We start from the raw sequence: 61,300 nt of genomic DNA on the forward strand, positions 1-61,300 counted from the left end.
TTACATGTCTTTCTGCCCATTTTATCAACAATATCACTGCAAGAAGTATTAAAAGAACCCTTTTTGGTTAATAAATACATTCCAAAAGAGCCTTAGAATTATTGAAGCCTCTTCCATGTGCAATAATTGTTTCAACTTTTACTTAGGTGTTGTTTTGAATTATGTAGGGTTCTCTTCATCTAGAATATCTTCCACTTTTATACTAAAAAGTGTGTGTGTGTGTGTGTGTGTGTGTGTGTGTGTGTGTGTGTTTCACTGGAATTGATTTAATGCCTAATAATGTAGAACTAATGCTATCTAGTTATCTAGTTATAATGGTGTTAACTTGTTCTGGGAACATAGCTCAGCATCAAAGCACCTGTTTGTCATGTGCAAGGACCTGGGTAGGATTCCCCAACATTGAGAAAAAGATCAGTATATTGGCTAGTCTTTTGTTAACATGACACAGAGTCATCAGAGAAGAAGGAGCCTCAGCTGGGAAAATGTTTTCATGGAAGTCAGGCTGTAGGCAAGCCTTGACATTTAAGGTCAAAATATACCATGTCCAGACAGCTTCTCTGAGCTCAGGGCCAAATAGAGGACTCCCTTTTCTTAGCTAGGCTTCTTCTTCTCTGACTGATCTGAGAAGCTTGACATCCCCCCCACATTCCTCCAGACTCCCCTACTCCGGTCTTCTACCTGAGGAATGTTACACAGTCCTTGAAAAACCTTCAAGGTCAAAGATCTCTTTTCTGATAAGAATCTTCCCAGCAAGTCCCTGGGATTCTTGGAAAGCCTCTCCACACAAATGAGCCCTTCACAGTACTTTAAACTCCAGCCAATGATTTCATTCACCCAGAAAACTCCCACTAGCCAAAGTTCATATATAGCCCTTTCCTACCCGGATAAAACATATGTGTACAAGTCCACCCAGGATAAAGCTACAGACACAAGCTAAGATCCTCTAAGAGCTGTTTCATTAAATTGTCAGAGAAGGCCTTCTTCCCCCACCCCATGCATTTCCCTCTTCCCCTTGACACTCACTCCTAGCTGGACAGGGATTCTGAGGACCCTATCTGTTCTGGACTCTGCTTCTGTAAGGGTCCATGATTCTCCAGAGAATGATTCCTGGACTCAGATAGTATGTGAATGCAAAGAGAGTATTATCCCACATCTCTACACCTTCCTTGCTTGTGTTAATGGTTGTGCGTCACTGCGCTAGACAGACTCACTCACAGCTTGTGTATTTCCTTCACTGTTGGTGAACATTCCGGTTGTCTTCCTGAATTCTGCTGCCACAGGTCTCCTAAAAATGCCTTGATGTGGACTCATAACAGTTTCTCCAAAGCACTGCTCTTTACAGCTTTTGTTTATCCACTAAAATAAATTTTAAGTCTAATTTTTTTCACTAAGACTATTGACAAAGGATTTAATTTTTAAACCATGCTGTCAATATTAGCATTTTTAAATGGACAAAAAAAAATAGACTGCTTCTTTTAGTTTCCAGCCATATAATCTCCAAAATCTGAGCAAATGTACCTGAAGCAGCAACTCCCTCTTTACTATATGCCTGATTTTACATCCCCGTTGACAGTGAATGACAACTCCATGTTCTCATCTAACCACTGAAACAAAATGCCTGAGACAATCAACTTAAAAATAAGAAAGGTTTTCCTTTCTCTCTGCTTTTTTTTCTACTCACCATTTAAGAACTTGTGATCCATGTCCATTGTCTTTGAACCTGTGATGGAGCAGAACATCATGGTAGACACCAATGGTAGAGGAAAACTGTTCCTACACGGACAGGATGAGAGAGAGAGAGTGAGAGAGAGAGAAGGGTGGACGCTCACAATCCACAGCAAAGAAATGTCCAAGTAACATGCTGACATCACACAAGGCTCTGCCTCTTAAAGGATCTGCCATCTCCCACTGTAGTTTGCAAACATATCACACAATCCCTATTCTCTAATATTTGTGAAGACAAGAGTATGGTATGTTTGGTTGAAATTTTCTTGGGAAGCGTGTGTTCTGTTGACAGTGGTCAGAGTGTCTCATACAAACCAATAAGTCAAATGGGTCAGTAGTATTGTTCAAGCCATTTACAAACAATGGCTTTCTGCCTGCTTGTTGTAGCCACTACTGAGAAGCATGTTAAAATGACTACAACAGTGTATTTCCATGTCTGTGATCTTCTGGCTCTTTCCATTTCTCTTCCAGTCTTTTGAGACATTTAGGAAGTGGTGTCTCCTTCGCTGTGTATGGGGTCCTAGCATCGACCCTGGGATTCTGGTAATAACCTATGTTCTGAAGTTTACCTCTCTTACCTTATTCAGTTTTCTCAGAATGTTGTTTGAATTTAGTGTTCTCTGAGTTTTAACCTACTTATGTCTGTATTTTTTTTTAAAGATTTTTATTTATTTTATGTATGTGAGTACACTATAGCTGTCTTCAGACCCACCAGAAGAGGGCATCAGATCCCACTGCAAATGGTTGGGACCCACCATGTGGTTGTTGGGAATTGAACTCAGGACCTGTGGGAAAGCAGCCACTGCCCTTAACCACTGAGCCATCTCCTCAGCCCCTTATGTTTGTATTTTTAAAGTGCGAAATTCAAAGGCATCATATAAATGGATCCTATTTTCTCATAGTCTAACAGACTATGGTTTAAAATATTTTGGCTATTCGTTTAATGTAGCTATTGCTACTATTGAATAATCATCGTGTATCTGTTTTTGATCTTTCTAGTTCTTTAAGCCTTAAGTTTTGTCCTGTTTTGCATTAATTAGTAATTTTTGTGATTCCATTTTTGTCACTTCTATTAACGTTTGTTATTACTGTTGAGACAGAACTTCACTTTTCAACCCTGGATGGTCTGTAGCTCTGGGTGAACCAGGATGGCCACAAGCTCATAAATGTCTCCCTGTGCCTCTCAAATACTAGGATTAAAAGCCCACTGTATTGACTTATTATTTGTATCTCTCTAGAAATTTTCAACAACACTGGCATAGGAGCTATGCATTTAAATTAGTAGGCATATTATTAGATAATAGTATACTTATCAAATAATACAGGACACATAATTTAAGGCTCCAAAATATCGAAGTTCCACTTTCCTGCTACTGTGTGCTTTTGTGAAATGTAACTCTCTATTGTATTATACATTTAACCTATTTATCTATCATCTGCCTGTCATCTATCTGCCTATGAATTAAATGGGTGATTAGAGAAGCAGAGATGGGTTTATACATAAACAACAACCATAAACCAAGCAACCAGATGAAAGGACAGCGTCAAGAGTCATGGTGGGATAAGAGCCTTCACTGTGGTGGAAGCAGCAGTGGGCAGCCAGGGAACGAAATGTCAGCATCCCATTTCGAATCAGGCCTCTGTGGTCATTCCTAAATGTCTTAACTAACGTCATGGAGATGGCTGAGCAGTTGAGAGCACTTTCTGCTCTTCCCGTGGAACCAAGTTTACTCCCCAGGCTCCCATAACAGTTCACAGCGTCCTGCAATTCCAGCTCCAAAGGGTCTAATACCTTCTTCTGGTCCTCTGGGACCTTCAGTCATGTGCACACACAGTCACAGATATGCATACACACAGAAAAAAAAAAAGGAAACCTTCTCCCAGCATTGTCCGCTGCTGACCTTGGCTGTCTCTCCCTGAGCCTTTACAGACAATGAGTTTGTCATGTTCAAGTGACCTTGCTCTCCTCCGCTTTATTTTCCTCTTCTCTCCAGTCCTCATGCCTTCTCAAACCCTGTCTCTATTTGACCTCCTTTAACCCGACTTTTGCCCTGTCTCGTCCCTTTTTATCCTCTACTGAGTTTAAATTAATTAACTTGATTAAAAATCAGTTTTACAAGAATACCCATTTTAACCCATGTTTTCTCTTTTATGTGTATAGATGATTTTGTTTGCAGTGTGTGTGTGCACTGTGTGCTATAGTACCTGCAGAGGCTAGAACAAAGTCTTGGGACTAGAGTTACGAATGGTTGTGGGTGCTAGGAATTGAACTCGGGTCTTCTGAGAGAGCAGCCGATGTTCTTAACTGCAGAGTTATCTCTCCACCCTCAACTGTTTTAAATTTGCAGAAAATCTGTGCAGAAAGTACAGAGGGGCAAGCATTCCGCACCAGTCTCTCCTACATGCGACATCAAGGGAACATCGTTGCCGTCCGTGGAACTATCTCCAGGGATTTTATTAACGGAAGTGTGTAGTTTTACGGCAGGGGTCACTGTGGTGTTTTACATCATGTGGGTCCTGACAGGTGGATGATAACAGGAACCCACAGATCAGATAGAATATCTCGTTGCTGTAAGATTTTCTGTGCTTCAATTCCTCCCTCTACTTCCCCACATCCCTGACAACAGGTTGTCCTTCCAGCATGCCACTGAGCTGTGGCTAACAGCACAGAGCCCTCCTAGACCAGCTTCTTTCACTTATCAGCATGCATATACATCCCCTCCGGGGCTCCATGTGTCTTACAAACTCATCTCTTCATAGTTCCCACGGCCTGGATGTGTCACACCATCCACCCACCTACTAAAAGGTATCTGAGTTGTCTCTGCATTTAGATAGACGTTGTGCATAAAACTGCCATATGCATTCATGCTTGGATTCTTGCATAGGCATAGCTGCATGTTTTTAAACAAAGGGATAAGAAAGGAGGGCTCTCTAGAGTAGCAAGTCATAAAGAAAGTATTTGTTGAAGCTGGGGGATGAATATTCGCCTTCAGCGAGCAAGAACACTTTATGCGCAAACATAAGAACCTAAGTTCGAATCCCCAGCACCCAAATACAACTCTGGATATGACTGCTTGTGCCTGTAATCTCAGCACCGGGCAGCACAAAGTGGTAGATCCTCGAGCTCCTGGCAGTTAGAGGAGTAGAAAGCAATTCACTGAGAGATCCTGTCTCAAGACTATAGGTAGAGGGGTGATAGAAGACACCTTCAGTCAGTCTACTCCTGGCCTCCCTGTGTTCACTCAGGAGCGTGTGTGCATAAGATCGTCCACACGAGCACACATACACCAAAAACAGACAACCCCATAAAACCACTGTTCAACATTTCCACACTGGGCAAAACAGAATACCGCAAACCAGCAGTTAGCCAGCAGGGGGCAGCATTTGCAAGACATGGACACCAGTTACTAAGCTTAGCTTATTTGTCCTTAAATGAAAATTTTCAATTTCTTAATTCCTTCACTATATGCTTTCAATTTTTTTGAAATTAGTTTCTCCCTCATTTCTCTCCCTCCTTTTCCTCTGCTGACTTCCCTCCCCCACCTCTCCCCCTTCCTCCTTTTCTCCCTGTTCCTTCCACCTCCCTTCCTCAGTTATGAGCCCCAGGCTCTTGTAAAAGTTTTTCTCTGTGGCTGCAGCTTCCTGGCTTCATTGCCCTTCACAGCAGGGTGTGTCCTCCTGCAGCAGAAGGCCTGCACCAGAAAGCTACAGTGAGAAAAAAAGTTCCAAATAGCCAGGGAGTTCTGTGAGGAAGAAAGCATGCTGCAGAAGCTGGGATAGGTTTCCATCTATAGATCACTTACATCTATAAAACAGGGGGCTTTCAAGGAACCAACAAGAGCATACATGCCAATTTAAAAAATCTAAGGATGTGAACGTGCAGATTATAGGAAAGGCAACAATATTTATTTCACCCAAATAGATCCCATACCCCACTCTCCTGCTTGAACGTTCTTGTTTTTAAGACATCATCCAAAGTTGGGACCGGAGGGATGGCTCAGTAGTTAAAGAGCCTTACAACTGTCAATAGCTCCAGTTCCAGAGGATCCAGCTTCCTCTCCTGCCTTCTGGAAGCACTAGCATGTGCAAAGGGCACATCCATACATGTAGGCAAAATACTCACACACAGAAAATAGAAACAAATTATATATATATATATACTCAAAACACACAACTAAGTGGGACACCCAAAAAGCTCTCCAGAGGGGAGACCTGGCTCACCCCTCTGGATCCTGAGCCCAGCAGGGCAGCATGCAGAGGCAGAAGGAAAGGAACTTGGGACTCGCTGCTGTTGCTTTGCCTAAATGATACTCTAGACTGGGTAGCCAGCTTTATGACGTCTGTGGAGACAAGGTCTGTCCAGGTGAGAAAACCTGAGCCTTGTTCTCCCATCTTCTCTCAGGCATGATACCTACTGATTTGCTCAGTGGGCCCTGGAGAGAGCCACAGCAGATCAGAAGAAAGACACGCTGTCTGCCTGGTCCAGAGGAGAAGAAGCTAAAGTCTTGGGATGCTCATGCTTTTAGGGTTCTCGATTCTCTTAGTCCCATAGAGAATATTCTGCACACAAGCATCTCAGTGGTGTGGCCAGTGAGGGTGGGGCAGGAAGCAGAACTGGTTATTATTTAAGAAAAAAAAAGCAACCTCTTCCGCTGGCTGTCTTCTTCAGTGGCTCTTGGAGCACGCCTTTTCAGAGCAACCACATACATCACTCTTTCCTGACGCCCAGGAGACACCATCTTCCTCCCTCTGGAAGACAGATCTGGTGAGCTGGCTTTCACTTCTCGTAGCTCTCATGTTTTTACCAAGACTACAAATCAGTGTGAGAGGCTGCCTAGAACTGGAAGGTGGCACCACAGTGAGACCCAGAATGGAAAGATCCTCCAGCGCCCACCAGGTAACAGGGGTCTTTGTGTGTGTGTGTGTGTGTGTGTGTGTGTGTGTGCATGTGTGTGTGTGTGCATGTACATGTGTGTGTGCATGTGTGTGTATGTGCATGTGTGTGTGTGTGTGTGTGTGTGTGTGTGTGTGTGTGTGTGTGTATTTCTTCTCTCCTGCTCACCCTTAAATCTACCGGCAACAATTATGTCAACCTGAAGGGAAAGGCAGTTAATTGATCTTTTTTATTAAGTGTAGGGAAAGTCCTGTTCCCCGGGAGTTTTTAGTCTTGTCTGTGGAACATCCGTGAGTTTACTTCCTCAGATGGACAAGCCTAATACCCCACTCAAGACTCAGGAAAGACTCTTCATCGTTCTGTTTCTTGCCAGGAGTTCCCAAGGAGAAGGAGGAGTGGCTGGACTTCTAAAGTAATTTCCCTGTAGCTGTTCAGCCAGGCTGTGTTAAGTCTCTGGAAGCTAGAGGAGCTGGAGGGAAACCAATCTTTGGGATGGGGCATCAGTGGTTTTATGACCTGGGAAATTTGAGTTGTGGCAGGAAGATGGAACATTGGCTTCATGGGCAATTTGAAATGCATACCTATCATCTAGAAGGAACCAGCTGTTTGCTTCATACACTCAGGGTCAGGACTCCATCAATAGTTAAGAACAACCCCGAGGCTTCTGCCCCAGAGCCTTGGGTTTTCCCCATGCAGGAGAGCAAAGGAACATCTGATGTCTTTACTCCATCACTGACCACGGTCTGCACTCACTGACTGGCTAAATTGCCTAGAGGAACCAAAATGAGCACCAGGGATTTGCCTGCCTCTTTGCCACCTCCTCCCCATGCCCTGTTCTGGGGTTACAGATGAACACAATCTCTCCACCATATCAATTAAAATATTGTCTTATTGAATCCAGTGCTTACCAAGTGGCTGAACTAGCTATCCTATGTCCCCATCCCCTGAAGGTTTAATGTCATTTCTTTTCCATCACTTTTCTTTTTCTTGGTGAATATTCACAGTGCTGGATGGGAGGGAAATGTCTTTCATTTTAAAGATGGAGAAAGATGTTAGGGTACCACTCAGGTTGATCTGTTCATATAAAACATTTGTTTTTTGTTTTTTTGTTTGTTTGTTTTGGATAAAGTAATACGTTTTTAAAAATCAGTCAAAGCAAACAGAATGAAGCTACAAGGAGTAGAGACTTTATTGCTGGAAAGGACCCCATGACACAGTGGGTTTTCCTCGAACAGCGTGACACATTTTTCTGATCAGGGACAGTTTGTTTTCAAGATGATGTGGTGAAGGATATGGAAAAAAGAATGGTATTTTCACTTTTGCCAAATGAGACCAAGATAATCTGCACAAGGCCAGTACACAAATCTGGTACCTTTTCACACTGTTTCCAAGAGTGGCTTGCACATGCCTTCTTCCGGTCTCTCCAGGCCCTGTACCAGGGAAGCGCCCCTAGGGGAGGGCTTCTTAGAAGGGCATGAAGAAGATCTTCCATGTTTGCTAGCTCCAAGGTTCAACCAAGGAAATACCCGATACACATCCATCAGTCCTTCCACTGACTTCTTAAAAATAAACAAATGGACAGGTAGATGTGGTAGGTGGGGTGTTATGGTGGATGGGCTGGGCTGACAACTGGCTTCTAGTAGGCAGGGACAGAGTACACTGGTGTCCTAAGAGGATGGGAGTCCAGCATAAGATACTCTGAGTGGGGACTGAGTGGGAAAGGGGTGCAGATGGAAAACAGCAGGGTGACAGTCATCTTGCTGGAGGTGTGTGGGTTCAGACTAGAGAAAGCACTGGCAAGGGGAAATGCTAAACAAGAAGGCTTGAGAAATGATGTTTCCCTTCTTGTTTTTGCTCCTCAGGCTGGATTCTGAGACAGCAGCAGTTTAAGGATCTCGATTTGGAGGAATGGCCTGCCACCAGTTGCTCAACCAAAGGCATCTTATGAGTGTTCCTTCCTGAGAGACTATTGGTAAGCACCTAGGGGCAAAAGAGCCCATCCCATTGGCCCAAGCTGGGGTTCACAGCTGTATAGGAAGAAGTGGCAGTGTTACCATTGCTCTTTCATTGACAATGCTGTTCAAGCTGGTTTCATCCAACCCTGAAAGCCAGTCTCCTTCCGGGAGTTCAGGGCCTCCGTGGTGCCTCTGCTCTGAGCTTAGAAATCAACACCATCTCCCCCCATTCTTTTCTGTAACTGGTTACACGTGCTCCTTTCTACCCTTTAAGGCACTGGCCACCCCAGCCTCTTCCCTGAGCATATTCCTTCAGGATTCCAGTGTATACTACACCAGCTGAGACATCCAGGCTTGTGGACTGAGCAACCACTGCATTCTTGGGCCTCCCATTGGTAGACAGGCATAGCTGGACCAGAGACTGTAAGCCAAATAAATCCCCTTTCTAGTGTGTGTGTGTGTGTGTGTGTGTGTGTGTGTGTGTGTGTGTGTGTTCTATTAAGTTCTGTTCCTCTAGAGAACCCTGACAAATGTAAGACCTTACTCCTGGAAACTGGGACAAGGAAACACTCAAAAGCTTTGACAGGCAGGACCTGCCTTAGCTTTGGAAGGTTTGTATAGGTTCTTCTATTAATGAAGCTGGGAAGTCATTCTCCCTTTCCTGCTACAAGAGGTAGGTATAGTGGGGTAGGATGAGAATCAGAAGGCATGTAAAGGATGGGGGAGAAGAAAGGAAAGGCCCTGAAAGAAAGATACCCTCAAGGTGCTTCCAATTCAGGATTGAGCTGGGGACAGGGAAGCTCTGAAGCTTCCAGGCGCACAGCACACTGACGACACATACAGCCCTAGGGGACTTGGCTTCTTTCTGCTTACTGGGGACAGCCCACCAGTCCCAAACAGGTCCCACAACAGACTTCTACTCTTGGGTTGTTGGGAACTTTCCCAGGTTAGGCCGAGAAAGAGCTGTGGTCTGCACTCAGGTCAGCTCTGGGCACAGCAGAACCACTGCCATGAAACATGGGGAGAATTTTGTTTTTCTCGTGGAGGTGCTAAGGGGCCAGTCTCTAATACTGAGTTCACAAAGAAGCCCAGGCAGCCAAGGGCTCATGTGCTCAGTAGGAAATAACTGACCGGCTTAATGAACTGTTACTGTGGGATGAAGACAGCCATGGTGACAATGAGTCTGTCCATGTGCTCACATACACAAACCAATTTCATGGGTCTTTCTCCTTTAGAGCTCCCTGTATGTGTGTACGTGATACCAACGGTTCTGTCTTTGCTTTGATGTCACTTCCTATAAGATATTAGGTTTGGTGTTTCATATTATATCCAAATCTAATGTGAACTCTTTTTTTGCATAGTTCTCCCTTTGGAAAAAGAAATGGAAACCCTTCAGAAGGTTGTCAAAGGTAAGAAGGCTGATGGTGGTAGGTCTCTTCCACGGTCAACAACAACTGCCCTATGCCAAGAAAGGGACGAACTTCCCTCCAGCTACCTCCCAGATAATTGAGCACATCAGGTCATTAAGTGTTACACTCTCCAAAGCAAGGGCAAGTTCTTCAATATAAAATGCTGCCATCTGTAATATAGAGATTGGGGAGGATGGGGGAGACAGATATAAAGAAGCAGACAGCCAGAACGACCAACCCTAGAATACCCTGGGCATTCTGCAATGGCCTATCTCCTCAGACGTGTACGGGGAAGGTCCTGGAATAATACTAAAACCATCTATCCTTCAGGGAAAGCTGTGTTTGACTCTGATCATCAGGAGCACTGAGGTGTGTGTGAAGAGGTTAAAGCAGAGAGGCTAAGCTCTTAATTGGTTCCCACTAGTTCCTATCAGGCTTCGGACATCCTCTTCATGAATCATTTCTTATACCTGAGCTTCCCTACACTCCCACAGACAGAAAGAAAGATGGCTGCACCTCATGTTCAACACCACTGAGGATCCTCCTGGTGGGCAAATCTGGCAGCGGGAAAAGTGCCACAGGGAACAGCATCCTCCAAAGACCAGCTTTCGAGTCCAGGCTCAGAGGCCAGTCTGTGACCAGGACCAGCCAGGCAGAGATGGGCACATGGGAGGGAAGGAGCATCCTGGTGGTGGACACGCCTCCCATCTTTGAGTCAAAGGCTCAGAACCAAGACATGGACAAGGACATTGGAGACTGCTACCTGCTGTGTGCCCCAGGACCCCATGTGCTGTTGCTGGTGACCCAGCTGGGACGCTTCACAGCTGAAGACGCCATGGCTGTGAGGATGGTGAAGGAGGTCTTTGGGGTTGGGGTCATGAGGCACATGATTGTCCTCTTCACCCGCAAGGAAGACCTGGCAGATACGTCCTTGGGAGAGTTTGTGACCCACACTGACAACCGCAGCTTGCACAGACTGGTTCAGGAGTGTGGGAGGAGGTACTGTGCCTTCAATAACAGGGCTTCTGGGGAGGAGCAGCAGGGGCAGCTGGCAGAGCTCATGGCTCTGGTGAGAAGGTTGGAACAGGAGAATGAGGGCTCCTTCCTCAGCAATGACCTCTTCCTTCATGCTGAAGCACTCCTCAGAGAAGGCTACAATGAGCACCAGGAACCATATCGGTGCTACCTGGCCAAGGTGAGGCAGGAGGTGGAGAAGCAGAAGCGGGAGCTGAAGGAACAGGAGGGCAGCTGGGTCCTCAAGGTGCTCCCCCAAAAGTGCGCGGTTTTGCGCTCGGATTTCTGTGTGTGTTTGGTGTTGTCCATATTAATCTTCATAATTATTTCATTACTCGTGGTTTATAATGTTTGATGCTCTGCATTTTAGAGACGTGTCTAAAGCATTCATTGCTAAAGCATTCATTCATAAGTCCCACCTTTCAGGAAAACCAGTCTCTTGTGTTGGGATGACTCCCAAATATGTTTTCTGCCTTCGAAAAAGTGTGTCCTGGTGTTTTCCATTGTTAATTGAGCCAGCCACAGGCTAGCGGGATGTGTAAATGTTCTCATCACTTTCCGCTGGCAAAAGAAAGACAAGCAGATCTTCCCCAAGCTGCCCCCAAAGCCTTACTTTCTGTTTGTGTGCTGGCTTGTTTGTCTTGAGTAATAAAGAGCTGGCAGCCTGCACTGTGGCTGGAACCCAAGCAGAGAGTTACAGGCAGAAGCAAAGGCAGAAGGGCGACAGAGCAAGGCAGGAAGTAAGTAACGAGAGCCTCGCGAGGCTACAGTCAGAGAAGTCGGGTTAAATTATAGAGGCTCGCCGAGAGACTGCCTCAGCAAAAAGCCAACAGCTATAAACTATACAGATGCCTCTGTGTCTTTATTATTAAACCTCAATCAGGATCCCCGAAAGCCCTGCAATACGGGTGTGCGGACACTGCTGTTCCTCGGTCTCTTCTGGTTCCCCTTTAGAATTCTGGTTTGATCCAGGCTTTTCTCCTTAGCTCCTAGAATATCTGATCTAAATATTTTCCTCTTCTCTTTATGAATGATGGATCCAGAAAAGAACCTGCAGGCCCATGCCAACCAATGAGAAGTCAATAAGAGGCTCTGGGGGAGGAGCTACAGGTTTCCCCTTACCTAGGGAGACCCGCAGATAAAGACAGTCTGTCTTCTTGTTCTGAGTGTTGTTCAGTGAGATGGGGGGAACTGAGCTCCCCACCACCCAGCTCTAGAGCTCACCCAGTTTCTGTATTGCCACGTATGCTGGTCAGTAACTTTCCACACTGAGTCAGTGATTTGAATTTCAAGTCTATTAGAACTAGACGGCAGTTCTGACAAAATCACACAATGCAACAGGTCCCACTCGGAAAGTTTATTAACAGAAAGGGGCACAGAGGCTGCCACTAAGGGGTAGAACGAGATGGGGGAAGGGAAAATAAGACTTTTTATCAGGGCTGTGGTGCATGCTAATGACGTGTCTTGTCCTGGGTCTCTGGGAGCTGGCTGCAAAGATACCTGATTGTCCCCACTGTTGCAGAGTCCCTTTTTTGGCTGTCTGGGAATGTGACTAATTGTTAACAAAGTCTTTTTACACACATCTGGAAGCATTTGAAGTAATAAAGAAGTCTTCATGTCACCTTTATTTCTGACCTTTTTAAAAGATGACATTTAAAGTTTGTGTAAATGTATTGTAATAGCACTTGAGTTGGAAAGAATATTTTCATGTAAGTCTATTTTCCGTACCCCCTACATGCCCACCTTCATCCTCTTGTTAGTCCCTCTATTCCCCTGGAAAATTTCACTTCTCTTTCCATACCACTCATATATACATCTACAGACACATATACATATATAATTTTATTATCTGTATTGCTAGCGTACAAGCGATTGTCAGTTCTGCAGTGATTCAGTTGGCCTGTCCTCAGGGACCTAGCAAAGGCTTGGTTATCACTGTAAGACCCAAAATGAGTCTTACCTATTTGAGGCTCCCATGAATGAGATCAGAGATCAGAGATCAATGCAAAAGCAAGAGGTTTATTGTTCCAGTGCACTGGGGTGGCCTACATCCAGAGGAGAGGCGACCCCAAAAGGTTGTTCCAAGCAGTTTTTATTCTTTTTAGGGGTACAGGTTAGATCAGCAAGGTTATAATTTAAATTAATCGTCTAAGCATATTGACCTTTAAATCTATTGGTTAGTGAGCATATGTGTCAGGACCCTGTCTGGGAATTTCCAGAGGGTCAGATGGCTATCAGTCAGCACATTCCATGATTCTCCTGAGAATTATTTACTCAAGGAAGTCCCTTAGGCCCAGGCAGGGTGGGCCACTGGGCCATTGTCCCCTCTCTCTATTTGTCAGGCTCGGGCAGGGAATGTTGGGGGTAGAGAATTTCCCACTGTGCCTTCTTCATCCACCTGCCTATGCTGTCTTCTCTCTAATTCTTTTTGTTATTATTGTTGTTGTTTTGTTTTGTTGTTTTTGGTTTTTGTTTTGCAAATTTGTCAAGAGTCTCATGGCTTCACCTGAACAGGTTAGTGTTGTGGTAAATATTTTAAAAGTGGGCCATTCCATTGTGGCACCACACCACACTGCCCCCAGGCAGTCTCTCCCTTTCTGCACCAGCAGACCATATATTCACCTCATCAGTGTCTGCCACCCACAAACTCTGCCCCACACTCCAATCAGCCTGACAAATTCAAAACTCCAGAAACTTGTAATTTAACAATGGTTTATATCTCATATTTTTTCAGTAAATTTTACACTCCACAAAATGTCCACAGGTTAGTGTCTGGGCCTCTAATCTATTTATTGGTGTTCTTGGTTTTTTGTTGTTGACGTCATTACTATGTCTCCGTAATGTCAGGTTGGTGATACCCCCAGCATTGTTCTTTTACTCAAGATTACTTTTTAACCATTTTGTGCTCTGAGTCCTCAAGGTGCTCCCAAGAGCTTCCACAGGACATTAGGATTTCTCTTTGTTGTTGTTCAATTTCTTCGAAGAATAACACTGACATTTCTACAAATATTGTATTGAATTTGTAGGTTGGTTTCAATAGTATTGACATTGTCACAATATTCTTGAGTATGAGCAACCCTTTCACCCTCTGCTGTTTTCTCCCATTTCTTTCTCTGCTTCACAATTTCCATTGTAAATTTTTTTCACTTCCTTGGATAACTTTTTTTCCACAATATTTCTCTCTCCAAGCCTGGAACACACAATTTCCATGAGACTGGCTGGCCAGAGAGCCCCTGGGATCCACCTATCTCTCTTCCCATCTAGTTCTGGACTTCCAGAAGTATGCCACTGAGCTAGGATTTTATGTGGACACTAGTTTGGCAAATACTTTTACCCTCTGAGCCATTTTTCTAACTTGATTTTCACATTAAAAAATAAGTATATATATTAAGATCTGTGTCATTGTGGGGGTGTGCACGTGTGAGTGCACAGCTGAGGAAGTTGGAAGAGCACATGGAATCTCCCAGAGCTGGAATTAGAGATTGTTGTGTGCCACACCAACCTCAGGAGATTCTGTGTGACAAGTTCCACATACTGAGGCACAGACTCCAAAGGAAAGAGGTCTCCTGGAACCTGTGTGGCGCTCTCTGCTGAAGAAAAACATTGAGCCCAAATTTGTCTGCTTTATCTTCTTCTATTCCTTTTCTATATTTACGAGATGGCCCTGATAGCCCAGACTGGGACTATGACCTCATCTCCAGGGAAGGGGGTGTTTTACTTCACAAATCATTTACAAAATTACATAATAGTCATAAGACAGACAAAGTTTTCCAACCATAAATGATCTTGTATGGCTATGTGTGTGTGGTTGAGGTGGGCTTTGACACATTGGTAAAGAAAGCATTATTTTTAGAGAAGAATTAAAAATAGTTTTAAATTGGACTTTGAGGATTTTTACAAGGAAGGAGCTAGATGTTAGGTAATGGTTACCCATAGAAATGTATTAACTTGTTCAGGACTTAGATATTATTAACAAGTGTCCATGAAGACCTTATGAACCCGCTCTTGGGGAGTATGCCATTAACTATAAGTAACTTTTGTGCTTGATTCTGTTAAGTCATAATGATGTTATCTGTTCCATTCATAATTGATTCTTTGGACTTACTTGTTAGAAGTTGTAATACGTGAATGACTAGTATTTTCTTGTGCCACATGATTATGATCATTATTCTTTGTGACTGCCTCATTGGACACATTGTTTAACGTTGTAATAACTGTTTCTCTATGCATATATGTTTGAAAGTGTTAGGATTCCATAAACTCCACCCCACAGTTACCTGGCAACAGCTAAGTATGCTCCGCCCCACAGTTACCTGGCACTATAAAAGGGGTTGCGTGCCCCCTCCTCTTGCTCTCCTCTCTTGCTCTTGTTCTCTCTTCTCTTGCTCTTACCCCTTTGTCCCTCCTCTCCCCACTCCCTTCCCCCTTCTCTCTCTACACATGCTCATTGCCGGCCTCTACTTCTCTACTCCTCTCTCTCTGCCCTTACTACCCCCTAACTCCCCTCCCCATGTCCTGAATAAACTCGATTCTATACTATACCATTGTGTGGCTAGTCCCTCATGGGGAAGGGATGCCTCAGCATGGGTCCAGCAGAGGCACCCCTTTCCCCCACACCTCACCACACATTATAGAACATACCCCCCTACTTTCTTTATCTTTTTCCTAACAGAAAGCTGCAAAATACCCTCAGATTCAAGCTGCCTGTTGGTTTCTGTTTGTCACCACCAAATTCTCACCCACCTGGTCTTCGAGGACCCACATCTCAGGGACTCCCACACCTGCCTGGGGTGGTCCATGGTAGTTGGGAGATGCCAGATTGGGTACTGGGATTCAAACTCCAGTTCTCTAGAAGAGTAGCATTTAATCTTAATTCCTGTACCTGTTCTCCAACCCATCTTCATCTTTTTTTTTTTAATGGCTGAAGGACTCAGGAGAACAATGTTCTAGTTACACATATGAAAATTACAGGTACTTCAAAACTCAGTGCTTATCAGGTTTATAAATGCATGGCCTCTTGATTATAGTGACTTGTGCCTGCACGTGTGTTGTTGAGGGCCTATAATGCCTGGTACACAATTTTCCAAGCCCTTTTTATCTCTGATCATAGACTTTCTGGCTCCTGTGTTTCTTGACTGCTGACCCAGCTTTTTATGGTGCAAAACCCACCCTACCCTTGTAACCTCTTCACTTGGTCCCCATCATGTCCTGGCCTCTGACCTCAGTCTCTTTTATACCTTCAGAGTCTGTCGCGCGCCCCACGTCCCGCCGGCAGGAAAAGGCGTGCAACAACAGGATTCTTCTGCAAACAACCTTTATTGTACAATACTCTGAGCAGGGGATCTTCCTGAGCAGGGGACTTACTCCTTTGAGCAGGGGACTTCTCCTTTGAGCAGGGGACTTCTCCATGTGGGAGAGAAAAGCATTGCTTATATATGCCCAGGAGACTCGTGTCGCTACCTGATTGGTGTGCCCTCCAGTAACTCAATAGTATGCCCCGAGAGCGGGCTATGACGTATGTGGCGCATGCGTTCTAAGTCTCTTGGCTGGGCAACAGCTCTGTTTGCTGAGTCCTTGGCGGGAAGCCGGCGCCATGTTTGGGTGTGGCACAAATGGCTCTCTACAAGAGTCCTCTGCTTCATGCATACTGTTTTTATCTTTCTCAGGGGTAGACAGATGATGGAATTCTGATTTCATAGGTACCGTGCAGTCAAGATGTACTGGTGACTAAAACAGGACTCTGCTCTCAGCTTTGTGTGTTTCTCTTCTAGACACCACATCTGTAGGAAGTGGGGCTCTAGGTGAGACACACCCACTGCCACACACTCCATGCATCTTCCTTTGTGCAAGGCCCAGACCTTTATCATCATCTATCCTCACAACTTCAACAAAGATAGGAATACATACTTCTTCCATACTTCATTTACCTAACGGTATTAAGAAGAGTTGTGGCTTGTCTGATCCGCAAGAGTCAAATGAGAGTGAAATCAATTGAAGACTGAAGTTTCCTGACACAGAAATGGGGGAACCTTGGGGGACAGGGATGATGGCAGAAATGACCCAGAAAGGCTCATTTCCACCTGCTTATATACAAGTAAATTAAAAGGGTGAAAAGAGTCAGACCAACTAAAATCAGAAGAGCAGATACTGCAGTGTGGGGGGCCAAGCAGGACCTGACTGTGCAAGGCATTTTGGCTGCCCAGCTGCCCTCCTGTTCCTTCAGCTCTCGCTTTTGCTTCTCCACCTCCTGCCTCACCTTGGCCAGGTAGCACCGATATGGTTCCTGGTGCTCATTGTAGCCACCTCTAAGGAACACCTGAGCATAAACAAAGAGGTCATTGCTGAGGAAGGAGCCCTCATTCTCCTGTTCCAACCTTCTCACCAGAGCCATGAGCTCTGCCAGCTGCCCCTGCTGCTCCTCCCCAGAAGCCCTGTTATTGAAGGCACAGTACCTCCTCCCACACTCCTGAACCAGTCTGTGCAAGCTGCGGTTGTCAGTGTGGGTCACAAACTCTTCCAAGGACGTATCTGCCAGGTCTTCCTTGCGGGTGAAGAGGACAATCATGTGCCTCATGACCCCAACCCCAAAGACCTCCTTCACCATCCTCACAGCCATGGCGTCTTCAGCTGTGAAGCGTCCCAGCTGGGTCACCAGCAACAGCACATGGGGTCCTGGGGCACACAGCAGGTAGCAGTCTCCAATGTCCTTGTCCATGTCTTGGTTCTGAGCCTTTGACTCAAAGATGGGAGGCGTGTCCACCACCAGGATGCTCCTTCCCTCCCATGTGCCCATCTCTGCCTGGCTGGTCCTGGTCACAGACTGGCCTCTGAGCCTGGACTCGAAAGCTGGTCTTTGGAGGATGCTGTTCCCTGTGGCACTTTTCCCGCTGCCAGATTTGCCCACCAGGAGGATCCTCAGGCAGCTAGATTCTTCTATACAGTAGGCTTCTTGTCCTGTGGACAAGAGAAAGTTAATGATTCACTTAGTGATTCTTATGACTTTGAGGTCATGGTTTATTGTGGATAGTTCTTCAAAGCAATGGTCCTCCATCCCAGAACAAAATAGGCATTATTCAATGCTCTCAACTGTTTGCCTATAATTTTAGGTGGCTCTTGACTTTCACAGAATCCCTGTTAGGAGTCACAGCCAAGGGGTAGAAGTGTCACAGAAAGGACAGACTGTTCTATCTGAACCAAAACAAATAGGTCATTTCTGAAGAAAATGTCCTGTGCTCTCCCCAGAAATATGCTCAGAGAAGCGCCCCAGAAAACTCGTCATGAAATAAGTATGAGTTTAGAAGAAGGCAGAGATGGATGAGAAGTCACAAGTGACGGAACAGAATCACCTTACCCACAATTCTCTAGACAGACTGCATAAATGTACTCAGCATGTGCCTCCTACCCCAGAAGGTATTTCAGATGGAAGAGCCACAGTGACTCATCTTCAGAGCTGGCTGGATATACTAGGAAGCAAAGTGGCCCTTGAATTTGAGACGAGGGGGGGACACAATAGAACTGGGACAGGAGGGACCGAGACCAGCTGCCTTTTCTTTCTTTCTAGATCTTAACTGAGAATCCGCGCCTGTTTTGAAGAGGGACGAGGAAGTTACTCCCTCCAATTCTCAATCTCTTAGGACCTTGGTGTTTTCTTACCTTTAACTGTAGTTTGGTGTGTGCTCTTCTGAGGGTCTTCCATTCTCTTCTGGAACAAAAATGGGAAAGCAATTAAAGTCAGGTCCATGCGGGGACTGGTAAGGCACCTTGACTCAGGTAACTAAGGGTAGCTATCCTTGGGTGGCCAGTTCCATAGCTAACTCTCCCACCTATGTGTTACTTTCAAACATCTGTAACCGCTGTACTGAGGTGGTGTCATCCCAGACTAATGAGCTATTACTATTGTTTTCCCTTACTTGAAGTTCACCTCAGATGCTCACTAAGGATGTTCACTACTGATTACCTACTTCCTCAAGCTGAAAGTAAAACTGTGGGAAGCATTCTTCTGTGCACAGCAACTAGACCAGAACAAACCAAACCAAAAACTAACAAACAACAAGCAAAACCTGAGCCAAAGTTGGTGAACTTGCCAGACTAGAGAAAACAATCACCCTGCTGTGGATAACATTGATGTGCTTAAAGTACCATGTGTTTCCAGAAAATGTTACAGAGGAGAAGAAGCATACTTTCCTTCGGCAACTTCTTCAAGAACTGACCCGAGAAGGAGGAGGTCAGACAAGTCATCTTCCCTGCCTGGTTCTGAGGTCCTAGTTCACCAATAATCACAATCTTTATATCTTAGCACATTCAGCCAGGAACTGGATTGGGCCTGGCCTACATATTCTGTGCAAAGCGCTGTAATGTTGATTTGCTGGTTTTGGTGTGATAAAATGGAAGCACAACAGGAAGGGCTAGCCTGTGACACCAACCGTCCCTGGGTGAGATCCTGGCTTATGTTATCTAGTTTTTAAACATTTGATTTTTACTTGGAAAAATGTGCATGAAAGAAAACATATAATAAAACTCAATAGCCACCATTTGCAATCAACACAAGTGATCTGCTGTAGTTGCATGACCTGATTTAAAAATGAAGACCTCACAGATTTGCTTCATGGTTTTTGGTGTTTTCCCCAATCTTTTGTCTCACTCTCTGTCTGGCCTTAATCTGATGCTTTTATATGTTGTAAGTGTTTTATATGTGTTAGCATTCTACCTAAGTTCCACCTCACAGTTACCTGACAATAGCCAGGTAGGCCTGGCACTATGAAAGGGGCTCTTGCCCCCTCCTCACTCTCTTGCTCTCTTGCTCCTCTTTTGCTCTTGCCTTCTTGCCCCAACTCTCTCTCCCTTTCTCCACATGCTTGTGGCCTGCTTCTTCTCCTTTCCTTCTCCTCCTCCTTCTCCTTCTCATCCCCCATACCCCCTCTGCCAATACTACCCTCTTAACTCCCCTCCCCATGCCCTGAATAAAATATATTCTATACTATACTATCATGTGGCTGGTTCCTCAGGGAGAAGGGATACCTCAACATGGGCCTCCCAGAGGCACCCCTTTCCCCCCACACCTCACCACATCTCCATAGAACGTATCTCCACTCTTTTTATCTTTTTATAAGCATATTAATATGTATTTGCATATACACACTTAGATAATTTTATTTTAAACCTTTATATAAATGTCATTTTTGCAACATTCATTTTCTTATTAACGGATATCTAAACTACTCTGAAATTGTTGCTTTTAACAACAAAGGAGGCTATAAAATAGTCCTTATAGGTACTCCTCAGCACTCCCGTTGAACAGTTCTCCTAGAGCACAGATTTTCTGTTAGCTGGATGGATATGACCATCACCCGGAGTGAACTGAGTCAGCCCTTGCTTGACCGGAAAAATCCCCAAACGGCACACTCTATGGTAATTACCCTTACAGACATAGGACTGGTTGCTGGATTTACAATACTTCATAGCACATGTGCTACATAGCATGCTTCTGTTACATTGTCTTTCACAATTTTATTTTGGGCAAAAAAAACTTTTTTTGGACCTCATCATAGAAAACTATCGATTATTTTCACATTGTCAGAATATCATAAGGCATCTCCCTCTTTTCCTCTATCTCCCTTCTCCACCTCCCTCTTTCTCTGTCTGCCCACCTTGGCATACACTTCTTCCCTTTCCTTTCCTTCTCCTCCCCTCCCTTCCCTTCCCACTCTTTTTCCCCTTCTTTTCTTGCTCTCATGGCTATTTCTCATACGCCGTTCTGACTACTGTTAGCTATATCCAGATTTTTATTAGAATTCTTCAAATCATAGAGCATCTTTCTACTAAAGCTCTGTTTCAGTTACCTGGCACTTGCCCCCCCCCTACTACCTTCTCAACTCCCCTCCCCATGCCCCTGAAGAAACTCTATTCTATACTACACCGTCGTGTGGCTGGTCCCTCAGAGGGAAGGGATGCCCAAATTGGGTCTGCCACAGGCATCTCCCTTTCCTCCATACCTCACCACACCTCCACAGAACATATCCCCTCTATTCTTCATCTTTTGCCTAACATTGGTGCCAAAACTGGGGACATAGCTTTTCTTTATCATTTTATAAACGCATCATTGGTGCCGTGACTTGGATTGAGAAACTCTGCAGGTTTACATTCCAAGGCTCACTACCCCCCCCCTCCATCTACATGTTTCCAGGGACGAGTTCTTAAGCTTGGAGCTACCCCAGGGAATGAATCTTTTCACTGATCCTTGTTCTAGAATTTTCCCTGATGAAGATGCCAGGCCAGACCTGGGTGAACTGCTCTCTGGTTCAGGAACCCTGCCTTCAAGTGTAACCCCAGAGCTGATAAGGACGATTAATTCCTACTCACACCCATGGGTCTATCGGTCTTTGCTGCCTGTCCCTATTTTCTGAGCTGTTTTGGTCTAATTTACAGTAAGCAAAACAATATCTCTACATGGCCACTAAGCTGGCACTCCCTTGTTAGTGTAGGCTCCTTCCCTCATTGCTGCTGTGTGGATGCAGCTCCTGTGGGTTCTATTCAGGAAGAGTAGGTCTGGTCCTGGCCCTGTGTCCTGCAAGGGGCTCCGTCTGTGAGACTTGCTTTCCCACGTGCTCTCGCAACCATCTATCTGCAGCCCGTTTTTCTCAGGGCTTCTGTGCTCCACCCACCGCTTTGACCTCTATAGCGCTGGTTTGCAGCAGCAGGAAAATTGGTGACTACCAGGACTCGATTTCCCCTTTGTGACCATTCCGGTAACCATCCTTCCTCCTGAGTGGTTGAGCTCTGTCCGGGAAGATCTGGTCTGGCCCCACCCCTTGCCTCCTGCTAGAGACTCTGTGAGATTGGTTTCCTTGAGCACAACCATCCTCCTTCCCAAGTGTGTGTGAGCTCTCTGTGTGTGTGTGTGTGTGTCTGGGACTCTGTTTCTGTGCTCTGCCTGCCACTGCAGTCCCTGGTTAGAGGACTCTGTCTGTGAGACTTGCTTTCCCTCGCATGCTGAGCCCAGTCTTCTCAGCTCAGCCTCGGGAAAAGCAGCTCTGACTTTTTTTGCTATAAACACTGTGCGTTTGGCGGTGGTTTTATTTGGGCCCTTCTACAACTACAAGATCTTGGTAGTTCAGGGATTTCCCTTCCCCTTCCCACCGAGGGGCAGGGCAGCACCGGCTGGAAGCAGGACCCACCTGCCTGGGTCCTAGCCATGCTTGCTACAGAACTACCTGTACGAGGACCCGGTGCCTCAACTGCCCCTAAGTGTGCCCGCCCGCGCCTGTCATGTTCCCAAGGCTTGCTTTCTTGCTCAGTGTCATGGCCTGAATCCACCCTGTTACAGTCTCAAGCACAGCACAGCTTTTTATTCCTTTTCTCCTCTACTTAAAAGAACTTGTCAAAGTGATTTAAGATTTTTTAAATCTTATCCTGTCTTGATAAATAATGTTTTTTTTTCCTACTGCCATTAAGTTATGATGTGCTCTATTTAGATGTAACCAATAGATGAAGCCCTCAGTCTTGTCAGAAGTCTGGTAATTATTAATATATGTAAGTTTATCATGGACAGAATCTCCAGAAGCCTTTAACAGTTGGCCCCACAAGGTCTCAGAAGATATGAACACTGCTTCAAGAGACTCCCTGGGTTGTGGTATTATAGTCACTGAGAAACACAGTGGACAGAACTGGATACTTTCAGAGTCAAATTATTTATCTAGATACAGGTGTGTCATTTCTCATGTTACAAGTATCCAGTCCACAAATAAAAAGCCCTGTGTCTTCTGGGCCTGAAAGCCAGACTGACTCGCCCAAGTTACCACGAAGACAACAGAGACCACAGAGAACTGTTGGCTAATAGACTGTCATTTTTTAAATTGATATGTGACTGCTAGATCATAGTTTATTCTTACCCAGGTTTCTGACTACATTGACAACTAAGGTAACTGCAGCCTGACAACTAAAAGAAACAGACCTCTAGTTTCTCACAACTAGTTCAGATACAAGCTTTCACAAATATAATTGGTTACCTCCTTACCTAAAGTCGGGTTCTATTAATGCTTCATGTTTCCTCTTCTTGCTAAACTTTCTTTTCCATTATACAATCCTAATATATAATCACAAATTTTTGTTTCTTCTGCTCCACAAAAAGCTCATCTTAAAAAATGTTTATGTTAACTTATGTTATTATCTCTTTTGTAAACTTATAATCACTAGGATCTACCTCTCACGGACCAAATAAAACTCCACCCAGATAAGTATGTCTGCCTAAAACTCACTACCTATTCCAAAGGGTGAGATTCCTCCTGCCACACAGATAGATCACTTAGACAGGCCTTCATCAACCACAGTGTTTCACTTTTCCTGATATCAGACCGAGGCTAAAGTTCTCACGCAAACACTGACAGATTGATAGGTTTATTCCTCCAGTTGGCAAGGAGGACCCCCAATTTCCCAGATAAGATTTAGCCAGCCTTTATGGGGTAGGAGGGTTGGTCCACTACAGCCAAGGTCCAAAATAAGACTTCGACCATTGGAAGTTCCCTTGAAAACTGTTCCTCGGCCCCTCTACCCAGGGCTCTGGAAGCCAACTGGAAATTCCCAGGCTTGGGCAGGAACAATTTCTGTCAGGTCCAGACCCATCACATATAGCCCCAGGGAGTCTAAGTGACCACTCAGACCCTTGGGCTTGGCAGATTGTCGCTGTTGAATTACCCACTGGGATACTGGTACATGATAACTCAATAGCTTTTCCGACGGGTAACTCAATGTCTCCAAATGTACTACCAGGCTCCCCACTGGGATGTCTCCAGGAAAATTCAACTCTTTAAACCTATCACCTCATCTGAAGACATCAAAACTTATACACCTTTACAATAATGTCTAGACCAATATCCATGAGACAGTGATTCAAAAACTTGCCACATAACGGCACATTAGATCATTTTTTGGGATCTTTACTGCCAGTGGTCTGGTAAATGGAAAGAGGTCCCCCATCCCCAACCCTTCCATCTCATCATTTGTTCCAAACCACACAGATAACAGTTTTTCCAAATAGGGTCAGAAAACTGCTCCGTGTCTGGATACTAAAAACTGATCCAAACTGCTGTTATCCCTGCATTGGTCATCCCATCTAAATATTATGATCTCTTTACTTGCTTTCTCTTTGACCAGACAAAAGATGATTATAAAAAATGGCCAGATGAATGTGGGGTTACCCATATTGGTCTTTCCAGAAATATATGCTAGGATCATGGCTCCATCACTTCTTCTACCAGCAAAACAAGGCATACACAATCTTTCTACATATAAGATCCATAGAATCCCAGGTGGGAGACCGGAGTTGTTGCTGTGGTGCTTCCAAATCGATGGGGGCTGGACGTCCTGACAGCTAAAGAAGGTGATCTTTACCTGTTCCTCCAAGAAAAATGCTGTTTCTATGTCAACCAATCCAGGTTAGTGAGAAATACAAAATTCCAAGAAACGTGAGGCCTCCAGTTCCTGGGTTTTTGAAAACCCTATGTGGAAGTGGATACTCCCTTTCATAACGCCTTTCCTAGTCGTCTTCCTGGTGTTACTATACTCTGTCTGCCTCATTAATCTTGTTTCTACATCCTTTCAACAACAGATACAGAAAATTTCTAACCAAACTATTAATCAGTTCCTGTTACAGGATTAGCAGCCACTGTCCATGGAAGACCCTGATGTGAACGTTTACCAAGTGGACCCTGATGGTGAAAGTAGCTACTCCCCAAAATTGATGACAACCCAAGACAGCAGGAAGTAACCTAAGAGACACAGCACCCCTATTCCCCTTTCACCTTTGGCCTCCCCCTCCCCCTTGCCTTTTATGATATGAAAAAAGGAGGACTGCTAGCATTAGAGCCACTCCTGCAAAAATTTTCTTTCTCCCAAACATACTTAATCTCTACCTATAATGCCTATATGTGTGTGTGCGTGTATATGTGTGTATGTGTGTGTGTTCCAGCATCTTGTCAAGTCCAGGCACTTATTACATTTAGAACAGCTCCAGAGAAACAATCTACAGATGCTTCGGCCTTCTCTCGCAGATGCAGACACTTCTCTTGGACCTATTCCTTCTGACCTATCCTCAGAGGGTTCCACAGACCCTGGACAACAAGGAAACAGCCAATTCTAAGACTGGACAAAAATGTCTATTCCCATTTTTCTAAGTTCACTGAAGAAATGTCACCCCAAAGCAAGTGTGAAGTAGTCAGAGATTATGAAAACTCTATTCCTGTTCCACCCATGGCCCATAATTTTTCTGACTACATGGGAGGTATCTGTTCTGTTTTGAAGGATTTCAATTTGAACCTGACTTTGGATCTCAGTGTCACTTGCACGTGTGCAGTGTGACTGTCATACCCAAACTTAGCAGGATTAGCAGGGAAGATTCCGAATCCGTTTCTGAGAAATCATACAGACTACAATGGACATATGTTCCACTGAAGAACAACTAATTGGCAGATATGAATAAATCTCCAAATGCCCAGAGGTGAGGCAGGGGCATAAGATAGAGAAATTAAAATGAGTCACAGAGCAAACAGGAGAAGTCAGTCACCAGCCTAGAAGGAGAGGGAAGGGGAGAAGTGCGGTAGCCACGAAGGGGTGTGGCTGTTGGCCTACAGAGTCCACAACTCTGGGGAGACTGAGAATGAATGAGAATGGAGGTGGATTTCTTCTACGAAGGGAAGATTCTGCTAATTTCCCCCAATGCGTGTGCAGTGGCGGTTGACAAGGGGCAGCAGGAAGGTATTAATAAGAAGGAGGCAGAAGCACAAATCCGAATGCCCATCCTTGTCTGGAAACAGCCAAGCCAACTTACCATGACAACTTATTTTACCAAAAATGAGAACACAGCTCAGTCATGAAGGTGAGAGAGATGGTCTTTCTTGTCTTCCTTATTAAGTACCAGCCTGGCAACAATGCCTCTCAGGCCAAAGCCCCTGATACACAAGCATGAAGACTTAACTGAGGCCCAGAACCTGCATAAAAGGCTGGACGTGCTGGCCTGTGTCTGTAATCCCAGCATTATACACATCGGGGCAGCCACTGGAGATAGGAGAATCAGCCAGAAGCTGTCAGACCAGCTAGCCCAGGGTATGGCAAGAAACAAGAAAGAAGCCGTTCCCAATCAGACGGGTAGAAATGACTTCTGAAATTTGCCTTTGATCTCCACAAGTGTCCAGTGGTACCAGTGCACTCCCTCACACAACTAAAAACAAAACAAACATTTTCACTGTCATCTGCTCCACCTCTCTGCCCCCCACCCCCACCCCGTTCCTTTATGTCCAGGTACGAAAAATCACAGGGTAGGATAGTGGCCAAGAGTCCAGAAAACAGTACCCTCTCCTATAAAGTTCAGCTGACAAGGGGAATGTTCAAATATGTCCTAATCACAAGGCTGTTGACACATCACAGCTTCTTGGGGTGTGTTAAGGGAAGTGTGGGATAGCTGGCCATGAATAATGGGGTGGTTTACAGAAAAAGGTCCTAAGATAGAATTCACTGACCAGTCTTCTAGGGAAGGGCTAGATCATATAAGAGGGAACATAGAAATTTCACTCTGGCCTGTACAGCCTTAAGAACCCATCTGGCCCTCTTTCAGGTGAGGCCTTTCTGACCTAGGTATGCTTTGGGGAGTCTGGGGTAAAAATGGAGAAATGTACTCTACCTTCTGGGGGAGCTTGGGGAAAGCCTGTGGGCACTGGGACTTTAGTTACTCCTCCATCAAAGGGGAAAGATCATTCGATCATCTTCGTTATCTGAGGGTTTCAGAAAGGCAAGGAGGAGAGATGGCCTAGGGCCTAGGAATGGTGGCACCCTCAGGTAGGTGGAAAGGTTCAGGTCCCACCATATGCTGTCGCCAACAATAAATTCACTTCTCTCTCACTGTCCAGGAAACCCAACACACCAAGCTCACCAGAGTGCGCAGCAGCTTCCTGTCTTCCCAAGTGGCTTTCAGCACCGTGGTGGGTCCTTTACAGGCAGGTGGTAGACCGAGCGATGCTCTCACAGAACAGTTACTTGCAGGGCTGTGAATCCAGAGTCCGAAGTCAGGAAAAGAAGAAAATCCATGGTGACGGAACACACTGCAGACCGTATTTCCTCGGTGAGTAGGTAGGTATAAAAACCTTGAACATCCGCCAGAACACAGAACAGCCTTAGTAAATGGCCACTTCCTGTAGAAAGCCTCACTACCCTACTAATTTCCCCTGGGGGGGGGGGGGGTGTTGAGTGCACAGTCCTGGGAACCTGACGCTGAGAAGCCCTCTTGTGGCTGGAATGTGCTGAGCCCCAGGTTTACCATCAGCACCCAAACTGAGCATCCGTGTGTTCCCAAGCCCCTGGGTCCCAGGTCACAGGCTCTGCCCTTAGAACTCCTAAAAAGGAACAGAAACCTGGGCTGCCCCCTCTCAAATGACAGCTAAGCTCAGACAGGAGACCCTGTGCTGGCTACCCCTTTGCTATTTGACAGAGCCATAGGTGGTCGTTGTGGAGTTTCTCACCTGTGGAATGTCCAGACAGGCTGGAAGCAGGGTGAAGTATTCTTTTTCTACCTTTGTACCTGTTAAGTTTAAGCCTTGAACATAAAACACACTGCTGGCTTATGCAGGGCGATTCTCGTCTCAAAGAATTCCCCCATGATGCTTTCTGTTGTCAGGGAAGTACACTTGGCTCTCAGGGTTTCAAGGGGTCAAGGGAGGTGACACACTAAAAGACTGCACAGGAAGTGGTGGAAAGGAGAGGAGGAGGTGAAGGAGAGATGGAAGGAGGGAAAACAGAGTTAGTTTAAAGCCAGGTAGAAACAGCCCTTTGCATGTATTTACAAGAGAAGACATCACTCAAGCTGAGCGTAGTGGCCTTTTCTTATCCCAGTTTGTCAGGGAGGCTGGATTGCCTTGAGTTAGAAGCCAACCTAGACCACTGTGTCAGTCTAATAAAAAGCCTTAGCTCTGCCTCAAGAAGATGTGTCAGCATTCTTTATTAATGTCGCTGTCCTTTATCCTAAGCCTGGTAGAGACCAACTGTGTCAGCTAGCTGCTAGTAGCTTTTTATGTCCTTAGGGCAAGAGGAAGGTCTGCAACAGGGAGGACCCTGCAGTCAGGCTTCAACCTAAATTAGACCCACCTTCCCAGGGAGCCAGGGAGGGTCTGACCTTTTTTGATGTTTGCATTTCAAAGAGAGGATGCTCAGTGCACAAGATCCTCCCATTCCTCAACTCCAGAAAAACAGTTTTTGTTGTTGTTGTTTTTTAAGATATACATCTCAAAGCAAAGGCAAAGAGAAAAAAAAAAACAAAAGATTCTACCAGTTTGGGGTTTTATTTTATTTTATTTTATTTTAAGAAAAAAAAGGAAAAGAGAATTTCGAGGGATAGTTTCACTCCCATTGAAGAGTTTTTTTTTTTTTTTTTTTTTTTTTTTTTTTTTTTTTTTTTTTCCATTTGATTTTTATTCACCTTTTCCCTCTTAACTCTTCAGAAAGGCTCAGAATCTGTCAGAAACCTGCCAGAGGTCAGAGCTCACATCACCCCACCAAGGTCAAGACCACTACCACCCAGTACTAAGAACTGAACCAAGGGCCCTGGGAGAGGAACATGTGTCCCCTGCTATGCCTCCTAGCAGACATGTGTCACCAAGTCCATCTTGAAATAATCCCGTTAAAAAAGAACCTTTAATATCTTTTTACAGAGGAACAAATTACACCCCCCGAAAAAGTCATGGCAAGTGTTCTTTTGAACGCTCATTATTAATGTTGATTGGTGAAGCCAATTTCCAGCCCCTGTGCTTTGGTTTAAACACTGGAAGAAAATCCCTGACTGGCTTATCTCATGTCTGTGGAAAAGAGGGGAGAGGGAGTGTCAGAGCAAAAGGTCGTGGATGACTTTAAGGAAACTTTCCCAGATACAATAGGGCAGGTGTACACACAAGCTCACGGTGAGTGTGACCAGGTACACAACACCTGAGCAAGTGTAAGCACAATGCAAATCCCCACAAAGGTTACTGGGCACAAAGTCCCACTCCAGTCAGGAGATCCTAGGAGAAAAAAAATCAATTTTCTTCAATGAAGTGACACTGGGTATATAAACCACACCCCAGGGCAGGCTTCATGCTCAGTATATCGGACTTCATGTTGTTTGGTTTTTAAGACAAAAAGAAAACCAAAACAACAACAACAAAACCCCATGCAGTTCTGTGAGTAGGGAAGTGGGGAGGATTTGGCAGAACTTGGAGAGAATATGATGAAAATATAGTATATGAAACTCTCAAGGAATAAATAAGAACATTCTTTTTTTTTTTTTTAAGAAAAGAAAATGTGTGTTCTCTTTTCGTTGTGATTTCTGCTCCCATTTACAAGCTATGGGGTGTGTTTTACTATTTTAAGGGAAAGATGGCCCACAGGGATGATGAAATGTCTAAAGGAAGCATCATTTAGGCAATTTTATTTTTAAAACTCTGAATGTATGTAGTTAAAGCTGAGACTCAGCACAACAGAGCCTTAGCAAAGCTGATGCCATGTTCCCGCACTGTGAATCACTAAAGCTCTGAGCAGAATTCTAAGCATTCAGTTTTTTAAAAGATCTTTCTACTCATAACACCTCCTAAGACCAGCTTTACCTATTACTCTGGTCCCTAAAGGCCTGGGACCTTTCTGTAGAGCAATAGGTAAATTAAGAAGGCCACACCCAGGAAGATAGTCACACCCCGTCTCCATCCCTTCCTGTGGGATTTCTGCCATCTCCAAAGCCCAGCTAGCAAACTGGTGTGCCTCTGCATGCGCGCAGTAACCATTTCTGCCACCTTGGTGAGTTGGTCCTGGGGGTCAGCGTATCGCATGGCCTGCACCAGCTCATACACCTCATTTGAGTAATGCGCGCCCCCGTGTTCCCTCACCAAGCTTGCCACCAGGCCCAGCAACTGCTCAACCTGAGCCTCGCTCTCGCTGCCTGTGGCGCGGTTGTTGAGGGCGCACACGCGGTCCCCACATTCGGCCACCAGCTGCCGCAGCGCCCGGTTGTCTGTGCAGCGCACGTAATCCTGCAGGGAGTCTCCGGCCAGGTCTTCCTTGCGCGTGAACACCACAACAGTGCGCTCCATCACTTGCTTCCCGAACAACCTTTTCACCGCAGCCAGCGCCTGACTGTCCTGCATAGTGAAGCGACCCAGCTGGGTGACCAGCAGCAGCGCGTGCGGCCCGGGAGCCGACAGCACGAAGCAGCGGGCTGCCTCCACGCACCCGGGGTCGGTCTGCGGGGTCTCGGAGCTGAAGATGTCCGGGGTGTCCATCACTTCCACCTGCCAGCCGGCCCACCTTCTGCTAGCCAAGGTGCAACTTCTGGTGACAGGCACCGCCCCCAGCCTGGACAGGAAGTACTTCTGGCCCAGGATGCTGTTGCCAGTGGCACTCTTACCGGTCCCAGTCCTGCCCACTAGGATGAGCCTCATCTGGGGCTCCTGAGGGGCCCCGGAGTCCTCTTCTGAGCCTGGGGATCAGATGTGACAATACTGACTCAGAGACAGACTTTTCTCTGGGACACTGCTTGTATTCAAGCCTTCAGCATACAAGGAAGGACCCATATTGCCTGCTCCTCTTGGAAGCCTGGTGCTCCCATCTGCTTTGGACTCTCTGAGCTCAGGTTCTTCCCCATCTCTCCTTTCTGCCTTCGGATTTCTGCATACCAGCTGATGCTCCGCTGTCATTTTACAAAATATTCCTTTATAACTTCTGGGTTTACCAGGGTCTCCGGTCCAGACCACAGGCCGACCTGGTGCTGAGTTGACACACTAATGTTCCCCTGAGACGTGGACCATCAAGCACAGGGGAGTCCTTCAATCCTAGACAATGGGGTTGACTGCAGCCCACCACATGCTCCCTGTGTAACCACAGGAAATGCTCATTCTTGGAGAGAGATCAAAGGTGGAGGTAACATGGCGCTTTCTCCGAGTTGCTAGAGAGTTAGCGAAGAGAGTTCACCTTCTTCCCTCTTTTACCTCTCCTGTCTTAAGCCAGGCCCCTAAAGAGAATGCAGCCCCCTTTGAATATTTTATTACATTTTATTTACTAGAGGGTCCTACCACCATGTCCCGTGGAAGCTGAAGGGGTCAGTTCCCTCCATCACGTGAGCTCATGAGTTGAAATCACTTCAGGTTTGGCAACATGTGCTTTTACCCACCCAGTCATCTCCCTGCCCCCACCCCAAATGCTGACACCCAGCTAATCCCCTGTCCTTTTAACACTGGGGACCAGGTGAGTAAAGCTCATTCTAGGTCTGAATTCCCTGCCCTGTGTCATTTTTGTGGAAACCAGAGTAAGTTTAGGATCCTCCCTTCATTCTGCAAGAGCCAATGTCAGGGTGCTCAAAGCTCTGAGCTCCCAGTAGGACAGTATCAGAGACACAGCCACATGCAGGGCCCAGATTCTGCTGTTTCATCCCAGGGGCTTCCAGACCTGAGGAAGCTCCGCCCTTTCTTACCCTGAGCTCACACACACCATCAAGAAAGCATTGCAGAGAAGGGCTCTTACCATAGGCACCTTCCTCATCTCTTGCCATCTTCCTTCCCCCCATGCTTCTTGGAAGGCTCTCAGAAGAGAGAGACAGATGGTTTTCTCATTCATGTGCTCATCCCTGCAACTGAGCAAAACACAGCAAAGTCAGGCAAAACCTAAAGAACGGGGACTCTGGAGTTACAAAGCAAGGCTTTCTGTGGATAAGGAGCTGGACATTAGGTGTGTGCTTCAGTTTACAGGCAAGTGGGAGGCACCTTTTGTTCACATAATACATGCTGCTCTTCCTTCTTAGAGCATCTGGATTTTGAAGAATAGCATCTACAGGGACCAGAAAGACGGCTGCAGTGTTAGCTTTACAACCTGAGCCTGCTCTCCTGACCTCAGTAAAGGTGGATGAGAGAAACAACTCCACAACGTTGTCTTATGGATTTCTAAGCCCTTTGCTTTAAGCACTTCCTGTCTACCACCTATGTTCTAATTGTAACATGATTTGATGAAGCCAAGCACTTTGGGGCCATGTACGCCTGACCCCAGGAGTCCCTAAGCCCAAGCAGTGTCCATTCAGTCTGCTGCTCCAGCCTCTTATTCAGCTAACAGGTCTCAGCCAGTGACTGCTCAGAAATCAAATCCAGCCTCTCCAGCACTCTCTGGCCTTTCTCTGGTGATATCTTTGGTTTTCACATCCCTGTCTGAGTGTTTATCTGCCTTTTCCGCTGTCTCAGGGTTCATCTCTTTGTCTCTACTCTGGGTGACTGTTCCCTCCCTCTCTCCCTCCTGTAGGCACAGCACACAGAGAAGGGAAATGTTAACTCAATAGTCCATTTCCTGCAGAAGGGCTTTGGAAAGAAGCTGGGCCAGTATCCCTCCATCTCCCCAAGCCTTTAGTAGAACCCATTATGAACTTCCATGTCACTGGTTTATGTGCAGAAATCAGCAAATGCCCATAAATGACACAGATCAGGAATGAAGAAATGGCTATAAGACCGAGAAAATGAACCAGGCTTCTGCGGGAGCTTAAGGAGCTTGTGCTGGGGGAAAATGAGGAAACAGGAACACAGACTCCATGGGAAATCCAGGGCAGGACACCAGGACTTCCCAGAGTTCAGAGTGGAGGCTGAGCTTCCTTTCAATAGTTTCTAAGAGAAAAGTAAACACCAAGTGAAATCTTGGTTATAAATGTTTTTATTATCTGGGAACTTAAAACACGTGTAGCTCTGTATGCTTAAGAGAGTCCAAGAATAGTCCTGTTTCTTGCCTACAGGCTTGATGGGTTTGTTTGTTTGTTTGTTTGTTTGTTTGTTTTTAGAAATATTTAGGTGTTCCCCTCAACATCACATTATTTTGAGCCATCCTTAGTAGTTCTGATACAACAAATGGGGTATTTCTCACAAGCTTAATCTGCATCCAGAACTTGAAAATTACTATATCTTAAACCCTAGACACAAAGAAACAAGTATCCTTGTAGTTGGAGTGGGACAAAATCAGGAGGCAAAGGTTTACATGACAAGTGGGGACTAATTACATCACTCTCAGGTCTGAGCCCCTCCTACAGGCAGTGAGAAGAGACTTCTGCTCTAAGAATGGCCTTGAAAGAGAGACACCGAGGCATCTTTTGCCTTTGCTGACTGTGCATTTTGAGGAAGGGTGACTTATACACAATGCTTTGCCCCTGGAAAGAGATCTAAAATACATTTCCCCCTTACTGTATGAAAGAAATGTAGGAAGAGATAAGTTTTGTTCCAGGATGTATGCACTCCTAACCTGTCAGGTTGAAACGCAGACCATCCTAAAACATTTGGAAACCTTCCCTTGCCCATGCCGCAAGCACGGGGCGCACCTGCATAGTGCTTTGTACCGTGCAAGTGTGTATAGGCAGCAGACACTTCGGTCTCACGGTCCAACCTCCTCTCCACCCAAACTCAACACCCCAGGCTCACCTTTCTGCTGACAGTCTCTGGAGGGGCCCAGAGAAGCCCCATCTTCCTGCCTTCCCTTCGCTTGTGAGTGCAGAAGTCTCTTTGTGCCTAGGGCTGAGCATAAAGGAAGTCGCTAGTTTGCCTGGGTCTTAGAGATCAGGAAACTGAGAGAAAGGCCGGATGATGATGGCTTAAAGAGACAGAAACATTTTCCATGCAGTTGTGGCCTTTGCATTCCTCTATGAAATCATACACTCAATCTTCTCTGTGACTAAAGGCTGTCTGTTTCCAAAATGGTTACTAGTATCAAACAGGTTGCCACAACCTTCCTTGTCTGACTCTGTTCTAGAATTGGCTACAGCAAAACGTGGAGGGGGGGGTGGAAGATAGGAGGTGTTTTTGTTTTCTTCTTAAGACCCCCATCTCAAAACAAAACAACCAACCACAGGCTAGGGGTTTAATTCACTGATAGAGCATTTGCCTAGCAGCCTTTAACTAGAATATACAAGGTCCTAGGTTCTATAAAGTACCAAAAAAAAAAAAAAAAAAAAAAAAAAAAAAACCACAAAAGAGACATTTAAAAAGAATAGAATATCTAATGTCACTAAGACTGATATTGGTTATTAGTGATTGATCTTTAAATTAGTGCATGCATATTTTGTTCATTCATATTTCACTAATAAAGGCTTTGTTTGGAGGTATGAGTTATTTTTAAACTTTCTTTTAATGGTTGTAGTAATTGCATGACTTTTCTCTTTTGATGTATTAATATTATAAACAATGTTTCTGTGTATGTATCTTTATGTATGTATTCATGAACATACATGTACTCTTGTGTGTGTGTGTGTGTGTGTGTGTGTGTGTGTGTGTGTGTGTGTGTAAAGGTTGGTTCCAAGGCACATGGACTATTGAGGTGGAGATATAATGGTGCTGAAAGAAGCTATAGGGGAGTTATCTTGGGATTTACACCTGAGAGAGAAAGAACACAGGATCGGGTAGAGACAAGTTAGATTGAATCTGTCACAACAAATGTTGACTCCACAGGGAACCCTACAGTTTGCATAGACCTCGAGATCAAAGGTGAGGAGACTGGATTTAATAATTCTATCAGCTGGTTATTGGATGTAAACTTCTCCTGATGAAAACACCCAATGAAGAGACATCTCTCTTCAGCAGATGTCAATCTCTGGGAAAGGGTGATATCCAAGACAGTGGGTACTGCCAGTTGGCTGCACTTCTGGTCATCTGGAGGGAAAGACTGTCTCTGTGCTGCTCCTGCGTGTTGGGCACGCTGATAAATTTCTCTTGCTTCATTGTTTGAGCCATTTGAAGAGATGTGTCAGCATAGTTTTAAAGATGTCCCCCAAAAGCACAGACATGTCCAACTCTAGGGAGATTGGGGCAGGAGGGTCAAGTCTGGGCAACTTAAAAAAGGCTCTGGCTCAAAATAACTGAAAAGGACATGAGGATATAACGTGGGAGGCCCTAGAGAGGGTGGAACGTCCTCAAGGAAGCGTCTTCCTGGCCTACCCTCTCCAGTTTTGCCCTTGCAGCACCAACCTTGGAAGGAATATCTTCCCAGTGTCCAACTCACCATCTAGACATGTGACCATAGAAGCTGACAGACACAGGACGAAAGTGAGGAAGAAGAAACAGGCCCTGGCTAAGATGAGCAAGCAGGGCTTACTGTGAATGACTGAGTTCAGAACAATTCATTTTATTTTTTGAGTTTGAAGCAATTGTGAGAAGTGCTTCAGACCGCACACATATTAAGAAATCATTGACGATTATTTGTGGTTTCTTTCACAGCCCTTGTTTGGGAAGTGTTTCTGCCTAATCAAAGATCCTGTGGTGATGGCAATGTTCCCAGGGCTCACACGGCTGTGAACCTTTGCCATGTGGTTGGAGTGATGGGAAGACTAAGCTGTACATTTAAGTTCATAAGATTACACATTACACTCATGTGACCTGTAGCTACCATTTGAGAGGCAGTGGTGGTTTTTATTTTCTTCTCCACTTTACTTTTTATTCCTGGGGATGGAACCCTGTGCCTAGTACATGGATGTGATATGTCAGTAAGCCGTATGTCTGGCCTTTTTGCCTCTGATTTTAAGACAGCGTCTTGCTAAGTTGTCTAATCTAGCCTCTGTGGCGGAGGCATGCGCTGAACTTGCCATCTTCCTGCCTCAGCCTCCCCAGGTAACTGGCATTACATGCCTGAAGCACCAGGCTTGGCTAAGGCATACTTTTTAGCAAGATGATACAGAACATCATGTTTGGTGGGGGAAGGGCACAGATGAAGATGTGTAGAACTGCAGGGCAGAAAGTACACTTGGATTTGGTGTTTTATAAAAATCCAAAGCTGTGGTGTGGAAACATGGTCCTGGCAGGTTCTGCAGGGTCCTTTTGCACTGCCATTGTCCTGCTGTCCTTGGTGGGAAGTCTTAGACTTTCTGGAATGGTTGTGAGTTAAGAGGATATTTAACCTGTATACAAGCACTCAAACTCTCACAACCACATCATTCGCTATAAATTGCTTACAATCAAAATTTGCCCACATCATTCTTTGAGACGAAGCTCCACAGAAGCCTGGTGGCTGTACACTCCGCAGAGGTGTTTCTTTTCCCTGTGATCGGGAGGTTGGTGCAGAATGAACACGGTCATCTCTCTGCTCCTTTCTGAAAAGATCCTGTCTCAAGCTTGTGTTCCCTAGGTTGGTGTTGAATCCTAAGAATCCCCTTTTTCACACTGGGAAGTAAAATGGGGAAAGGATGTGGCTGGCTGTCAAAGTTTTACAGAGGAGACAGGGGCAAAGCCAAGCTCTCCTTGAGGCAATTGTGAGACCAGAGTGGCATCACTGAGAGATGGGTGATGTCAGCACACACAGCACAGAGAAGTGTCTCCTGTGAGTTTCTCATCAGTGGGGTCAAATGTAGGTCACAGCTTTTTCTGGAGGGTCAAGTGTCAGGATGTAAGGCAGTGACCACTTCCTTGGATCCATGACTGTGTAGGGCCATGTCCTGCTCCAATATGTCCTCCTCACATTCCACAGACAGCCCCCTCCTTCTTCCCACCCCAAACCTTTTTTAAATGCATGCTAAGGAGTAGGTAAATACAACTTACATGGTCCTTTTAAAATCTGTGAATTAGGAGCTGGAGAGATGGCTCATTAGTTCAGAACACTTGCTATTCTTGCAGAGAAGCTGGGTTCAATTCCCAGCTCTATAACTGACTACTGACTATTCTGTAACTGACTATTCACAACTCCAATTCGAGGAAATCCAGTGCCTTCTTTTGGCTTCTGAGGGCACATGGCATGTATGTGGTATACATGTATGCATTTATGCCAACTGTTCATACACAAAAACTCTTCATTTGTGAATTAATGTGATGTGATCTTCATATGAACCCACTCTTGTGTTGAACTATTTTCTGAATGCTCACAGAGATGTAGTAGAAAAGATGAAAGGCACACACGCCGTTACCTATGTACGAGTTAGCGTCCACTCAATGGAGGTTAGTAGCAAACTGCTAGATTGAAATCTAACTTTAACTTTAATGTTACACTTTATAGAAACTCTGAATACATTGTTAGAGTTGCTTGAGAGCTCATTAGAGGTGTTTAGATGGAATTATTGGGGCTTTTCAAAAGCCAAGAGTGTAATGAAACTTTCATTAAAGTTAGATTGGAACTGTTGCTTCCGTGAGTGGATGTGGCAAAGCTGCTGTAATGATGCAAAGGACCTTTCAAATGAGACCTTTGGGGGCTGGAGAGATGGCTCAGCAGTTAAGAGCGCTAACTGCTCTTCCAGAGGTCCTGAGTTCAAATCCCAGCAACCACATGGTGGCTCAGAACCATCTGTAATGGGATCTTCTGTTCTGTCTGAAAATAGCTATGATATACTCACATAAATAAATCTTTTTTTTAAAAAAAGAGAATCTTTTTAAAAAAATGAGACCTTTGTGCATCTGTGAACTCAGGGTCTCACGTATTGGGTTATTAGCCCAATAATGAACAGAGCTGACCAGCACTACTGTTAGACTTCCCTGACTTTACAGTGCTCTGGTAGACCAGGGGAGCACACTCACCAGGGGGAAAATGGTTGGGAAGATGTGGAAAGTTCCACTCCTGCTTCCACAAGTGCACCTAAGTGGCTCAGGCAGGTGTTTCCACTTATTTAACTCTCTGCTGTCCTTAGGCATTTGAACCACTCCTGCTGAGGCCCAGCAGAGCTCAGTGGTACCCACTCAGTTGCACTCAGTTGGGCTTTGCCTGAACTCCTGACATAAACTATGAGTGTAATAAAATTATTTAATGTCCTCAGGTTCTAGACTGACTTCTGATGGATAAACAGGTGACTCAGTTGTCTAAGTTGACCTCTTCATGGAAAATTGGTAAAAATAAAATGACACTGTAATATTTATAGGTTTCTTAAGTATCACTGCAGAGATCACAATAAAACCATTAGCAAAAATACATTTCACTACCATCTTCCTAATATTAACTTTTCTCAAATCTTTGTTCACCATGCTATCTTTATGAATGTAATAAGTAATTTTTCATCATGATTTTCATACAAATTACCCAATGTAAATGTATTTGAATCATTTTAATATGTTAAAAAAACAATGTCTATTTATTGAAGTCCATCTTACACATTCACTGCCAGTTTCTCTGTTCTGCTAGTAGTTACTTTGATGTGGACTGACAGAGGGACATCTATCAGGGATGAACAGCTCAAAAGATGAACAGCTTGTCTTGTGTACTTGAACTTAGAAAGAAAACTACTTCCACTGTTAGCTTATTACAACTAATATCTCAGAGAATGTGGGTGTCCACAGTATGACATCAGTATTTCTTACTAAACAAGATAGAGACTGGCTAAGATGGAAAACTTTACTCCTGGTAAAGGGGGAACCATTTTCCAGGGGGGTTGGCTCATTAATTACTGTTTGATAGCTCAGGAGGTCCTTGACAAGAGCAGTAAGTGCTCTTAGCTGCTGAGCTACCTCTGTGGTAAACCCCAAGGCAAGTGGCAGCAAGAAGCTCTCAGATGTCAAAGGAAGCAAAGATTAGCAAGATGTGCAGATGTAAGTCAGATTGTGAGGACTTGGAGCAGGGTTCAGCCAGGCCCTGACATTTTTCTCATCGAAAATGAAAAATCACCTCATGGCTTGCCATGTCCCTTCCCCCCACTGTGCCTCATGGGAACTGGGTTCTGGTTCTCTAACTGGAACCCTCCTCTGGTTTCTCTGCTTTGTTACCCACTTCCTCAGTGTATCTAAACAGGTAATTGTGGTCAAAGTGAGCCCAGGAGGAGCCTTAGGTGAGATCTTTGATAACGGTTCGGTTCACTGGCTTCTCATCTGCTGTTTTCCTCCACTCGGAAGCTCCTCAACAACCACAGCTTTCTCTCCAAACAAGCTAGGAAAGCCCCCTTTATTTTGACTTTTTATCCTTCCTGTGTTCAACCATACCGTGAGACGAGCCCAGTGGTTAGATGATCAGTCATGTGTAAAATAACTGTTTCATGTTCAGTATGTGAAGAAAGCCAAAAATGGCTGCTGCAGAGTCCTGCAGAGAACTGTCTTTCCCTGAGTGAGCAGACGGGCCAAAAGTCCCCCTCTGGCAAAGCATGTACCATCCACCCACTGGTCTGAAGCTTATGAGTAAGCACTTAGCATGGGGGCAATGACCAGACGAAAGAAAAAATAAAGCTCAGGTCAACTGGGATAAAGTTCAAAGCAGCTGAATAAAATACAAGCAAATTGACTGAAGAATTAAGGACTCTCATCCTTAAATGCTAGGTGTTTGCAGGCAGTTTGGCTGGGATAATCCATGGCCTGTCACTCTTGGATACACAGCACCATTAGAAAGGTATGAGCTGTGCATGCTGATCGTAACAAGCCTGGGTTTAAATACTGCTTATTTAAGATGAAGGACTCAAATAGCACACTCTAACATATAGCACATGCTATAATAAAAGCAATTTCATCCACCATAGCTACAAAGACACACGGAAATAAATTTAACTTAGGAAGTGAAGGGCCTCTGCAAAGAAAATGATAAACACTGGTGAAATAAATTGAAAAAGACGCATGTATATAGATACACACACTGACACAGCTGTACACATGTGTGTACATGTACACACAAATGGAAAGACTGGTCATGTTCATGAATTGGAGAAAATACAGTGTAAATGTCCACATCGCTGAAATCATTTTACAGACACATCATCAAAATTCCAATGATATTCTTCAGGAAACCAGAAAAAGCAATCCAAAAATTCACATGGAAACACAAAAGACTTCCCACATTGACAAAGCCACCCAGCACTGACCAGTCTCCAAAGCACTGGCTGAACATGGTTTGAAATCTATAATGCTGCTTCTCAAAGCTAACAATCCCCCTTGGAGATCAGAGGCTGTGAGTGGAGAGGTCCTGTCTTGCTATGGTAAGAAGTCCTGTCACGGAGGAACAGTTTGGAACTTCGACTGCCAAGGCTCCTCATAGCCTTGCTGTGTTGGAGATGCTGATGGGTGATTACATCTGGGATCAGCTCACATCTTGGCACAAAATATTGGTACCCCAGGAGGCTGATCACACTGCTAGACAGGTGTTTAATTCTTTCTCCCATCCCTCCAAGTCTTTTTCTTGCCCAGTTACGCACTATACTCTGTCTTCCTACAGCCTCTGGCTTCTACCCAGATCCCACTGTCCTAGAGAGAGCCAAGTGTGCCAGGAAGAGTGGAACAGGAAGAAAGTCATGGACAGTGAGTCATACTTAGCCCACGTCCGCAATGAGGTCAACACAAGCTTCCACCTAAAACCCTTAACACCTTCCTTTATATGTGCTGGCTGCACTCAGGAACGATGCTCTCACTTCACTGTGCAGTTCTGTTCCCTTTGATCTCTACATATCTCTGGGAGTCTGTAACCTCCATTTCTCAGAAAGGTCTTAAATTATGAAAACAAGATTATTTCCTGACAGTTTGCCTATGTGTGTGTGGCAACGCCACGCCTGCTGTCTCCACCTCAGCCATTTTCTGTTTTTTTACCACCCCTTGGTTGGACCTATCATGTAACAACATGATTACCCCACAGGGCAGAGTTAGAATGTGGGGGATGACATCTCTCCCCTTGCATGGAATCCTTGGACATTCAGTGTTTGGAATGAGTCATAGAAATAACTATTGGGTTCTTCTAACCGTGTGTTCATGGATAGCTTCTGGCTGCAAGAAGCTCCTACTCTAGAAGGGCAGGTGTTTAGAATCACATTATATCTGTCTCATAACTTCTGAGCCTCATGAGCCAGCCATCAGGGAGTGTCAGGAATTAGCCAGAAGGAGCAGAAGACCAAAATGACTATATTAGTCTAAGGGCAAACAACTGATCTTTAGTTGGTATCAAGAACATCTTAATCCCATCTGGTATGTTTTGTAAAGCAAGTTATGGTGGGCACCCCCTCCCCCAGCACCACTCTAGTATAGGATGAAGTTTACGTGGGAAAGGGAGTTTGAGAAGGGAAGAGAAGCAGAAAAGGAGAAGAGAAAAGAAGAGAAGAGGAGAGAGAGACAGAGAGAGAGAGAGAGAGAGAGAGAGAGAGAGAGAGAGAGAGAGAATGAAGAGAAAGAAGAGATGCCATCAGAAAACACATGAAGAGAGAAAGGGGAGGGACAAGAGGGCAGGGAGGGGGAGGGACCAAAGAAAGAAAAAAGGGTCAGAGAGAGAAGAGGCCAGTCTTTTTATAGCAAGCTAGGCTCCTACCTGGGTGTTGCTAGGTAACTGTTGGGCAGAACCTAGAAGGAATGCTAACATGCCAACACCACCAATTGTAGGTCAGTTTAAGGAGAAAAGAAAATGGGTTTTGGGCCTGGGCTAGAAGGTTCCTCATCTGGGTTGTAGATATTTATAGCAACATCAAGCATTGGATGGAATCTGCTGGTCAGATTCTGAGCCTCTTCTGCTAAGTGGGTGCATGGGAAACAATTGTTTTTTTGGAATGTGTGTACTTCTATTCCTATTTCTGATCACCAATTAAAATGAACAATTGTCATTTTTTCATATCCTAATAGAGCTTCACAAAAGATACAAGAACTGGGTAAATGCTGCAAGAAACTCTGAACAAAATGGAGCAACCCATCCAGAAGACCAAAAACCTGAATTCACAGAACAGTGGGCATCTAACATCCTATAGTCAAGTGGGTTATGGTCTTCATTCAAGCACTGACCCTTAGTCATGAGGTGGTGGACAGTTTCTCAGAGCAAGTATGAGGAGATACTTTCTCCTCTCTCCCTGTCTTTGTGTTCCAGCCCAAAACTATATTCTGTGAGTCAGTAAGTCATTTCCTGTGGGCAGCCGAGGCTGTGTGGAGTTAGGATTCACCAGTGTGAGGGAGGGACTGAAGAGTTACAAATGAAAGCTTGGAGATGGTCCCTAGAGGAAACATAGGTGTGTGGTGGTGATGAGGGTGTAGGGGTTTGGGGAGCAGTGGTTAAGAATTTGTCTCTGAAATTCAAAACAAAAGTTCTTATATTTCCCTATCACCATAGATGATCACCTTTAACAATAAAATCAGAACTGCAGACAGAGAAAAGGCTACATATTGGCTTTTCTGTTAGCATGACAAAGCATCTCACAGAAGTAACTTAAGGGAAGCTGTGTTTATTTGGGCTCATGGTTACAGAGGTATTTCAGTCCACCATAGTGGGAAAGGCAGGACAGGCTAGCATAGGGAGCTGAGCGTCCAGTGTGATCCAGCCCTGGAGCCTGACGCTGAGTCCTGACTCTTGCACATTGAATTTCCGGTTTTGCTACCTCTTAAGTCTGCCTGTAGCTGTAGGAAAGGGTCAGCAGGGAGAGTGGTAGGGAGTAAGATGGAAAAACATGCTCGGAGTAAATGAAAAAACAATGCAGACTACTTATGAAAATAATGCCATATTTTCAAAAGAAATTTCCTAACTTCTTCAACAAGCTGTTTGAATATGCTCTGCTCTGCTTCTTCACGCAGGTTTCTTGTCTTCATGTCATAATTTTCCCTAATGGCGTTTATCTTTTTCTCTCTTTCCTGAGTACTAAGTTTTCCAAGAGCACACTCCTCCACCACCATTTTAATCTCCTTCTCTGATTGACTAGTGTAAATTTCCTTCAAGATCTCTACTTGTTTCTTCAGCCGTTGCTCTGCGGTCATGTAGATGGGATCGGAGAAGTAGAGCCCGCCATTGTTCTGTTCCAGCGTCTCCACGAGCTCCATCAGCTCCTGCACCTGCATCTCCCTCTCGGCGCTCTCTGCTTTGTTATTGATAGCCAGGTAGCGGCCATCACACTCCTTGATGATGCTTTTTAGGTTTACATGTGATTCGGCAATGAAGTTGTTCAAGCTCTGGTTCGTCAGCTCATCTTTACGGGTGAACAAGACGATCATGTACTTCATGACTGCCTCCCCAAAGATAGCCTTGATCCTGACAACGGTTTCTTGCTCTTCCACCGTGAAGCGGCCTAGTTGCACAACCAGAATGATAGCATGAGGCCCAGGGCAGGACTGAAGGACACAGCGGCTGATTTCAATGCTGGTGGTTTCCAGGTCTACCTTGGTGTCATAGAGCCCTGGGGTGTCAACAACCAGGAGGTCTCTCTCCTTCCACCTGCGAGATGCTTTCTGACAGGTCTTGGTGACAGCATGGAATGATACTTTAGATTCAAATATCTCTTGCCCCAGGATGGTGTTTGCTGCGGCGCTCTTTCCACTTCCTGTTTTCCCTACCAGAACAATCCTCAGCTCAGCCATGGTCTTATGGAGAAGCTCTGGAATCCAGGTGCCTTGACTATGGTGTCAAAGGGGAGAAACTGGGTCAGATAGGGTGGAACCCACACTGACCCTTCTGACCTGTTTCCCCCCCTGCAGATCTAAACAGCCTAAGACTTCTGAGAGACTTCTCATCTAGAACACTACATGCTATGTCCTTTTTTTATTGGATAGTTTATATATTTACATTTCAAATGTTATCCCCTTTCCCAGTTTCTCCCTCTTATTCTCCCTCCCCCTGCTTCTATGAAGATGCCCCCCCCCTCCATCCACCCACTACTACCTCAACACCCTGACTTTCCCCTACACTGGGGAAATGAGCCCTCACAGGAACAAGGGTTTCTCTTCCTATTTATGCCACACAATACCATCCTCTGCTACATATATAGCTGGAGCCATGGCTTGCTCCATGTGTACTCTTTGGTTTGTGGTTTAGTCCCCAGAAGCTGTGGGGTAGGGGAGGGAGGTGTGATTGATTGATATTATTGTTTTTCCTATGAGGTTGCAAACCCCTTCAGCTCCTTCAGTTCTTTCTCTAACTCCTCCATTGGAGTCCCTGTGCTCAATCTGATGGTTAACTGCAAGCATCTTAATCTGCATCAATTAGGCTCTGGCAGAGCCTCTCAGGAGACATCCATATCAGGCTCCTGTCAGCAAGCACTTCTTGGCATCAGCAATAGTGACTGGGTTTGGTAACTGCATATGGGGTGGATGCTAGCCTACTGCTGTCCCTTATCCTGTGAGGAGACCACCCACCCAGCTGGAAATCTGGCATCTTACGATCATATCGTTATGTAGAATATATTTTGTTCTAAAACAGATTCAACTTTGTTTCTGAGAAGTCAGCTCAAGGGAATCCAGGGAGAAGTAATTACCATTCTGTCCTATGAGAAAGCAGTCAATAGAAGGTATTAACAATCTGACCATATGTAGTGGCCAGATTTAAAGTATGTCTTTCTTTGGTTCTTTGTTTTGAGACAAAGTTCTTGTTAAACATCTCAGGTTGACTCTGAGATATGGCCTAGATGGGAAGTATATCTTAATGTATGTAGACAATCTACTGCAGAGACTGTTTAACATGGAAGGGCAAGAGAGAAGCTGTGGAAATTGTTTAATTCTGTGCATTATTTACTTTCTCAAGCTGCAAGTTATTTTTCAAAGGTTTTCGTACTCTGGGGGAATAGCAGATAAACTGTGCTGTTTAGCAAAGTGTCTGAAGGTCTCCGGGCTCAGAACTATAGGTGACAATCTCACCCCAAGGAAAAAGCCAATGTCTGAATCACAAATGCTTTCTGTATATAAATGTCCCCTTTTAGTTTAGATCCAAGTCAATGCAGGCAGTGAGAGAATTCAGGGATCATGAAAGATATGCAAATTACTTCTCAAGCTCCCCATCAGAATGCATGATTCCTCATAGATTCTCAGAACAATTTTATTACATTAAACTCCAAGTGCCTGGAAAATTCCAGTGCTACTCTATTGCCCAGAACCTAGGGAAAGAAGGAAAGCTTCCCCAAGCTTTCTATGAGGCAAATAAACCTCACAGGCCAAAGTTGACAAAGACTGAAGCAAAATGCAAGCAAATCTCATGTACAAAATTATCAATGCCAAATTCTAACAAAATAGTTGTGAGACAGAATCCCATGGCATTATAAACATCGCAGATCATGACCAAGTGGGATTTCTTAGTGGGGTTTCTACAGTGACTGTGCTCAAGAAGCAGCAATTATTAAGGTAACCCACCAGACAATATTCATGTGAGAGCACTGCAGAAATGTGGGTAGATCCGAGCTTCCAATCTGTTTATCCTTCCTTTTGTGTCTCCACCTTATTCATTGGGTCCCCAAGCTAGCAAGAGGGGAAAATATTTTCTACTAAAATCCAGGTGTTTTAGTCTCACTTTCTTTAGGTATTTGAAGAATTAGCCAACTCAAATAGAGAAAGCAAGAGACAAAGAGGTATTACCCAGGGGGAAAAGCCCACTCTTGTGCAATACCAGACCTTATCCAGCAAATTGTTCTTTGCAAGCGTATGGTTCAGTATATGCACAGTAGCACTGAACAAACTCCCAAATAAATTGCAAATATAACAGATAATGCCATCATAAAAAAGTGCAAAGGTGAAAGTCAATCCTGAGTGCCGAGGATAATGTAAATACAGTGCCCAAAAATGAAATTCTCAAAAATTAAATGGGCAAAGAACATAATCAGGCAAAACAAAAGTACATCTATGAAATAAACATGGAGAGATGCTTGGGTATCTTTATGGACTCTTCCTGTCAAGTGATATCTGCAGAAATGAGCATATTAAGAGCTCTGACCATGCTGTCTAATTCCCATCACTTAGTAAAAGGAGCCATGGTCTCTAGACAAATAGTAAGTTCCAGAGGGAATTTTCATGTGTATATTTAGCAAAGGTCTAAAAATACAGCTGCACATTCCATTGATACAGGTGTGGGAAAAGCAGAAATTCTCAAACAATGGATGGAAAAGCTAAGCTACACCGGTCCATGAAAAGCCATTACTGAAGTGTTTGCTCTGGTTATCATAATATCAAATAGGTAGATGTACCCAATGACACACTGAGAAGATTACAAAGAGAAGAATGCAGAACCCCATTCTTGGGGTCAGTTACAAATGGCAAAAGCAGCAGATGGTCCCATTTGCCATGACTAAGAGACTGGAGAAGGAACTTATCAGCACACAGAGGATGTGCTCTCTCACATGGATGTCACAGCAGAACCATTGATCAGAACCAGGAGATGGAGAATGACCTCCAGTGTCACTGTCATCAAGACCTGTGTGCTGTAAAGAACACATCTTAAGATCCGCACCATTCACCTGGAAAAGGGTGTAGCAAACACTTCTATGCCTAGATAGAAAAAGCATGTGTTGCATACACTACACCAATGCATAAAGATAAGGAGAGGGAGACAAAAGAAAGGAGATGGGAACACAAAAATAATAGGCAACAGGTCTCAAGGGCAGGCTTCCTTGAGCTGACTGTCCTATAAGTTTAATTTTGCAATGATGTAAATATGAATTATAGTTTTATAACAAGCATATGTTGAAAAAGTCTATTCTCCAAATCAAAAATAAGTAGAAACAAGTGTGTATTCATGTGTCTTTAAACAAACCAAGTTCACTGAAGACCCCTGCAGAGTGTTAAAAAAAATAGATTGTAGAAGTGCCTGAAAATTTTTATCATAAAAAATCTCAGAACTATGTTCATATTTTTACATCCTCAAACTATCACCTGTGTGTATGCTGGAAATGCACACAGGGCACACACACACACACACACACACACACACACACACACACACACACCATATGAAAAACAATGCCACTCTCACCCCTAGCAGCCATGGCTCCATCTCTCCTCAGTACTATTCAGCTCCATAGAAGCAGGGAATCCTGGGAGAATAACAGGCCCAAGCTTCTTACCAGAAAGTATATAAAATGACCTGTGATCCTCACACTCAGCTCTACGTCCTAATTCAACTAAATCAACTGTGCATGCTTTGTGACTTGTGCCAGAGACCTGAGAGCTGATGTGTTTGATACAATTGAAGATGGACACTGTTCTTGGTATCCTGAGTGTGATAAAAATGACTCTTGATGTTGTGCACAGAAAGACAGATGCACTTTCACATGTCTACTATCAGCTTTCAGACAATTCAGGGGGTGAAACAAGCAGTAGGCTAGGCTAAGCACAAAACCTGACAGCCAGGAGTTGCAATCATCTACTCACTGGCCCTCGCCTTCTCTGTAAATGTTTGGTATTTTCTCTAACAAGTTAAGGCTTATGTATGTATTTTCTATGAACAATTCACTATATGTTGCTTCAACACAAATGCATATTTCATGGGAGTATTTTTTTTCCACATAAAGACTCAAGGATGGAGAATCCATTTCTTTCTAATTTTATAGGTATAGAAACAGTAGTTCCAACACATCCCAACAACACCCACATCCCTGTACTCACCCTGCCCAGAGCAGGGACTGGAGGCCAAGACTCTCTGACTCCACCACACCCCTGAGAACCCTCAGAGACATCTTCCTGTCTCATCCTCAGGTCATGAGTCTAAATAACAGTGAACATCTCATCAGCTGTACTACCTGGAACAGGAGGGGAGAAGACAGCCTTTCCCTTGGGAAGTGAGGCTGGAGACAATCCTGCCCTAAACATGCCAGGTGAGGACCACCCATTTCTCAGATTTTTTTCTTTTTTCCATACTGACAAGGCCATCTCTCAACAGTCTAAAGTAGTTCCAGGATACCCAGAGAACCTAGAACTGAGATATGAACAGAAAAAGTGCTTTAGAATGGTGAGGTCTCTGAAGCCCTGTGAGATTCAGTTCCCTTCTCGACTGTTGAAAGGGACATGCAACCAGCCCATCAGGGTGGGCCTGGGCACTGCACAGGGCGAGTTCTGTAAAGATCATTTGCAATACTAAGTATAACCATCACTCAGAATCAAGGCATTTGCCATGCAATGCCACATGTGAAAAGGAAATTCACAGGGTTGGAGCCACAGCTCAGTGGCTGGCCCAGCATATAAATGTCTTTTTGTTAGAGTCCTCAGCATCCTGAAAGAAGAAACCCCAGTCTGCAAAGCACTGCAGCTCACAGGCTCAGCCAGGATTACGAATACACTGGTTCTTCTGCACATTACATCCTGCTTCCAGAACTTCCATCCTCCACTCCTGCCCCCGTACTTTTAGGTTGTAGCCTCTTTCCTAAGAAGCATAAGGTGGACCTAGATGCACAGTCAGCAACAGGATCTCAATCCTGCCCTTGTTAATGATGGTCCTCAAATAGTCGTCAGTGCACTGAGATTGTACATGGGGAGTTGAGGGGAGTTAGGGTACATTTACACTTGGTGACCTTCCTCCTGGCTCTGAAGATCTGCCTCAGGGTCGGCAGTGAATTTGAAGGAAAAGTGCTGGGTTTTCTTTCAGACAACAGCTTCTAATGACATGGGCAGAGGCTGACCATCAAGCAACTGTTTCCTATTACTCATGAAATGAGGACCTCACACTACGCAGTCCCAGAAGTTTTCCAGGACCTCTCAGCAGCGTGTGCAGAGTGGGCTGCACTGTGGTCATGACCCTCATCCCCTATCCCACATGCTTTGCAGCTTCCCACCCAGCTTACCTTCTTCTGCAGGACTGACGCACTCTCACGCTGCCGTCACGGAACCTGTACCACTGCTCTTGCTACAGTTCTGCAAACCCTGAGCACGGAAACTGAAGGGGTGGGGTCAGTGCGAACGGTTTCAGTTTGAAGAACAGAGGAAACAGTCCCCTGCTGTGGTGGACCCTCAGCTTAGCCCTAGGTGAATCTCTTCCTTCTTGCACTTGCTCAGATGTCAAGTCGCAGCCAGTGCTTTTGTTTGATGGCGTTGGCTCTGAACACCCCATTCGGTGGTCCACATGCTGCTTAGGACACACCATCACCTGCTGCAGGATTGCATATTGCTCCTCCATGAAGGAGTGTGGCCCTAACTTCCAAACTGAAGGTACTAACCACTGACAGGGCTCAGCTGAGCATGCACCATCCCTAGCCACCCCCTCCCAATTTCATGTTTTCTCATTGTGTGTGATACAGAGTTGGGTTAGAGTTGTTTGCATGGGTATGGCTTAGTTCCTGTAATTTTGACAACTATACCACTGAAGAACATAATATTCCTCTCTTCTAACAATCACCTGCTGCCATTAGTCCTTTAGGGAGAGGTGAGGACTCACAGACTCTCCTCTACCCGTGATGAAATGTTGATGAGGACAACTTTCTTCAGGTTTTGTGCCACATACAGAGCTGCAGTGAATTCATGAGTATAAAGGCCTTGCCATCCTCTGGCTCTTATATTCTTTCTGCCTTGTTCTATGTGCTTGGAAGAGGTGGTAGAGCTGTCCCATTTGGGGGACATGACTTCCATTATCGCTCATTCTTGACACTTTGACCAGTTACGAATCTTCCCATTAACTGTTGCCACCGAAAATAGAAATTTCTGTTACTGAGGCTCAGAGAAACACCGATCTGTGGATATAAATGTGTATTGAGAAGACAATTTGACAATGTTACCCTTCGGAAAACAGTAGTTTTCTCCCAGAGGCCTATGATTTTGTCAAGGGCTCTGAACCAGGTAAACAACTAGGCATGAGTTTCCTCATATGGAATGGGCCTCAAATCCAAGGAGAACGAACGTGGTTGCTGCCCCGATAATAATCATGCCTCTATTGCATCAGAAGACACACTTTGCCTGACAGAATGGTACTGTGGATTGCAGGATCCATGGTTGGCTTTACCTCTTAAATGTTCTTCCTGCATCAGCACACCAAGAACAAAATTTCCGATGCATAAACCTTTTGGAAATATTTAAACTATATTCAAGTCATAGAAGCACCTAAATAGATGGTCACATTGTATTTTTTTTTGACTGAATAACTATAGTAAATTTTATTTGTAGATGTCCTAACATTTAACTACCTAGCATACTTACCTAGCAATGAAGGCTCTTCAGTTAAAGAATTGCACTGATATTTAGTTTCCCACCCCCTCTGTGTGTGTGTGTGTGTGTGTGTGTGTGTGTGTGTGGTATGTGTGTCTGTATAGTGTGTGTCTCTCTGTGTGTGTCTGTGTGTGTGTGTTTCTGTGTGTGTCTCTTGTGTGTTTCTGTGTGTTTCTGTGTGTGTCTTTGTGTGTGTTTGTATGTGTGTGCCCTTGAATGAACCTCCTATTGCTGACTCAAAGAAGGTAGTGTATTTATTTGGTTGTTTAAGCTTCTGCTTAATATAAAATGCTTATCAAGATCTTTTTATGAATAGATCCTTTTCTTAATGAGCAATCTGGTAGCATTTCTTTACATTGTTAATGAAAAGAAGTCATGAAATGCTTAGGAAACGGAAATAATCCTATCAAGGACACATAACCAACACAGTCATATCAGTAATGCTTCTGTGCAATAACAGCAAATATGTAAGAAAGCTGTTAACAAACATTCCATCTGCTACAGCCAGAAAGGGCAAAAAAAAAAAAAAAACAACCCTAGGAATAATCACAACCAAGCTAACCTGGTTCTCTGAGCATAGACATAAAAAAAATCTTGCAAAAAAATAAAGAAAAAAGAAACCTTTAAGGCAGTGAAAATATTAACATGGGTAGTAAAGAGAGAAAGGCCTCTTACACTCATAGATTGGCAAATCTAACACTGTAAAAAATGTAACATTATGGAAAGAAGCCTACAAAAACATAATTTCCATCAAACTCTTATGACATTCTTTACTCAGCCAGGAGAAAAAAAACTTATATAGAAGCAGAAAAGATAATGAAGAGTCAGCTCTTAACCAAAAGAGCAATGCTGCAGACAGCACCAAACTTGATTTTAAGCCACATTCCAGGGCCATAGTAATGAAAACATCACTGTACTGTCACAAAACCAGACATGCTGACAAATGAGTCATAGTAGATGACCTAGGAATAAACTGCACCGCTGTGGACACCTAATATTTTGAAAATTTGTCAAAAACATCCATTACCTAAAAGCTTCCTCAGCAAGTAGCAATATCAAACTGCACATCTATACACAGAAGAACAAAGCAAGATCCTGAACTCTCACCCCATAAAACATTACAAAACAGATCAAACACAGCGATAGAAATGAAGATCTGAAACTGTAGAGGAAAGCTCAGGGACAATTCTTCAAAATGTTCATATGTCAGAAGAACGTTCTGATAAGGACTCTAATAGCACAAGACATAACCCCAGGAATTGACCAGTGGGATTACATGAAATACATAGTCTTTGTAAGCAAGAGAAGCAATTAAAAGAGTTAAGAGGCAACATATAGAGTGGGAAATGAGATTGAGTTACACATCAGACAGGGATTCATATTTAGAATAGATAGAGAGCTAGAAATTTTGGTTATCTTCTACTGTTGACAGCATCTGGCCAAATCCACACACTCATGTAAAAGATGCCGAAAACAATTGATAGTGTTTATTACTGCTTGCCACACAGTGTCCAGTCATAAACTGCCTCAATCCTGAGTTATTGCACTGCTGTCTGGTTCAGTTGGGTTTTAGCAGAGCGAGCCAGGCCCAGATCAGTGCCTTAGGCTTCTGTAGGCCTGTGGAGTGCCATATGAGGTGCTGAGCACGGACGGTCATTGTTTCTCGTGGTTATTCTCCAGATAACACAGTGTGGCAACTATTTCCACAGTCGCTGTGTGAGATACTGGGAGTCATTTAGAAATGACTGAAGTACGGGGGGGGGGGCTGTTTGGTGGTTACACACAAATACAAGGCCAGTTTGTATAACGGACTTTATTATCACCAGAAAGCCCCACAGAGACCAAAGGGTTACTGTATCTGTATTTTATCTTCATCTGTATTGAGAGAGAAAGAGATAGAGATAGATAGATAGATAGATAGATAGATAGATAGATAGATAGATAGAAAGATAGATAGATAGATAGATAGATAGATAGATAGATAGATAGATAGATAGATAGATAGATATACAGACAGATTATAGGCATTCATCTGTAGAAATTCAAAAGTTCAAAATGTAGAGGACAGGCCAGCAGGCTAGAGATCTAATCCATGGAGGGGAGGGTACTTCTGTCCACAGTCTAAAATCCACTGACTAAGACAGACAGTCTAGGAATTACGGGGTTTTTCTGTTTCCTCTTTCTCACTTTTAATTAATATTTTTAGTCGGTATACAGACAAATGAGTTTCATTATGACATTTTTACATGTATCATTGTACATTGCCCATATCAGGTAGATTTTCTGTGCTAATCTTGAGGCCAAACTTCTTTTGGGAACAATTTTAGTCTGCTCTATTAAGGTCTTCAACTAATTGAACAAAGTTCACTCACACCATAGAGGGTTAATCTCGCTTGGGTAAAATCTATTGACTTAAAATGTCAGTCACAGAGCTGATATCTTCTAGGGGAAAGAGAGCTGATTTTCTTTAAGTGTGACTCCTGGTCAGTCAACCATGCTTCAATAAAAGGACATAGAAATATGTGACAGCATAAATTGAACTTGATGAATTTTATTTTTTAAAAAAAAACTAAGAGGGAGGATGTGAAGTCGGGAAGATGTAACAGTTAGACTTGGGAGGAGTTTGGAATACATATAATTAAACCCATTGTTTTCATGTATGAAATTCTCAAAGAGTTAATAAAAATATTATATTTTCTCTCAAAAAGAAAAACATCAACCACAGCTTACCAATACTCATATCAACGCCCAGTTCATGACTTGGCTGGACACCTGGGTCCTGTTGCCTAGGTCAGGTGACATCTGTATTAACCCTCACATAATATGGGGATTGTCTAGGCCAGCTCTGTCCCATGTCAACTGCCCTCCCTCTGAAACTTGCAAGCTAGTCAGGACACCTTTCCATGTGAGTTGTGCATCTGTGAGAGGGAGACGATCAGCATTCTGCTTAAGTGCTGGTCCATGATGTAAGGGTTTGAGAGGCAGGATCTATATTGTGCTCAAATACAAACTTGTGTCCTTTTGTGCTCTTTTAAAACTCCTGTTGTATACCGAGAGCATATGAGACACTCGGGCTCTCTATTAGCAGCACAAATGCTCTGGACGTGGCAATAAAATTGCTAAAAGGAGAATATGTTGTGTTTTATAAAAATAAAAGGAGAAAAGGAATATATTTGGTTGATATGTGGTCAGGTGTGGGGGAAGGGGGTACTCCTTCCCCTTGAGTGACTAGCCACACGATGGTACAGTACAGAATAGAGTTTATTCATGGCATGAGGAGGGGAGTTGAGAGGTTGGTAGAGTCAGAGAAAGACAGAGAGGGAGAGATTGAGAGACAACAGAGACAGAGAAAGACAGGAGGAGGGGGCAAGCATCCCCTTTCATAGTAAGTCAGGCACACCTGACTATTGCCAGGTATCTGTGGGGTGGAGCCTAGACAAAATGTCAACAGAATCTTTCTGTTGTTTTCAGTGTACTTGGGTCACATGGAATTCCCAGAACAATCTCTTATGTTTAATGCTTAATAAGATGGGAGGCTATGCAAAAGGTTTATAAATTCAAGGCCAGCCTGAAAAGCTCAATGAGAACCTATCTCCAAAAAGGGGGCAGGGAGCTAGCAGTGTAGATAGAGCACCACAGTAGTATATGTAAAACCCTGGTTGAATTGAAGTATTGAAAAACTGATTAGTCAGCAGATCTGGGGTCAGGGGAAATGTGTGTGAGACTGGGACTGGGAAGAGTGGAGAGAGGGGAGATGTATATTGTATGAAAATATTTAGAAAAAAACTTTTTTTAAAGCATGGGTTCAGGAGATGGGTTGAGCAGTCCATCTAATCCCAGGTGACCACTCCACAATCTCTACCTTGACAACAAAAGTGTGTGCTGAATCCTTAGCCTGGATGAATTTAGAATCACCTAGGCAATAGCAAGGGACACTTGTAGTGTGTCCATGGGAATGTTTTCAGGAAATATTAAATCTGAATAAGAGGGGCATCATTTGGGAGCACAGATAATACAGATACATGGTGTGTGTGTGTGTGTGTGTGTGTGTGTGTGTGTATGTGTGTGTGTGTGTGTGTTGGACTGCACCTGTAGCAAGGGCCCTCTACAAAATATAAAAGGAAAGAAAAAAGAAAGAAAGAAAGAAGGAAAGAAGATGAGAGAGAGACAGAAAGAGAGGGAGAGAGGGGTGGGGGGGAGCACTGGCAACACACCTTAGTCAGCACAATATTCTCATGTCCTTCCTGCACCTCGCTGCTCTAGGGTCACAGCAACCCTATAGCATCCATGTAGCCTTTGAGTTACTCACTTCTAGCCATAAAATGCTCAACGAGAATGGATATCACTATATAAGGGGAAGAAGGATTAAAAATGTATACAAGGCCAAGTCCTACTGCACTTGGGGCTCAGCCTTCAGCCTTGAATCTGCTGAGCATGCGCCAGCCCAAATAAAGCCACTTCCTAGGACAAAACCCTCCATGCCCTGTGTCTATGTCTGAGAATTCCACTCCAAACCCTATGGAATCACTAAACAACCTTGAGAAGTCTTATTGCAGGTCTAAAATGGATGGTCATAAAGGTGGTTGGGTACTAAAGAGTGTTTTAGAAGAGTCATTAATATGTGGACACACAAGCAACAACATGGTTACAGAGGCTCTAAAGAGAGGAATCTGGCCATGCGGCAGAAGTGAGAATCTCTTATACCCTCTGAGGATGAAGGGTGGCTTCATAGCTGGACTCTGCAGTCAGGCTCAGATCCCCAGTCAGAGAAAGGGGTGGGAGGCAGAATGTGTGGTCATCAAAAAATCCTCTGAAATAAATGCACCTCCCCAGGTATGAAATCTAGACAGTTGAAAATCTGTTAGTGGGAGACTTCTGGAATGTCCTCAGTAGGTTCAAGTCAGCACCTATCTGAGAAAGGGAGAGGCCTGTTGTGGGTAGCTGTGGTTGACCAGCAGTCTGCTTTTGATTCTAAGATTACATTCTGACAAAGTAACTACTTCTTCCTTTAAGTTATTTCTGTCAGGTAGTTGGTCACGGCTACCTCAAAGTAGTGCATAGAAAACTCAACCTTCTGTTCCTGTTTCCTTATCTGTGAGGCTGAGGTGAGTTAGCACAGTCCTTAGAGATGCCCAACGACCAGCAAGTGCTACTTGATTGCTGGTGGTTGTGTGCCGCCGTTCTTCGATAATCAACACACACTTTCTTAAAAGCTGTCTCTTTGTAACTTTTTCTCCAAAACCCCAGAGTCAGATGGAACGTTCCGTGCCCTCACTGTTCACCAACAACTGTGTGCTCCTTTTGTCTTCCAGCAAGAAACAGGTGTCGAGGTTCTGGAACAGAGACGCAGTTCATAAGACAAGACAGTGAGAAAGACTGTTGAGCCACCTTTGGCACTGACATGCTGTGTTTAAGAGACTTGAACAAAGAAGCATTTACCATGCATGAAGTGGACATTAACATACATGAGTTAAACACACAGAAAGATAAACCAATCCCATCACTCAAGAGGCTAAGACAGGAATTTAGCAAGTTCAAGTCTGGGCCATCTGAAGAAACCCTAGCTCAGGGGAGAGAAACAGAGAGACAAGACGAGCACGGATACATAAAAATACAGAGAGGGCCAGAGAGAGAGAGACAGAGACAGAGACAGAGAGACAGAGAGAGAGAGAGAGACAGACAGAGAGAGAGACAGACAGACAGACAGACAGAGACAGACAGACAGACAGAGACAGACAGAGACAGACAGACAGGGATAGACAGACAGACAGACAGACAGACAGACAGACAGACAGACAGGTAGGTAGGTAGGAGGAAAGAACAGAATGACCTTAAGCTGAGATGGGAGCTGTGAACTGTAAACTCAAAAGTAAGGTTGGTTTCCTGGATGTTGACTGCAGGTGTCAACTGAACTCCCTAGGGCCTACATTTTTCTTTAGTTGTGATTGAGCCCAGAGATTCAATAAGAATACTGAAGTATTCTCTGTTCAGTAGCACTGGCTCCTCAGGTCCTGGTAAAATACAAACAAACCCTGGGATAAAAGCACTGGCTTCAGTCCCTTGGAGGTCTTTAAACTGCTATTCAAAACCAAAGACAGGGAACTCCCTCCAGAAAAAAATTAAATCATCCAAAGTGAGAGTCTAGAAGTAAAGGTTGGCGAGAGGTCGGCATCTGAAGATCACATTTATATCTTGTATCTGTCAGATTGGGCCCAATTATGCTGCAGCAACAAGTAGTTCTCAGTAGCTAAACACCAGCTGGTCTCTGGCCTGAGACGCCACAGATCTGAGAACTTAGAGCCACCTTGCAGAAAACTATCAGAACTAAAAATAGGTGCTTCATTCTGATTATGAACGGGAAAAGCAACAGCATTTATATAGATGATGGGCATAATGATAAAGGGTAATGTGTAAGTCCTAAAAACTAACCGTGTCGAGACAACTCACTGAGTACATTAAACACTGGGAGACTGACACAATCCAACATATGCCCACAGAGCCATACACGTTTTCCAATCAAAACCGAACTTACTTAAAGTGTGAGGTTTATTTATTTTCTTATTCATTGTGGATTAGTGTTTGCTGCATGTGTACATGGGCCCCGTGTGCATGACTGTTACCTGTAGTGGTCAGAAAAGTGCACAGATCTCCTGGAACTGGAGTTACAGACAGTTGTGAGCCGCCACATGTGTTCTGAGAACTCAACCCAGGCCCTCCATAAGAGTAGCCAGTGATCTTAACTGCTGAGCCATCTCTCCAGCCCCAAAGCATGACATGTGTGTGGAGGTAATATGTTGGTAACACAGTTGTGTGGTTCTCAAACATGAATTTTGTAGATGACAACCCTGTGTCATACTGTCATACAAAATAACTGCATGCTTGCCATTGGTATCTACACGAGTGCGTGACTTCAGATAAATGGTATACAATTTCCAAGCACAAAGGGTCAAATTGGCACCAGCAGACACTACATGTGCTCAACACATGAAATGCAGCAGTTATCCATACTGTTGTGACTTCCTGCGGACAAGGATAGCATCTGATGTAATGTAGAGGTCTGGTGTTTTTATTTCATATTTAAGGGTACTTCTGTGGCCATGCCTCTTGCATTACCCACAATGCTTTGTAACTGGCTGTCCACTTAATGCCACTTACTACACAGCTGAGATGCACAAGGTTCCAAATCTTGCTTTGTATTTTCCTGTGAATTAACTTTCATGGTAAAAGTCTGCAGTCCCTTCACAGCCATGTTTTCACCTCGGCATGCCTCGGTCCTAGACTTAGAAGTTGTTTTTATATCTATTCACTTACCTTATGTCTGAAGCACAGGGCATATGAATGTATATGGCACATGTGTGGCAGTCAGAGGTTGGCTTTATGGAGTTAATTCTCTCCTTCCACTGTCACATGCATTCCAAAGGTTGAACTCAATCACTAGGTCTATCTGGGTTTTTTGGTATTTAGTGGGTTCTTTCTTCTATCCTTCTCAGCACCTTTTCTTCCACCCTTTCAACCCACAAAACAAGAGAGAAAATGGGATAGAGGAGAAAGGGAAGAGAACCTTAAATAAAGTCAAGGGTCAGAAAGGGGGTCGCTTTGTCTTTAAACTACTTCCTGCTGATTAGTTGCAAGTTTGATCTTCACCATCATGGTAACTAATTTTTTCTTGTTGTTTCTATGACCAACAACCCCCCCTCAGCCCTAGCACATTTATTCTTTGAAAAGTTCCCCAAATTCTAAATATAACATAATTGCAAAACCATGCCCCTGCTAGAGCACAAGGCAAATCATAGTCAGCTGCTATAGATAACCTGAAGGAACCCCATATCCCACATCTGGGATTAAAATGAAACATATTCTTATAATAATTCTGTGTTTCTCAAGAAACCAGAACTCCAAAATTGTCACTACAACTAGGATGGTCCCTCCAGCTATGACCCAGGGACATTCTTATGCAGTTCTGTGGTTTGTGTTACTTTTCCTTTTTCATGTTTGGTTTTTTTCCTATGTGTATGTATGTAGGTTAAAACACACACACACACACCCCACAGATACACATACATGAACATAAGCATTACTAGAAATTTTGAATAAATCTTTTTTTTAAATCAATGAATCTCAGCACTTGGGAGGCCAGCAGACTGCTCTCTGTGAGTTCTGAGCTGATGTGCCTTACATAGTGACACACTGTCTCAACAAAGTAGTAAAAGTACTGTTACTTAGATATGCTTATTTTCTCCATTTGAGATCTGCCCAATGATTTTAAAAGATTCTCCACACATGGGAGACTTAGAAAGAATGAGTTTTTAGACCTTGTTCCAAGAAAAGAGATTTACAAGATGGATTGGGAGAAGATTGCCCTAGGAAGTGATTCTTTCTAAAGATGGAACCAGTGATTCCTCTTCCCCAGACAAGCTTTCTGGAGACCTACAGCTTCCTACGCCTCTGAGCCTTGTTATTCTGCATCAGGGTAAATATGTCCACAAGCATGTGTTCTTTTTAAAATTCTCCTAGGCTGTGACTACGTGGAAGTGGCTGGTGTTGTGCTCCTGCCCATTTCCTGTTTCTCATCGCACAGTGAGCTGCTATTTTGAAAGCCGGTTCTTGAGCTCAGATCATCTTTTGCTGACAAAATATGAATTAAAAGATGAACTGGCTCTACAGAAAAACATTTGGGTCCATTGGCTCACACTCTACAGAAACTTTTTCCTGGCTCTTTCAGAGAATCTACATTTTTGCCCCATCAGGAAAGCCAGAAAATTCTCCGGAGCCCAGTGCTGCTGAAGATGGGGAACAGAGCCATTCATGCATGTCAGTCAGCCCAGTGGTAAGTCACAATATGTGAGTATGTTTACATGTGTGTGGAGTGTGTCCTGTTTTTATTTGTATATTTGTTTAGACGTGTGTTGATGTTGTATGTGTGTGTGTGTGTGTGTGTGTATAAATGTGTGTGTTTGTGTGTTTGAGTAATTTGCTGTTTATAAACATTTGTGTTTGTGTGTGTATGTGATTACATGCCTTGTGATATGTTGATGTTGTGTATAGTGTTTGTATAGCTTACATGTATATGTGTTGTATGTATGTTTGTGTACTGACAGGCATAAAGTGGCTATGGAAGTGCATTTCTGTTCATTTGTATGGATATTCATATGCATTTGTACTGACAGGCCTATGTGTGTGACTATGTCTGTACATTTCTGTTCATTTGTATGGATATTCATATGCATTTGTACTGACAGGCCTATGTGTGTGGCTATGTTTGTACATTTGTGTTCATTTGTATGCTTGTTTATGTGCATGTTTTTGAATGGGGCACACTGTATTTTTATGTATATCATATTTGGATGTATACATGAGTTTATATATGTGTATTATTCTTATGCATGCATGTGTTATATATATGTATGTGTTTTCAGCTATATAATTGGTATGTATGCTGCATGTATACATTTGTTTCTATGTATGTAGTTTAAATGTATGCATACTGAATTATGGTAGGTAGCATGTTTATATTTTTATAAATTTATTTCATAGAAGACATTTTGATTATGTTTTTCTTTTTCCACCTCCTTACTGACCAAATTACATGATCTCTTTCTCTCTTAAAGTTATAAAAATTTTTAAACCTGGAAATCAAAATAAACAAAAAAAAAAAAAAAACTCAAGAAGACAAAAAAAATCAAAACAACAACGAAAAGCCCACAAAGCTAATCACTCGGTTTTGAGTCCATGCCAGTGACAGATAGCTAACCCTAAACACTCTCAATGGCATATTTGTTTGGCAGCTCTTTGTCTCATAACATTTTGTCAGAGTATTTAGGGCTTCTAGTTTTAAGTTTTTGGAATTCCTGTGCATGTGAATGTGTCTCTGCATCTAGATGCATTTGTTCGTTTGTTTATTTCCCTATTTTGTCCTATTCTGGTTTGGGTTTTTTTTTTTGTTTGTTTGTTTGTTTTCTTTTATATTATCTCATCATCATCATCATCATCATCATCATCATCATGCCTTGTTTTTGAGAGACAGAAAGAGCACCAATTCTGATAGAAGTAGAGTCAGGAAGGATCTCGAGGGTGTTGGGAGAGAGGAAATCATAAAATATATTGAACTGAAAAAAAATCTATTTTGAATAAAAAAATGAGGAAAAAGCCACAAAACCACACTGTTTGATATATATTATAGATGTGTGTCCATGTATGCTATTTATGCTGTAAATGTGTTTGTATATTTATAAACACACATGTGTGGCTGTATAGTGTATACACACTCTTGTATATATGTGGTTGTAGAGAGAGCTGTGGCGAAGAAAAGCCCGGAGAGCCTATGTGCTCTGGTGACCTTTATGCTTAGTGTTTCCTGCTTTCTCTCAGTGATGGGAAGCTGAACCCAGAGTCTTGCACACCCAAAAGCATACCTCTGAGCCATGTCCCCACTCCCAGTGGCCAGTACTCCCTAGGCCACTGTGAATATCTCTTTCCTTCTGAGCAATATAACAGGGTGGCAATGTCTGCCTCATCTGGGTTAAAGATAAAAATGCAAAGTGTAAGCTATGTGTGTGGTGCTATTCGTGGGAGAGACAGTGAGGCTCAGAGGATGAGCCCCTTTGCTTTGACAGTGGTGTGGCACGGTGCTGGGTCCTTAACTATTGGCCTCCCGGGGAAAGGAAGCAGGGACAAAGACTGAAGGCTCCGTGGTTTCTAAGCCTGAAGGTCACAGATGCCAGAAGCACAAAGGCAGGGAATGTAGTTAGAAAACTGCTTATGCCAGGATGCCGCTGACCAGATCTGAGGGGGGCTGTTGACAGAACATGCTTCTTCGCTTTTCCTTGAAGCCACCAGAGTTTCTTCAGCTACCTGAATCCACATGCTAGCCGGTCAAGCCAGACATCTGCTGAAACATTAGAAAAGCATGCCTCAAAGCCATCTCTTCAGGGGCTCCCACTGACTGTCCTCTGGGATTCAGAGACAATAGAGCAATCTGCTAGAAGATTAGAGCATCCAGAAGTGCTGTGGTCATGAACCCAGATCTGCACTTGGGCACCCCACCCTTTATCTGGATTGTTTAATCTGGCTGTAAGAGACTTGGTCATTCTAGGAAAGCCATGGACCATGTAGTTTTCTTCCTGACCCTGATAACAGCACTGAAAGTTCTTGAAACAGAAGATATAGTATTAGCTCAGGAAGCAAGCAAGTATTACTCTTTCATTAGAGCTGGGCGTTTGGGGCTGCGATGGCTCAAATTTGTAAAGGGAAGTAAAAAGTCGATCTATAGCAACAATACATTGTGACATTGGAGGAACAGGTTTCTCCAGAGTTAGGCCTACAATTTTCCATGAATGGACACTGAATAGACAGTATGAACATCCCAGCCAATGACCATGTCTTCATTGCACAGTCTTACACCATGAAGGTCCCCATGGCTACCACCTTCTTCGCAAGTGTTGAGTACAGCATACAGCCATGCCATTTCTCAGTGCCAAAACCTAAATGGTTCTTTCTAGACTCAAAGCCCAAAGCTGTCTCCTCTCCCCATGACTTCCTGATCCTGCCCATATAGGT

At 44.1% G+C, this 61,300-nt stretch overlaps 5 protein-coding genes across 6 annotated transcripts in view; 2 read left to right on the forward strand and 3 right to left on the reverse strand.

Annotated features, from left to right (window-relative positions):
- Nucleotides 1–10,636: 10,636 nt before the first annotated feature.
- On the forward strand, nucleotides 10,637–11,352 carry LOC308432600 (GTPase IMAP family member 3-like; the record flags this gene model as incomplete). Its single annotated transcript, XM_080932379.1, has 1 exon — nucleotides 10,637–11,352. Exon 1 carries the CDS (start codon nucleotides 10,642–10,644, stop codon nucleotides 11,350–11,352), a length of 711 nt encoding a protein of 236 aa, XP_080788505.1. The 5' UTR covers nucleotides 10,637–10,641.
- Nucleotides 11,353–16,375: 5,023 nt separating this feature from the next.
- On the reverse strand, nucleotides 16,376–33,457 carry LOC308432455 (GTPase IMAP family member 5-like). Of its 2 annotated transcripts, XM_080932189.1 has the most exons (5): nucleotides 33,443–33,457; nucleotides 31,521–31,629; nucleotides 26,917–27,127; nucleotides 18,651–18,699; nucleotides 16,376–17,951 (listed from the first exon to the last, which is right to left on the reverse strand). In XM_080932189.1, exons 4-5 carry the CDS (start codon nucleotides 18,691–18,693, stop codon nucleotides 17,068–17,070), a joined length of 927 nt encoding a protein of 308 aa, XP_080788315.1. In that variant the 5' UTR covers nucleotides 18,694–18,699; nucleotides 26,917–27,127; nucleotides 31,521–31,629; nucleotides 33,443–33,457; the 3' UTR covers nucleotides 16,376–17,067. The 2 variants fall into 2 exon arrangements, with proteins under 2 accessions (XP_080788315.1, XP_080788316.1); XM_080932190.1 differs by lacking the exons at nucleotides 31,521–31,629; nucleotides 33,443–33,457 and adding an exon at nucleotides 27,503–28,252.
- Nucleotides 28,394–33,540, reverse strand: LOC308432458 (GTPase IMAP family member 1-like). Its single transcript, XM_080932202.1, has 3 exons — nucleotides 33,443–33,540; nucleotides 31,521–31,629; nucleotides 28,394–30,480 (listed from the first exon to the last, which is right to left on the reverse strand). The coding sequence occupies exons 2-3, from the start codon at nucleotides 31,561–31,563 to the stop codon at nucleotides 29,630–29,632; spliced, it is 894 nt and encodes a 297-aa protein (XP_080788328.1). The 5' UTR covers nucleotides 31,564–31,629; nucleotides 33,443–33,540; the 3' UTR covers nucleotides 28,394–29,629.
- Nucleotides 33,541–42,343: 8,803 nt separating this feature from the next.
- Nucleotides 42,344–43,213, reverse strand: LOC308432601 (GTPase IMAP family member 7-like; the record flags this gene model as incomplete). The annotated part of the gene is made up of 1 exon (XM_080932380.1): nucleotides 42,344–43,213. The coding sequence occupies one exon, from the start codon at nucleotides 43,211–43,213 to the stop codon at nucleotides 42,344–42,346; it is 870 nt and encodes a 289-aa protein (XP_080788506.1).
- Nucleotides 43,214–58,358: 15,145 nt separating this feature from the next.
- The window catches only part of GIMAP6 (GTPase, IMAP family member 6), a 7,116-nt gene continuing 4,174 nt past the window's right edge, over nucleotides 58,359–61,300 (forward strand). The window contains exon 1 of the mRNA XM_080932201.1: nucleotides 58,359–58,571. Coding sequence (XP_080788327.1) covers nucleotides 58,392–58,571 — 180 coding nt within the window. The 5' untranslated portion in view covers nucleotides 58,359–58,391. The remainder of the gene's footprint in view (nucleotides 58,572–61,300) is intronic.

Source organism: Micromys minutus (assembly GCF_963924665.1).
Source record: "Micromys minutus genome assembly, chromosome: 18".
Classification (NCBI taxonomy): Eukaryota; Metazoa; Chordata; class Mammalia; order Rodentia; family Muridae; genus Micromys; species Micromys minutus.

What these genes read in the sequence shown, in the direction of transcription:
- LOC308432455 (XM_080932189.1), bottom strand. Translation starts at nt 18,693, where the DNA reads ATGGAAGACCCTCAGAAGAGCACACACCAAACTACAGTTAAAG. An exon ending in ACACCAAACTACAGTTAAAG is followed by an intron (nt 17,952 to 18,650) that starts GTAAGAAAACAC and finishes TCTTGTCCACAG; the next exon opens with GACAAGAAGCCTACTGTATA.
- LOC308432458 (XM_080932202.1), bottom strand. Translation starts at nt 31,563, where the DNA reads ATGGGGGGAAGGAAGATGGCAAGAGATGAGGAAGGTGCCTATG. An exon ending in AGATGAGGAAGGTGCCTATG is followed by an intron (nt 30,481 to 31,520) that starts GTAAGAGCCCTT and finishes TCTGATCCCCAG; the next exon opens with GCTCAGAAGAGGACTCCGGG.